The following is a 72,089-nucleotide window of genomic DNA, read 5'->3' as shown; positions in this document are numbered from 1 at the left end:
GCGCGCTGGGCTGCTTGCTAGGCTGGCCGCGTGAGTTGGGCTAGCTGGCTGGCTGGCTGGGCCGGCTGCTGTTGCGCGCTAGCGGGCCGAGTAGGCTGAGCCAGCTATGGGCCTTCTCCTTTTCTTTTCCTTTTTCTGTTTTATTTTTCTTCTCCTTTGTTTAAATTCAAATTGATTTGGAATTTGAATTCAAAATTTGTGTACCTTATTCATTGGAGTTTTAGATATGAGGCTCACAACATTCTTTGATATATATTAGGAACTTTATTTAGCTATTTTGTATAACAAAAATAGGTGTAGTTTTGTTATACAAAAATAGAATTAGTTTTCTCTTTAAGCACTTATTCTTTGGTTTGATTATTAATTACTTTATGGTTTATTACTTTAAAGAAGTTGTTAAGCATTACATAAAGCAAATGGAAATCCAAATCACCATTTGAGTTAATAATGTATGCTATATTTTATTTGTCAGTATTTGAATAAACATAATTAACAAATGACATGCCATGCTCATGAAATTGTCTAGTTGGGTTACTTCTAATGCAACACCTAGGGTTGGCTCCTACAAATGTCACTCAACATTGCATGGGATAACAACAAAAAAATTTGTAGTTGTGATTTTTAGAGTGTAAATTTTTGGGTTGTTACACCAGTCACACACCCCTTTTTATAGCCCCAAGTGCTAAAATAGCCGTTACCCCCTTCATCCTGATTTCTACGCACTGACCGGACTCGCTGACCGAACTCACCCTAGAGTCCGATCGTAGAATCTGATCGCTCCTCGTGCGCCACGTGTACTAGCCGTTCGAAGATGACCGTTGCTCGCCAACGGCTAGCTCCCGCACGTGCATACTCCTGACCGAACGTGCCAAGGTCTAGCGACCGAACGCGCCGTGGCCGAGTCTGGTCACCAACTCACCTCTGCACAACTGACCGGACTCCCTTTTCTCCTATAACCGAACTCGACTTTCCCAGAGTCCGGTCACTTCCAGAGAGCTCTTTTGATGACTAGACGTGTCAGGTCATCATTGACCGGACGCTCTATGAGTTCGGTCGCTCCTGGACATGTTAAAAATACTGACCGGACTCTCGACAGGACTCGCAGGTACTAACCGGACACGTCCGGTCACAGAGTTCGATCAGAGACCTTTCAGCGCTAAAACGGCAATAACTCTTAGCTCCGAACTCCGATTTCGATGATCTTGGATATTTTGGAAAGCTTATTCAGAGGGATACACAACCCACTTGCATATTTGATCCAAAGCATAATGGATCAATGCAGAATTCCAAATCAAGAGCCATCCTGTAGTTCAGAGTACACCGAAAAACTTCTCTCTCTTCTCCAAGTTGATCTAATTCAACTTCAACAACTTGTCCTTTGCAAATGTGCCAACACCACCAAGTGTACTCCACCAAGTGCAAGTGTGTTAGCATTTTCACAAACATTTTTAATGGATTAGTCACTCAATTCATCACGCCACTTGATCCTAGCAACATCGCAAAGTTAGATCACTCAAGTGGCACTAGATGACCGATATGCAAACAAGTTTCCTCCTCTTAATAGTACGTCCATCTATCCTAAACCCGGTCATAAACTTCTCTACACAACCTTTTGAAGGGTCAAGATGGCGGACTAGAGGGGGGGTGAATAGTCTTTTCTAAAATTAATCACGTTGGCTAACCAAAATAAGTGCGGAATTATAACTATCGGTCTAGCCAAGACTACACCCCTCTATCTATGTTCTCTAGCACCTTCCAAAGATACTAATCAAGCAATAAAGGTGCCGGGCTAGCTAGAGCTCACCTAACCAATTCTAGGAGCAAGGTTACATAAACCTATGCCACTAGTACTTTAAGCAACAAGGGAGCTCCTACACATGCTAGTAAGCAAAAGTACAAAGCTAACTAAGCTCACTAACAATGCTCAATAACAAGGCAACCAATGTCTAATTAGAGAGCGCAAAAACAAAGCTACACAAACTAAGCAATGTGACTAAGAAGGTTACTCAAACCAAATTAGCCACGCAAGGGAGCTACTTCTATGCTACATAAGCAAGAAGGTAATTAGCAAGCTACACAAGCTATCTAATTACAAGAGCAACTACACAAGCTTAATATGTATAAAAGTAATTGCAAGCTTGTGTAACGGGGATGCAAACCAACGGGAAGAATAAGGTTGACACGATGATTTTTCTCCCGAGGTTCACGTGTTTGCCAACACGCTAGTCCCCGTTGTGTCGACCGCTCACTTGGTGGTTCAGCGGCTAATTGGCATCACCCGCCAAGCCCGCACGTCGGGCGCCGCAAGAACCTACCCCAGAAGTGAGGGTAGCTCAATGACACGCTTTACTAGAGTTGCTCTTCACGGCTCCCGCGGGGCGAGCACAATGCCCCTCACAAGCACTTCTCCAGAGCGCCGCACAAGCTTCTTGCGTGCTTCAACGGAGACCACCACCAAGCCGTCTAGGAGGTGGCAACCTCCAAGAGTAACAAGCACCATCGGCTTGCAACTCGATCACCTAGTGCCACTCGATGCAACCTCACGATGCAATCGCACTAGAATCGCTCACTCACACAATCGAATGATCACTATCAAGTATGTGTGAGATGGAGGGCTCCCAAGCACTCTCAAGCTTAGACACAAAGTCCCCTTAGGTGCTCCTTACCAGCCATGGCTGAAAGCCACTTCTATTTATAGCCCCAAGGGCTAAACTAGCTGTTACCCCTTCACTGGGCAAAAATCAGGCCGACCGGATGCTCCGGTCGTGTTGACCGGACGCTGGACCTCAGCGTTCGGTCGCTCATAGATGGCCACGTGTCCCGATTCCAATGGTCACTTGACCTGACTGGACGCAGCAGCTACAAGTGACCGGACGCTGGACCTCAGTGTCCAGTCGTTTCCAGTAAGCTCCCGAGGCATATTTCTTCGACCGGACACGTCCGGTCCACCTTAACCGGACACAGACCAGCGTCCAGTGCAATACCCTCGATACTGTGCTGACCGACCAGCTCGACCGAACGCATGCTGCCAGTGTCCGGTGCTTTCAGACCCAGCGTCCGGTCAGTTGATCGATGCCAGCGTCTTCGCGACCAACTCTTTCTCACTTCTAACTTCTTCACCCTTGCTCCAATGTGCCAACCACAAGGATTTGCATCCGGTGCAATAGAAAATAGGCATTCCATTTTCCCAAAAGCACCGAATCCCGCCCCAAACCCATCTCACCCCTGCAAACACCACCTCCTTTGTAAATGTGCCAACACCACCAAGTGTACACCACCATGTGTATGTGTGTTAGCTTTTCACAATCATTTCCCAAAGGATGTTAGCCACTCAACTTGCTACGCCACTCGATCCTAGCGATGATGCAAAGTTAGATTACTCGAGTGGCACTAGATGACCGATATGCAAACAAGTTTGCCCCTCTTGATAGTACGGCCATCTATCATAAACCCGGTCATAAACTTTTCTACACACCTATGACCGGTGAAATGAAATGCCCTATGTTATACCTTTGCCTTGCGCATCCCATCCATCTCCTTCAATGTCGATGCAACACATGCACCAACACGATCAACAATGATATGATCCACTTCATATCATCACATGATCATATTGGTTCATCGATCTTGACTTTACTTGCTCTTCACCGTTGCTATCATCCATCGGCGCCAAGTCTTGCTCAAGCTTCACCGCCACGCAGTCCATCACTCCAAAGCCTTCGACTTGCCCTTCACGCTTGCAACCGGTCCATCAAGCCAAGTCTTGTCTTGATCTTCTCCACCTTGATCACATGACTCAATGTCATGTCTCATGTGCATTTAAGCTCCTTCATCATCACATGTGTGAGCTTTGCAACATCTCCAAGCTATTTTCACATTCATGGCATATGTTGCTCACACACATGTACCTGTGGACTAATCACCTGTGAATCTCATATAAACATAATTAGTCCACCTAGGTTGTCACTCAATTACCAAAACCAAACAAGGACCTTTTACCTTTGACCGGTGAAATGAAATACCCTACAAATATACCTTTGCCTTGCGCATTCCATTCCATCACCTCTGATGTTGATGCAACACATGCACCAACCGAACACCAAATGATATGATCCACTTCATATCATCATGTGATCATATTCGTTCATCGATCTTGACTTCACTTGCTCTTCATCGTTGCCTCGATCCATCAGTGCCAAGTCATCACTCAACTTGCCCTTCACTCTTGCAACTAGTCCGTCGAGCCAAGTCTTATCTTGATCTTTTCCACCTTGATCACATGACTCCATGCTATGTCTCATATGCAATGAGCTCCTTCATCACATGTGTGAGCCTTGCAATAAATCCAAGCCATCTTCACCGTCATGGCATGAGTTGCTCACACAAGTACCTGTGGACTAATCATATGTGTATCTCAATCAAACACATATTAGTCCAACTAAGGTTGTCACTCAATTACTAAAATCAAACAAAGACCTTTCACTGTATATTTTTTTCAAAAACTTTTTTAGGAGACATTTTTTCTTTGGCTGTGTGGACGATGTTTTTTTTGGCTGTGTGGACGACGTGGAAATTTTGAAAACTTTTTTTTTCCCGAGTTTGTTTTGGAAACCATTTTTTTGCCGTACCATATTTTTTTCCAGAGGAAACGTTGCGGGCAATTTTTGACGGGCGGGGCGGAGCAGACGATAGTCGTAGTGATTTTTTAGGTGTAAGAATAAAAAACATACCTTTATTCCATGGAAAAAGAGAATCAAACTATTTATTTTCTTATCACAGAAGTCAATGAAAACATGTTAATTAAGTTATATACTCAGAAATTAATTTTAGTGTCATTTGGCATCGATAATAAGCAAAGAACTACATTGCAATGCATTCCTCCTGAACAAGATCAACCCACAGTGCCAAAGGGCCTCTAGTCCAGTTGGTTACCCTAGCGATACTCCTCAGGTCCTCGGTTGACTCCCCGTAGAAGCGAATTTTAGGCTGAGGTTAAAAAAATCTCCTTGTCCGTCCCATATCCAAAGCACTAGGGGCATCGGCCCAATTCTCACTTGGGCGATGGAAAGCCATCGTGTAAGGGTGGGATTTTCTCGGTCTGGTAAGAATGCCTTCTTCTTATTTGGAATGATGTGGGGGCAATCTTAACCCCTTCAAGTCGAGTTTTTTTAAGATCAGCCCACAATATCCCTTGTGAGATATAATGTCCAGCAAATATAGTAATTGGCTACGTAGTTTCAAGGAAGGAGCTCGTCTTCAATCTCACATAATAGGGGAGGCTGATAGACTTATTCTTTGTACGTGGCTGGACTCTTTGTAATTTGGGGAAATTGGCTGGCGGACACCCATAGTGGTGGTTGTTTGCTGGCGGACACCCAAAGTGGAGCTGTATGCTAGAAGACACTCTGGTTTGTTGTAATTATGCCAGAGGACACCGTGGGCCGGTTTCCACCGGTTGAGGAGAGAAAAAAATTAAGTTTGGACATTTGGTGCCCCTGAGCCACGTTTGGGTCTGGTTGGACTAGCTAATAACTGACCCGAGCCTGGTCTGGTTAACCGGCCCGTCCCACGTGTTAGGGTTTCAGCGGCCGTCACTTTCCCCAATCCCACTCCTGCCGCCACCCACTCCACTACGATGCCCGCCGCGACGCCGTCCACTCCACTCCGGTGCCCGCTGCGACGTCATCCGCTCTGGTGCCTGCCGCTGACACCTCCAGCCTCGGCCATCATCCACCATGGGGGGCTTAGGATCTGCAGCACCCCCACGACCCAAAGATGAAGTCCCCCAATAGGAAGAACGCGCAGTGCACTGGTTGTCCGCCTAGGGTGCCGAAATGGATTCCAAAAGGGTGAGATTTCTTGAACCCGTACTCTTTCGATTTGTATGATTGCGGATGCGTTAGAAAGGTTGTGGTTTGAAATCGTTTAGTTTGGATGTAGTCTTTTTTTTGAATTAGGATGGATCTTACGTCTGCCTGTAGATTGGCAATTAGAGTACCTGCCTATGTAGAGCAAAGACTAGATGGGCTCGATGATTATCATGTAACTGCTAACTTCATGCATGTGGTGGACAAGGATATCTTCAGTTGGATGGGGTTTTATGATTGCCTTGCTGAGGACATAGTTCATGGTAAAGATCAAGCACTGGAGGTTACTTTCTTTGACAAAACCAAGGATGAGACAGTACGCATAGATTCTGATTCTGCTCTGCTACATGCATTTGATGTGTATTGGGACAGTAGAAGGGTGCCACTGACTATAGAGGTTGCTGACACTGGTCCTCATTTATTATAGTCTCAAGTTTGTAATGCCAATGCATCTGGTGATACTCAGTCTATTGTTAGCACAGAACAGAGTCAGGTCATTTGTTTGCCATTAGCTATGATTCTGCCTAATGAAAATCCAGTAGCTGTTCATACTGCTGAAGCTGTTCATAATCTAGATGCTGTTGATAATCCAGAAGGTGATGAAAATCCTAAGGTTCATGATAATCCTGAGGTTGATGCTAATCCTAAGGTTCATGCTAATCCTGAGGTTCATGCCAATCCTGAGGTTCATGCCAATCCTGAGGTTCATGCTAATGTTGTGGTTGATGATAATCCTAAAGGTGATGATAATGTTGAGGTTGATGATAATCCTGAAGGTGATGATAATGTTGAGGTTGATGATGACTGGGGAGAGTCTGGTGAAGTTGAGTATGTAGGAGTAGATGATGAGAAAGAGAAGTACAAGGATGTGCTCATTGATGATGCTGAGGATAGTGATTATTATACTGACACTGACCTAGAAGAAGATGACCCACTAGGTGTGGATGATGAGAGGGGCTGTGAGGGTGTGGTGCATGTGACTAACATAGATAACCCTAAGATAGCTATTGGTGTTACTTTTGAAGATGGTTTATGTTTTAAGAGGTGTATTAGGCAATATGTTGTGCTTAATGAAGTTGAACTTGCAGTTCCTTATAGTGAGTCACGGCAGTATAGAGCACATTATAAGGCCAAGAGGTGTAGGTGGAGGATTCATGCATCTTAGTGTGAAGATGGGAGGACATGGCAAGTATTGATTGAGTTATTGATTCAGTTATTGATTCAGTGTTACTAACTCTTCACTTTGTTTCCTTGTTTTATTGATGGGTGCAGATTAAGAAGTTACCACACAAGCATAATTGTGCCAGCATAGGCAAAGTGCAAAGCAATTGCATGGCTACCAATCACTAGGTCAAGGACAGAGTCATAAATTGGCTTAGGGAAGATCCAACTCTTGGTCCTAAAGTTTTGAAGGGCAAGTTAGAGGACAAGTACTGCATCTAGGTGAGCTAATACGTTGTTTGGGACGGACGGCAAATGGCCCTAGATGAGATATTGGGTGGCTGGGAGGACAGCTTTGTACATGTCTTTTCTTGGAAAAGAGAAATTGAGAAGAGGAGTCCTGGCAGTATTGTAGAGGTTGAGTGGGATGTTGAGAATAACAAAAGAAGATTCAGTAGGATGTTTGTAGCACTGAAGCCATGCATTGATGGCTTCCTTGAAGGTTTCAGACCTTATCTAGGTATTGACTCCACAGTTTTGACAGCAAAGTGGAAGGGGCAGTTAGCAGCTGCAGTAGGGATTGATGGCCACAACTGGATGTTCCTAGTGGCCTATGGAGTATTTGGTAGTGAAACCAAGGACAACTGGGAATGGTTCATGAAGATGCTACACAAGGCTATTGGTTCCTCACTTGGTCTTATTATTTCAACTGATGCAGGCAAAGGAATAGATAAGGCAGTTACCAAAGTCTTCACAAATGGTGTAGAGCACAGAGAATGCATGTGGCATCTTGTGAAGAATTTCCAGAAGAGATTTAGGGGTGAAGTGTTTGAAAAGAACTTGTGGCCTGCATCAAGGTGCTATAGGCAAACAACCCATGATAGACACTGGAATGAGATGCTTAAGGCATGCCCAAAGGCAACAATCTAGCTGATGGACAATCACAAACAGCTATGGGCAAGGTCAAAGTTCAGCACAACAAGCAAATGTGACTATGTCACCAACAACATAGTTGAGACCTTCAATGGTTGGATCAGGGAAGAGAAGTCCTTACCTGTTCTAGATCTCATGGACAAGATAAGGCAATTGATCATGGAGAGGTTTTGCACAAGGAGGCAGCTGGCCTCAAAGTTGTCTGGGTTTAAGGTTTTGCCTCATGTCATGAAGGAACTGCACAACAAAAGCAGAAATCTGAAGTACACCATTCATAGGAGTGGCCCAATGGTTGGAGAAGTAGGAGGAGTGAATAAGGACCTAGTCCCATGGAGGTTCATTGTTGATCTAGAAAAGAAAGAATGCACTTGTAGAGGTTGGCAGTTAACTGGTTTGCCTTGTGTGCATGCCATAGCTTACATTGGCACACGAAGAGTAGAATTGAAGGACTTTGTGGACCCTTACTACTCTGTAGAAATGTTCAAAGCAGCTTATGCAACTGTTGTGGCTCCTATGCCAGGCAAAGAAGAATGGGAAAAGGTGGACATTGGCTTCACTCTCCTTCCTCCTAAATGCAATAGAGCAGCAGGAAGGCCAAGGAAAAGAAGGCTGGTTGGTGCTGAGGAAGATGGGTCAAGCAACAGGGGAAGAGAAGGTGTAAAAGGTGTGGTGGATTTGGCCACCTCTAGAAAACCTGCAATGAAACTGTCCTAGACCCTGATCACCACCACCTGCACCACCAAAAAAGAGGAAGACTTATAAGCCAAAAGTGGTTGAGATTATAGAGACCACAGATGACCCATCTAAGAAGAAGAGGAAGAGGAAGGCCTCCAAGGGGAAACAACCCAAGAAGAAGAAGGCAACTCCTGCTGAGCCTACACCTCCTGAACAAGCTACACAGTACGTGATCCATCTCTTGCCTTCATTTTAGTTAGTTTACTACATCTTAACCACATGTTTCATCTTGCAGGGTTCCAAACTCCCCAGTCACTAGGACCCATGCCAAACACCAAGTGGTAGATAGCCCAAGGCCCCTGACTAGGAGTCAGGCTTCCTCACAGCTACCTATGAGGTAGTCCAAGCGCTTGCACTAGGAGAAGAGGGCCCTGAAGGACTTGTAGGCACTGCAAGCAACACAGAAAGAGAAGAAAGATTATGTGCTTTTCTGTGCTTTTCTATGCTTTTGTGGCTTCTGTGGCATATGAACACTGCCAGAACAAACTACAACAGCTGGAGGGTATTGTAGTTGGTATTGTATTGAACTGTGTATTGTAGTGAACTGGGTATTGTAGTGAACTTGGTATTGTATTGCATTGAACTTGGTATTGTATTCTAGTCAACTTAGCATGGTTGCTGTGCCACCTACCTTTTAATGGTAATGTTGCTTGCTGTATTCAAGTTGGTAATGATGAAAATGTATTAAACTTGGCAACAAAGCTCAGAACTCCTACAAAGCACATGGCAACATTCACAAACATTGCAAAGCAAAGTAAAGTTCATGCATTGTTCATCCACATGGCAACAAAGCAAAGTAAAGTTCATGCATTGTTCAGTCAGTAAACTGCATTCCATTCATTTCACAAACATTACAAAGCAAAGTTCATGCATTGTTCATCCACATGGCAACAAAGCTCAGAGCTCCTACAAATACACTGGCCACATTCATCCACCTATTCACTCTCTGCTCTCTAGCTATTCTACTCATAGCAGCCCTCTGACCAGAAACAACATTGGTCAGGTTCAATAGAGACTTCTCCAAAGCCTTCAAGCCTGACATCACTACTGCAGCATCCACGCCATCTCCTGCGCTCGGTGGCTTCCACATGAAGAAATCGCACTGGCTGTTGCCCTGTTCACGCCGAAGAACACAAGATTGGGATGAACCCTAGATCAGGATTTCAAAAGGCCAAAATGGACCACAAAGAAATGAAATGAAAATAACTCACCCAGTCCCGATTCCTGCAAGTATAGAACTGCTTGTCTGGGTTGTTTTGGGTTCTCGACATCCGCTCCACAACAGTCGCCGTCCTGTAGAAAGGGCACAGTGGCCGCGCCTCTCTCACTCCATGCGAACCTATCGAGGATGAAGCGCCCGAGCCTGTCGCCATCTTGCACCGGCCTCTGCTTGCCCTTTCCTGTCGACGACGCCCGCCCGCCAATGCCGCGTCCGCCGCCGCCGCCGTCGCTTCCTTTGTCGTGGAGACAGGGGAGACTGAGACAGATGGAGACGAGTCGGTCCAACACTGAGACAGATGTTAGATAACCAGACCAGGCTCGTGTCGGTTATTAGCTGGTCCAACCAGACTCAAACATGGCTCAGGGGCACCGGATGTCCAAACTTAATTTTTCTCTCTCCTCAACCGGTGGAAACCGGCCCGCGATATCCTCTGGCATAATTACAATAAACCAGAGTGTCTTCTAGCATACAGCTCCACTTTGGGTGTCCGCCAGTAAACGATCACCACTGTGGGTGTCCGCCAGCCAATTTCCCCTTGTAATTTCTGTCCTCTAACTCCTGCTCTTCTTCTCTTTTAGTTGCCCTAGGGCCAGGGGTTGTACAGTTGTTTTCTTTTTCCTCCCTCCTCTTTCTCTCTCTTGTAAGTATCCCTGAACTATGTTACCTTTTTAATTCAAAGTTTTAAATGTCTAGGGGAACTCCCCACGGTCCTTTTGCGTCAAAAAAAAATGTCCAGCAAATAGTTGCATCTACTACTACTACTAAAACAAGGCCTTATTTGAGTTAACTCCTGCGTTTACGTCGTGAAAAAAAGGTCAAGGACATTAAGTTCTTAAACTTGAAACAAATTAGTTTTTATTCATTTTTTGCGAGGAAATCAAATACGATAAGCACTAGTTTTTTTTCCTTTCTTGTTTCACGTTTAGGACCCCTTTGGATTGCAGGAAAAATTCCTGTGTTCCTGTGTTTTTTCTGTGAAAATAAACCGATTCATGTAAAATCCCTGCATTCTAAAGAAGCCCTCAGTGGTGAAGCTACATTCAAGCATCAGGGGCAGCTGACCTCGACAGTTTTCCGGGAACCCCATATTCCCAGCCAATTTTGGCCAGATAGAAACCCAGTAGAAATTATGTGCAACCCCGGCGCCGACTGGCTGGCAGCCCAGCAGCAGCAGTCCAACTCCTCGGTGGCTCAGGGGTGGAAGCTGTCGAAGGAAGTTTGTGAGGGTAGTCACCTGTTCGGCCAACATGATTGGCTAGTAGAAGGAAAAAATTGAGGGGCCAACAAACTTTACAGGTCTAGCTAGCCTGCTCGAGCTATTTTTTCTTTGCCTCCACTACCTAAAACAGAGTAGGATGCATGGATTATAATGGAACACATTGCATTTCATAGGTTAGAGATACGGCCAACGGGGTAGAGTGCACTTAAAAAAAAAAACACTGCGTGTGTTGAACGGCCCAAGCCAGCGCTGAATTGCCCGCCCGATACAAGCAGGCCCACGAAAGTAAAATGAGGCCCGCCGCTCCTAATTCCTTGTCATTGGGTTCCATTAATCCCGTACGGTTAAACTAAGGAAAGTGGGCCAGCTCAAATCCTAACTTGCCGATGCTATGGACGTGCCGAGCCATTGTGCACATATGATGTCTTGCCCTTCCTCAAAAATAATAAAAAATAATAAAACTAACTGATGTCTTGCCCTCAAGAGAGGAGGAGAAGTGGTCCGGCCATATACATACAAATATATAAATGCTAGGTAGCGTGTCCGTACTTTACTACGGAATAACTAACAATTTATACTAAAAATACACAGATCGAACGATAAAATAACAATAATGTTAAATTAAATATCAACGTTAAAGTGACATTTAATCCAAAAAGTAAAGTTTATGAATTTAACACAGTCACGAAGTGCGCGGCGTCGTAGGCTCACAAACTCCAGAGCTTCCAGAGATTGGGTCAAATCCAACCTAGAGCATCGGAACCCTACATCTTTTCCTAGACGGGCTTCACTTCGGATGCGCGGGTAGCAATATCAACGATCTCCAGTCGATGGACCAAGTCGTATGGATTCCCATACAATGGCTCAGACATGTAGATTTTGTTCTCCTTGCACTCAAGCTTTCATTGAAATGTTTAGACAGGAACAATGTCTGATCACCGATGTCCCTCACCCTAGACCACTCCGGCGTACGGTCGTGGAGGTTGCACTTGTAGATCGCGCTGCTGTAGGTGAAGCTCTGTGTCTCATGGAACGTGCTCACCATGGCACCCATAATGTGCAGCTCACCGTTGGATTCTAGGTAGTTGCGGTGGCAGAGCCCCGTAGGTGACGACATCGATGGCAGCAGCGTCGCGGTTGGAGTAGCGCCGACGGCGTTGCTGCTGTAGACGGAGATTTCTCCAGTGCAGTCAATCGCCAAGAACTTGTCTTGGCAGTGGATGATGGACCCCACGGAGAACTCCAGTTTGGTGTCGAGCAGTGTCCATGCGCTGTCGACTCCAACCTGACAGAACGCGACCTCCGTGGAGCACCCAAGCATGGCCATGGCCATGCACTCGCGGCCGGCGGCGTCAGGTGGTGCCGAGAGCACGATCTCACGGAAGAACACGTCCCTCATGTCTTCTAGCTTGATGGCTCTGCCTGCGGCATTCGCGTCCACGTAGCCGTTGGTGGGATGGAGGACCCACCGGCCATGGACCCTAGACACTCGTTCCGATGAGGACGCCGCCGCGACGTGTTCGCCTGCTGGCGGGAGCTCAACGCGGGGGGCATGGGCACCGGCGAATGGATTCAGCAGCGTCACGGACACCGCCTCGTCCATCAGCGCAAGCCACCCACACGAGGAGCCGCACGCCACCTTGCCACGCACATCTAGCAGCGTCTTGGACAAGACCTTCTTCTCCGGGATGCAGTAGAAGCCGACACAGTCTGAGTCGGGGTCGAACGGGAGCAGCAGGAGCGGCCCGAAGGTCGCGAACGGGACGGCGACACGTCATGGGGAGCAAGCGGATCGGAAGGACGCCGCGTCGTGGCCTGACGCGAGACGCTGCCCGATGGACTCGAGGAGATCCTCTGGCAGGCCGGATCTCCAATCAGGGAGAGGTAGGGACCTTCTCTTGGGATTGGGAGGCTGAGCCATGAAAGACAGATGACATCAACTATGGTTCACGCAAGAAACAACAAGCGAGGGCGATGGAACACGTGAGGGTGAAACCAAATGAAAGGAGGAAAAGCTGTCCCTTTTGCAAATACAGAGGGGAAGTAATTAAATATAGACAGATTTGGCAAGGTTCTTAGAAATGTAAAGATGTTCCTTTTGTCTTAATTATCTTTCCTTCTGTGTTAATTCTCTTTCCTTTTGCTCGTTGCCATGTATGCTGGTGCAGTGGTGCATGCAAATATGCAATGTGTATATGGATAGCACAATAATTTTCTACTTCCTATTTTACCGTGATTCCTTTATCACATGACAGACAATATTTAATCAAGGGGGATGGCACGATCAATCAGTAATTAAGATGTCGTGGGATCGCAGGCGTGGGCAGACGGACGAACCAAAATAAATATCGTACCAAAAAATATCCACACTTTGCCAGCATATGTCATATATACTGTGGATTATTTTGTATTTTTCAATAAATAAAAAAAGCAATTTAATGTCATTTCGTTTTTTATTTTTCAACAATAAATAAAAAACAATTTAATGTGATTTCTATCATAATATGAATTTTCATATTTGCATGTAGGAGTATATGTATACATACACTTTCACTCGTGTATACTGGACTTGATATACTAGTAAAGATATTTTGTGGGCCGTTAAGATGTGCCATGGACCCTGTTTGGGCTGAAGCAAAAACTTACCGTACTATATCAGCACGACAAGACATGCAGTCGTGTCTATCATCAGCCTGTTCGTTTGTTGGTTTTAGTCATGGCTTATCAACCATGGTATAATATTTTTCTCTCATAACAAACCAGCACCAGCCGGGCTTATCAGCCTAGAAATCAACCAGCGAACAGACTGCATATCTAGAGAACACAACTCGAAGTGGCACGAAGCATGAGGTGTCGTGCCGTGGCACGGTTAAGTCCCACCTCGGTTACTCAAAAGCAGTTCATTACTCTCTCAGTCTCTAGATAAATCAATTCCTAGAATCCATGCCAATCATAACTTTATAAAAAAGAGTAACAACTTCTATGACATAAAATAAGCATCTTACGAAAATATATTCTATGATAAATCTAATAATATTAATTTAATATCATAAATCTTAGTGTTTTTTTCTAGAAATTCGGTCAAAGTTTGAAATATTTAACTTTAGACAACTCTAGCAATTGATTTTTTCAGAGATATAGGGAGTATGTAGGAAGGCGAAGCACAACATTGGCATCACGCTAGCTGGACTAACACGATTAGGATCGCTGCCGCTTATTGCAGTTGGCCAATGCAATAGTGCGTGAGCGATCGTTTTACCTATTGAGGTGACTAGGTCGCCTTTGATCTCTTGTATAACAAACAAAATTCTTAAAAGCATGCATTGCGCGTTCCTGGAAAAAGAAACTGACGCTGCTATCTTTTGGTATTCCTAAGGCATGAGCCTTCTACTTGGTACACTTTGGAATGAGTGTTCTAGCTGCAATTTATGGTACATAATCGTAGGATTTTATTGCTCATTTAGCAGGACTAAGATTAAACTTCACATCCGGTTATTAGGATCACATTCATGTATTGTATATTAATTATTGATTGTTTTCTCATAAGTTACTAGAGGGAGCCAATTATTAGCATGCATACACAACAAGAACCACCCCGAAGGTGAGCTACATCAGGCAGTTCTGTCGAGCACACCTCAAGGGACAACTACATTTTTCCATCCGGATCATAAATGAGAGGATAAAGCTTACAACATGCTTAACCATTTCTTACATCTCTTTTAATGCAACATCAGAGTATTACACTAATTGATTATAACAACGGATTATACAATGTTATCAGAGTTTTCAGCGAAAACCCAAAATTTAGGTAATGACAGTTCAAACGATGACATGAGGAGCATCTATATACATGGAATGATAACATGTCGTAATTCTGTCCTTTGTAAAATGTTTTTGGGTGAAAGTTATAAATAACTCTATGTCCGCATCGTAAGGAGATCCTCGCTGAGTCCATCAAGAGGTTTCCACACATAAGTCTTAGCTCTAGCATTCACCTGTCACCTGCAATAGGGGGAATAAAACCCTGAGTACTCGATTGTACTCAGCAAGACTTACCCGACAGAAGAAAAATAAAAGACTCCAAGTATATGCAAGGCTATTTGGCTTGCGGGTTGTTGTATTGCAGGAAGCATTACTAAACGTACGTCCTTATATTCAATTTTATTAGAAGCCATCATTAGTTCATTAACTAACCATTCTATGTAAGCACCTATGCTACTTTCAAGAAGGTTCCCGCACACAAGTGTCAGCTCTAACATCCACCTGTCACCTGCAACAGGGTAGAACAAACCCTGAGTACTCAATTGTACTCCGCAAGACTTACCCGTTAGGAGGAAAGAAAAGACTCCAAGGATATACAAGGCTATCTGGCTTGTGGATTTATTGCATCTGCAGGAGGCATTACTAAGCGTGCATCCTTATATTCAATTTTATTAGCAGTCACCATTAGTCCATTATCTAATGATTCTAGGTAAGCACCTATGCTACTTTCAAGCAGGTGGTAAGCAATCAGAATCATTTTACCATCTTTCATATTCTAGTTCTTACTATAGTGCTAGATCGTAGACAAATCGTACCGTATTACACGGTGATTCGCGAATCAATGTAGCCCAGCTAGTATCCTGAAACACACGCTTCGCTTGTACTCTAGGCACAAGCAGGACCAACCCACCACTCTCCTATCAAGGGGTCCAGGTCCCCGTCCAAACTTGGACTCCAAGCCCCCACACCTGAGTCCTGGACTCAGTGTGGTGCTTAGACCTCCACCATCCCCACCTCCAATCAGTCGGTCCGGAAAGAGCTGAAACCCATGATAAAAGAGCAACGAGCCTTCCCGCTCTCATATACAAGTATGTGCTCAGGATAATAAGTATGTGACCTGACTAGAATCCAATGCAACAGACGGTCCTCAATCGACACAGGCGAGACAAACGCAAAGAGAGCCTCGCTCGGTTACCTAACCAAGTCCAAATCCAAATCCAAAGTATGGTCCTACCTGGTCTCCAATTATTATCCACATATATTCTATGTGATAGTAACATAATAATAGTATCAATAATATATTTCCTATCTCTTGCGAGTGATAGGCAATCACTCGATTTCTACTGGAGTCCTGTAGCATAGCAATCTACACGATCTTGACATACTAGTAGTACTCATAAGATAAGGATATATATATATATATATATATATATATATATATATATATATATATATGCAAGTGGTTTTCATTCAACTCCTTAAAACTTAATGCACAAGCATAAGATAAAGTGCAGAATAATAGGGGTTATGCACCAGGACTTGTCTAGGTAAGATATAATCAAAGTTAACGTTCTATCATGATGACATGGTCATCAAGGCACCATCTTCTTCCTCTACTCCAGACGACTCCGCGATCCAACATCGCTCCTTTCATGAAATACGTGGATGCAACGCAGGGACGTAAATAATCAACGGCAACCGCAACTCTAAAATACGATTATGTCTCGCAAGCTAACGAGTTAGCTCTGACGACTAACATACTAGACCACGTATCCAAGTTGTCAAACTAGGCGCTAATTTTCCACAATGTTTTAGTTATAAAATCCCTACGTGTTTCGGCATTTTATTGATTTAAACATATATTTTTGAACTAGGGCTCATTTAGCTACATTAGCAAACTAATTATTATGGAGCTACAAAAATTACAGTGAGTACCTAATAATGTTAGGAATCTACTATAAAAATTTTAGAGCCAACACTACTACCAATCTATTACAACAATTCCTACAAGTTTATGTTTTGACAATATTAAGCATCTCGAATTAATTAGATTGCTCCTGAAAATTCTATGAAACTATGTGAATAAAATACACTAGAAGATAGATCATGATTTTATGAACTAAACATAATTGGTTTCATAATTTTTGGGTTCCTACACAAATCTCTATTGAATTTACAATTTTAGCTTAGAAGCTAAATTAGCAAATACTTGGAAAAAAGAAAAGGGCTGACCTTAACCCAATCCGGCCCGACGGCCCAGCGCGGGGTACGGGCGCGTGCGCACCGCGATGGCCCAACGCGGCCCAATGCCGGGACGCCCACGCGTGGTGGGATTCTTGCAAAAGAGACCATGTTCTTCTACGTAATAGCGCAACCTCCCTACATACTTTTCTCCTAGCCATCATTTTTGCAAATGGGCCCCTCGAATGTTGCCGACTTCACCACGGGGAGGTCCCTGGACTCCCCGCGCTCGCCGCAACGGCGGCCGATGGCAGAGGGCCGCTACGTTGGCTTACCAAGGCTCGCTAAGACAGGAGTAAGGGGCCGACCTCAATCCACAGCTAAACGCGCACGACTAGGTTGCGGTTAGGGGCTCAGGGACACAGTACTATGGGCTACAGCGGTGAGCGGCCATTTGCGGCGGCAGCGTGGCCGTTCCCCCAAACCTACGTGCTCACGGGAGAGTGAAAGTGGTGGAGAAGCATCAGGAGCTCACCAGGGTTCGTGCTATGATGGCGGTTGAGACGGAGGAGCGATGAGGCGACCCGACCACGCGCGCTCGCACTTCATGGTGGCGTGCCGAGCGTGGCACCAGCGCGTCACCACACCAATGGTGGGCCTCCTGGGCAAAGCAACATGAGCGCCAAGTGGAGGGGGTCAATGCGAGTTTAAGGTCTCAAGCAATCAAACTTCTATCGCTCCAATCCTACCTCTCTCCCCAGTTCCAGGTCACGGCGGCGACCAGGGCCCCCGACGAGCAAAATGCCCAATTGACCATTGATAGCCCATGGCTGAGGGTGGAAGAGATGGAGCACCAAGTGGGCTTCCGGTGCCCTCTACTAGCGCAAAGAATTGGTTTGTGGAGGACTAGAGCTAAGTGAATTGGAGGGTAGAAAAGGCGAGCTGTGGCCGTGCCCTGCCATGGAGAAGCACACGCATGTGGGCGAAAGGCTTAAGATGGCCAACCCTGGTCACTGGCTGCGACACAAGAAAGTCCACGCGACGGACGAACAGGAGACTTGGCGCGATGCTCTTAACTCAGAGTGACCAAACCCGAGCCGAGCTCACCATGGCGTCTAGCAGGGCAAGGCAAGGCAGGGAAGCGTCCCATCGCTTCTGCGGTCGGGCCACCGTTGCGACACGGCAGTAGGGCTCCAAGGCATAGAGTGGCACGGTAGGTAGAACGAGGGGTGGGGTGAGCGCCACATCGACCAAGCGATGCAGCCGCAACCTTGGCAAGGCTCAGTGGCCGATCATGCAAGCGCAGCGCGCATGTAGCAACGGGACCAGGCCATGGCCAGCTAGGGCCGGCCATCGCCCAGGGCAAGGCCGTGCGGCGCCAACCAACGCAAGCTGGCCAGTGGCCGTAGCCCGGTCAAGACACGAGCCCGACGCCAGCAGCACCCACGTGCACGGTGACCACGGCTCAGGCCGAGTGGCAGCAAACTATGTCGTGCACGCATTTTAAAGCTAAACAAAAATAGCTAATTATCTCATCTAAGGTTCAACCATTTATGCTAGTTTAAAGCCAACACCACCCGGTTCCTAACGAAACAATCGTTATGATCACAGAGTAGCTGGGGGAAAGATAAACGAGTGTCAAGGTAAGCTCGTCGCTGAAATGCTGGTTCATGAATAGAGAGCCAACGACATGGTTCATAGCGTGTTCCAACGTAGTTCAGGCAATTTTTGCGAGAGCAACGTACTACCCAACACCACAACCACTTATACCAAGCCCGAACACTCACTTTGATGCAACCAACGATACCGAAACATGAAACTATTGTTTAGGCATTTTTGTTAAAATTTAAATGACAAAGTAGCATTGTCTATTATCATTTCAGACTTACAAGAATTCAATGTTCGATTAGTACTAACCTCCCCTAACACTTTTGATTGAATTTTTAAAAGGTCTAAACCTTGCCGGATTCAACTAACAATTGTACCATGACCTAGCCCATACTACATACTAACTCTTAGAACCAAAATATCTAAGCACTTCCTAATTAGTTTGTCCAATATAGTTCGCCAAAGAATGATACTTTTAAACACAAGTTCAAGTGTTTGCCGGCAACGAAATGACCCTTCTTAAATCCCAAGTTTGATTTTTGAACTTCCCAAATTACTAACTAATAGTATTTATTCTCCAAATATTAATGTTGCATTTCTATCTACTACACTTACACTCTAAACTTTATTGAAGTACTACATACAAATTATATTTAATTTTTGTTTATAAAAATTGCTTTCGTGGCAATGCTTAGAACTACTTATTCTACTCTTCGTGTTAGGATTTTTCATTAACACATATATGCATTTAAGTAAACTAACTCACTAATGTTATTTGACTCTCTCTCTCTCTCTCACAGAGAAGTGAGTCACATAATATTTGTGTATCATTTCGAGTGTGTTTTTAAATAAAAAATCGGAGAAACTCGTTTCGGTGATTTTCTTAGGCCTAAATCTTGGCGCTAAACAAGCTCGTAACACCAGAGGTGTTACAGTTACTCGAATAATCACACTACTACTCCTACCTATTATCTATTTGAACTCGATCCCATCCCATTTCCCATTCCCTGATCTTAGTCACAGCCTATTTACATTTGTTGCTCATGGGGACCTACAACGGGCTCCTCCTCCTCGCCACCGTTGCTGGTGGCGTCGCTTCGCAGATGACGGTAGCGTTTGGTTCGGGATCATAGTGGGTTGGGATGAACCCAACCTAGTTTTTAGGAATGGGACGGTCCCTGTTTGTTGTTTGGTTAAAGGGATGGGATGGTCTCTGTTTTCTATTTGGTTGAGGGGATAAATAGGAATGTGATGGAGGATAGATTTGACACCGTTTACTACTCTTTAATGGGACCCACCTGCCAATCTCTTAATTTATATATATAAAATCCTCCCATCTCCCGTACGGGGACCAGCAACATCCCGCCGCTAACCATGCTACGCACGCTGAGGCCACCGTCTCCTCGCCTCGTGCGCACCGCCGTAGCCGTGCGATAGTCAGCGGGGGAGCTCGCCGCCACGCCCCAAGCCTAGCCCGTGGGAGCTCGCCGCTGCATCCCCAAATCGCGCCGCCATCACCTAGCGCGCGGGAGCTCGACGTGAGAGGAGAGGAGTCGCTGCCACCGCAAGCTCGACGGGAAAGGCGACGCCGTCGATAGCAGGAGCTCGCACCAGAGCTCCGCACCATCCCCGTGCCCGGCCAACCCTACCATGACGTCCTTGGCCGCCACCATAACTGCCCATCGTGGCTGCCTCCGCCTGGAGGATCTGTGTGCTAGGTTCGCACGGGCGCTGCAGAGGATACACAGGAGCTCACGCCATCTCTGGCCGCCTCGCATGCGCCGTCAAAGTGCCAGAGCTCTGTGAAGAAGAAGACAAGCGCGAATAGGGAATAAACATAGTCGAAGTGGGATGACTCTGCCCTTCGATTTCTGAGGATAGGGTTACCCCGAATCCTATGGGAATAAGCCCTTGGGAGGATGACTCTGTCCTCCATGCCTTCAACCAAACACTGCTGGTCCTAGGTATAGATGGCCAATGGGCCAGTCTAGCTCGCCACGTCGGGCCTCCCGTGCCGTGCCTCTTAGGGCCATAGGCCTAGCCTTTGGCCCAAGCACGACACTATGGGCCATTTTTCATGCCGTGTTGGCCCACTAAGCATGAGTAGAATTATGGGCCATGCCAGCCCATGGCCCGTTACCCTTGCATTCACAGAATCAAACAGAATCAATGTTGAAATGTCCAATACATTCATAGTTTCATACTTTCATTTTATTCACAGAATCATACAGATACAGAATCAAAGTCCAAATGTCCAATACATTCATAGTCCAACAGAGATATCAAACTCCAAACTCCAAAGCCAACATATAACAGAAATAACCAAAATGAGCTATTTAGTGCAATGCTGCCTCATTAAGAACCTTTCTAGGTAAAACTCACCCTTGTGAGAAACCCTAAAAAGGAAAAAAGAGTGCAGTTAGCTCTTAATCAAGTCTCACAAACCATTGTTCAAATGATAGACAAGTCTTTCATAGTCACTCACTCTTTCACAGTCATAGATCACACTCACGCTCTCAAGAGTCAAGTCTCAACCTCACTAAGTACCAGGAGCACCACCAGCAGCTTCATCTTCATCAAGGTACAAGTTCTAGAATGAGTCTTCCAGCTCTTGGTTGTCAACAGCATGCTGTTCCCTTTTTTCTCCTAACTCTCAGTCCTTTATGCAGGTCAGCATCTTTACAGTCTTTGGTGACAAGCGCCGCCGCCGTTCCTCAATTATCCTACCTGTCAAACTAAAATAAGACTCCAAAGAGACAGTAGATACAAGAACTGATATGATATCTCTAGCCATTATAGACAGGATTGGAAATGTTAGCTTGTGGTCATGCCACCACAGAAGTAGGTCAAAATCATCCTCATAAGAAGTGACATTATCACTGTCTAAGTAAGCTGAGAGCTCACAAACAGCAGAAGTAGATGAATATGAAGTGGCAGGGAGAGGGGAAGGACCAACAACACCTGATCCACGGCCAAAGATTCTTCCCCATGCCTGCTTTTTCTTACCTGTATGATGTGATGGTTGTGCCCGGTCTATGCCACAGGAAGAGGACGAGGCATCGGCAACCGACCTGGGCGGAGGAGAAAAATAGAGAGTCAGAGAGAAAGAGATCCAGATCTAGGGTCAGTCACTCGGTCTCAGAGACATAGGAAGATAGATCTAGGGTTAGGGTTAGGGTTAGGATTTGTGGACTACCTACGCAACCAGAGCCCGGTGCCGGAGATGACGAGGGCCACCAAGAGGAGAGACACCGATTAGAAACGATGACGAATGGCGGAGGACGGACGGACGGGAACACGGTCACGAACTCACTTAGTTCACCGAGACCGAGAGGTCGAGAGGAGAGAGAGAGAAGGGAGGAGAGTCGAGACAGGGTCAGACAGGTGGATCGAGGTCACCGAAGTCAAGGACGACGGACGAGATCACGAGTGAGAGAGCTCAGATTCGCCAGATCGTGGATGCGGCCGATGCGGGAGAGAGAGAGAGAGAGAGCAGAGATTATGCCGCGGCGAGTGAGTGGGGATTAGGGTTAGGGTTGGGAGCGGACTGCGGAGCGGGCGAGGGGTGACTGGGTGGGCGGGGAGTGGGCGAGCGGCTCAGCCGATGTTCCCCGCTTATATATGCGGGGGGCGGGGAGGGGGTAGGCCGAGCCGCCAGCGGGACTCCGGTTGAGGAGCGGGCCGTGCCGTGCCGGCCCACGTGCCTGAGGTAAGGCCCAGGCACGTCCTACTCCTCCGGGCCATGCCAGCCCGGGCCCGTTCGCCGCCGGGCCGGGCCAGGCTTGGACCGGGCCAAAAAACGGGCCTTTGGCCGGGCCGACGGGCTCGGGCTGCATGGCCATATATAGTCCTGGGATCGCCCTAGCCCAGCCCACCATATCCTCTCAACAAAACACATGGGACGTGCCCCAGCAAATGGATACCCATATCAGGACCTATGGTCGAGAATCTTGGCTGGTGGGCGGTGGAGCAGCAGCAGCACACCGTGCTCCACTTCCACAAGGTGGAGAGCGCCAGGTTCCAGTACATCGACTTTTCCCGTAGCAAGTGCGAGCTCATTATCGACACCTCCCACCAACCGCTTCGGTGCCGGCGGCGACAGCAAGTACATGGCGGTGGTTGAGGTCCTTGAAATGGTGGTGCCTCAAAAGGTTCTGTCCTTCGAGGCCGTCACGCCGCCACCAACAAAACTGATTCATGGCGCAACCATTGTTAGTGTCTTATAAATGGAATATGGAATAAGTTTGTGTCTTATATATGATAATATGAATTACAATAGTTGACACCATTGTTAGTTTTTGCATAAGCGACTTGGGGAGAGATAGGGAAGGCGCACGCACGCCATTGCGGAGTTGCTTTTTCGACTTGGGGGGGGGGGGGGGGGGGGGCAATTTGCCGAATGGAGAAGTTAGGTATTAGCTGATGTTGTGATTATTAAGTAGTGCAAGTTTTTTTTTCACCTTTCACACTTTTTTTTTTACAAAAAAAAAAACTTCACACTTTTTGCGTCACCGTGGAAGCTCATCTATATATTAATACAAGTGGTAAAAAATAGTTCCAGAGTATAGAAATTTTGAGATTAAACAGAAAAAGAGAAAATAAGAGTCTAACCTATACTAAATAAATAAATACAATTAAAAGAATAGTACTGTACATGTCAAACGGTCTATATTAAAAATATAATAAACACAATGAAAAGAATACATAAGGATCTGTTTAAATCCACCGGTGTTGGTATACTATTTTGTCACGGGACGACATGAAACTAACAGCTAGTACTTGCTTATCCACTTCCTAATCCTAACATTACCGTAGCTAAACGTTGGCAGTATGGCACGCAGCAGATCAAGCAACGACGCCGACGTACTCGAGTTCCACGGAGCCCAGCCACAGCTTCCCCCTCCTCTCCGCCACGTCGCTCAGTGTGACACCCTCGGCCGCCGTAATCTCCTCGACCTCCACCCCGTGGGCATCCAGGCGGACCCCGACCAGGTGCTTCGCGGGAGCCGTCGCCGGAGTCGTGTCCAGCCGCTGCTTCTCTGGTTCAGCGCCACCCAGTAGCCACCCTTGCCGTCCCGCCTCACGTTGTCCAGGTACCCCGGCAGGTCTGTCAGCAGCTCGTACTGTCCCGTCTTGGCACCACGGAGGAAGTACCTGAACGCCTGGCACGGCACGGTGTGCGCGACCACGACCTGCGCGCCGTCGCGGCTGACCGCCACGCCGTTCGGGTACGGCAGGCCGGCCATGAGCACGGTGACGCTCTTCGTCTGCGCGTCGTACTTGAGCAGACGCCACGTTGCTTCCGCGTTCATCATGATCTCCGTGTTAAACCTCCTCGGGTACGTGCTGCTCGAGTCAGTGAAGTACATGTCGCCGGTGGCCTGGTTGACGTCGAGGCCGTTGACGAAGTTGAACGGGACGCCGTCCGCGCCGGTCGCCAGCACCTCGGCCTCGCCGCCGCCCGGCCCGACCCTCATGAGCCCCAAGTAGGCGTCGGCGATGTAGAGGTAGCCGGTCTTGAAGTGGAACTGGAGGACCAGGGGCGGCCGGCCGGCCGCACATGCTCTCGGTCTCCACGTACCGACGGCACCACGCCCGCCGTGCACATGGGTATCTTCCTGTAGTTCGCGATGTGCGCGAACGTGGTCCAGCCGACGGCGCTGCCGCCCCACTTAAGGACGCGGCCGTCCTAGACGCCGGCGTAGGGCCCCTCTCCCTTGCCGTCGAAGACGATGCTCTCGGCGCCGTTGACGCCGCTGGGTAAAGGGAGGTGGAAGCTCCAGCGCGTGTCGGTCGTCTTGACCTGCGCGGCGGCACACGGCGGGGCGAAAAGGGTTAGGACGACGACGGCGAGGAGCGACGCCGCCCGATTGAGCCGCCGCCCCATGCTGTGCAGTGCGTCACCCAACTAGATAGCTTCCTCGCCATGATCTCCGATGCGTGCAGCGTGTGCTGTATGTGTCGTGTGTTCTTATGGGCCTCTCACCGCGCCGTGGGCTCGCGTTTTATGGCGCGCCGCACGCTGTTTTTGTCCTATCATCACAGGTCGGACGTCGGACCAAAACCGGGCGCCCCTTTCTCTCTTCGGATAGCAGCGGGACGAAATGTCTGGTGCAGTGCAAAGCGAGCAACCGGCCCATCACGTCGGCCCACATCTTGGCCCAACCACAGACGTGGACAGGGGTTGGTTTTCAACTGGATTTTAGTTTTTAGCACCTCGACGTGGTTTCCGTCGAATCGGAAAAAAAGACGTGGTTTCCGTCGCAAAAGGCAGCACGTGTCATGCCCATCGGCGACCCGCGTGTGTCATGTGCGCTTTAGCTACTCAAAACCCCAAGTATTATCCTTTATTTATTTATAAAGGTTGCCATTGCCATTAATTTATAGCTGCGTACGACATGTATGCTTGGCTCTTTTTTTTATATACTTTTTCTAAACATGCCTCCATGAAAAAATTATATAAGGTACTCTCCTGTCCCAAAATAAGTTTTTATCTCTCATTTTAAGAAGTCACCAATCTTGCACGTTGTGACGTTTGGTTAGGGATGAGTGCATGACATATATAGCTTGCACGTTGAGAATGGAAGCTAGTGAGCAAAAAAGGTGATGTGGCATTTAGCAAGGATGGCATGGATAGCTTCCATATTGATACTGGAAAAACTGAGTATACGTAAAGCTAATAGGACTCGAAGGTAGCTTCCAACGTATTGGATCTTTTCAACCTTTGGTGCACACACGTAGACGGAAAAAAAAACTATTAGTACTAACCAATGAATTAGGGTGACTATGGTCCGTTGAGGGCCATTTTATAATACAATAATCTTCATAAGATTCATAGAGAAATATAGGAAGCACTGCAATATGCAATACGGACAATTATATCACGTGGCTGTGTTTATTCTTTAGGCTATGTTGGTTTGGTCCCTTCCCGGCCGGGAATGGGGCCCGACCCATGGGATCACCCAGCCTGGTAGTAATCCCAGCCCATCTTGCTTTATGCGTTTGGTTAAGCCCATAGCGGTTTGTAACCCAGTCTACTCCTGTCTTTACCCCTCACCCTGTCCGGGAAGAAACCCACATCTACGTTGGTGTGGGAATTTTCCACGTTCATTCTCGCACGACGGCGGCTCTGACTCACACGGAGATGGAGAACGGCAGGTGGCCACGATAGGTTGAACTGAACAAAAATGGAGGGAGTGGATTTGTGATAATGGAAGGGAACTAAACCCCACTGGGACTGAGTAGTTTGTAGGGGTTCACTCATTCCCTATAGGGATTAAATCATCTTGGGGATTAGACTCCCTACAACTGAACATAGCCTTAGAGGGATGAAGAGACTTGCTGTGCATAGCGAGTGTCGCTGTCCTCACAAATACATCTATTTATTTACAAACATTTATTCCAAATTTAAAATATTATTTTACATGAAAGAATATTCTCTTCTGCTAATTAAAATCAATAATAAATCCCTATGATAGCTCGGTTTGCAATCCTGATGAATGAACTGCCGATCAGTGTAACAAAGAGGCTGTACAAATCACCTAGACTACTGTTTTATATACTATATACTATTACTAATAATATATAGTAGGAAAAAAAACAGAAATGGTCAACTAGTCCCCAAAGGTCTATCTGATGGAGCAGAGGAGCGGAGGAGGCACCGGCAAGCCAGGCGCCGGAGCCCGAGGACGGCGGCGACGTGCCAATGCTCCACGATCCGAGGAAGCGTCCGTTGCCGTGGCCACCGAAGAGCCCATCCATGATGCCGCTGGGCTCGGCGGTTCACAGGATCCTCGAGTAGTCGAGGTAATCGCCCACATCGTCGTTGCCTGCGACTGCGACTCGAGCAGTGCGGCGGGCGGGCCGGCCCTGACGGCGGCGGACGCCGCCTCGGCATCCCTGGCATGGCGTGCGGCGGCGGCGGCGGCGGCGGCGGGGAAGTTGAGCTTGGCGCGGCCGCCGCGGAAGCGTAGCGTGGCGACGTCGTAGGCGCGCGTGGCGTCCTCGGGGGTGGCGAAGGTGCCGAGCCACACCCGCGCCGCCTTCTGCGGGTCCTGGATCTCCGCCGCCCACTTCCCCCATGGCTGCTGCCGTGGGCGCGAGCAGCGCCGCCGCTACCGGCGCCGTGCCTGTGCCCTGCGCCGCGAGCTGCCCGTGGTGAGCGGCGGCGCTGCTAGGGTCGTCCGGGCAGTGCCACGGTGGCTAGAGGCGGAAGCAACCATTTTGATTAAGGGGCTCGGACATATACGATGACATCTCTATGTATGATAAACATATACATAATACCTGTTTGGATGTAGATATTGGAGCCTAGAATTGGGAATTAAAATCAAGTTTCCTAAATTCTGATGTTTGGATATCCTAGGTATTGATATTTGGAATTACAATTCCAATACCTTGGTATTGAATCATAACTAGAACTGGGCTCTCCCAATACAGAGCCTCACCCCCTGTATTGGGTGGAATTGGGCTCTCTCCCTCTCCCGACGCCTCCTGACCCGCTCCATCCCCAGCGACGTCGGCAACCCCAGCTCCTTCCCCAGCGACGGCCGCCCAGCTCCTTCCCCAGCTCCGTCCCCAGCTCGCCGACGCCCCAGCTCCTTCCCTAGCTCCGCGGCGCCCTAGTTCCATCCCCAGCGCCGGCCACCTAGCTCTTTCCTAGCTCCATCCGCAGATCCGCCACCCACCCCAGCTTCTTCCCCAGCACCGACCTCCCCAGCTCCTTCCCCAGCGTCGACCGCCCAGCTCCTTCGCTCCGAACGGCCCAGCTCCATCCCCAGATCCGCCAGCCACCCACCTTCTTCCCCAGCGCCGGCCACCCCAGCTTCTTCCCTAGTGCCGGCCACCCCAGCTCCTGAACGCCAAATCGAGCTCCCTTTTCCCCATCTTGGTGGTCCCTCCTTAGATCCGCAAGGGCCTACAGCGAGGGGGCTTCTTCCTTAGCTCCACCGGGTCCTATGGTGATGGGTGCTCCTTCTCAGCTCCACCATGCTGTGGTCATCACAGCTGTAACACCCCTGGTGTTTAGCTTCCACATTTGCACTGCATTTTATGAACATGAGCATCATGCATCCATTCATGAACTTATATCACATGAAACATGATTTCGAAACATTGCAACATGTTGTATATTTCATGTGTGTTGTTCTTTTATGAAATGTAAAGTGTGCAACACTTAAGTGCAACATGTGACACTCACTTAGTGAAACAAGATTAGTTAATACTATGCAACAAGATCATGAAACATGTGAAACATGACTATGAAACATTTGCAACATTTCTTGTGTTTTTCATTGTTTCAGTATATATCTTGCTTGACTCTTGTGTGACCAATGCATGGTATGGCTAAAAATGCTTGTAAGTAACTTAGTTACACATAGAATGTCTTTTGGAACATTGTTCATGTTGGTCACTTTAACTAATTAGGTTTACAAGTCATGGTTTGACCAAATTTGACCCCTAGAGCTCCTGTGTTTGACTGTTTAAAAAGTGTGGCTTAGGATGTTTGCATGTCTGAGCAACCTAAAGCAAAGTTGTAGAGGATTATATGTGGAACAAAAGTTATTTTATGGCCATCTCATGAAAATGTGCACAACATGTTCAAAAATGGTCCACAAGTCAGCTTTGAAGGTGGATTCAACACTTGAAATTATTTCTAAGTCCGAAGTGCAATTTCAGTTTCATGTACCCTAGTTGAGAGCTCTGTAGCCTGCAAACCAAGCCGAACCAGCTCGAGCTCCAATTGTGAAAGTTGTAGACCACATGTAGATCTCCATCCTTGTTAACTAAGACATGAGCTAGATCATCACGGTTTAGAAGTTAATCACCACCAAATATCGCCTGTCAGTCGACACCAATGAACGCTGAAACGAAAAATTCAGGCATCTACAGTGTTCACCGATTCAGAAATCGCCCGACGCGTGGGTGCCGCGCGTCGCCGCTCGCCTGAGCACGCTGGCCACGCGCCGTGGACGCCCTGGCACGGCCGGCCGCATCTTGAAGCCACCCCGCGCCTGCCCGATGCACTCGCCCACTCCAGTTCGCCTTTCTTTGCCTCCATCGCGCGCTGCGCCAAGCAAACCACCGCTCCTCCATTGCCGCCGTGAGCTTCGGCAAGCTCCCGCGCCCTCACCACCGGGAAAACGCGCACTACACCTTCACCAAAGCTCCGCCGTGATTCCCTCTTGCTCGTCATCAACTCCGCGCGGTCATTCGACCTCAGGTGAGGCCGCTGTCGGCGTTTCCGCGCCGTCGCACCCTCGTCGGAGATGGCGCTCACCGCGGCCAGCGCACCACCGCACCACTCCTCCATCCTTAGCCCGCGTCTCGTCTTCCCCGTCATGCGCTGATGCTCGGGTGATGATGTCACCACCCGCGCTGGCCCAGCCAAGCCGCAACACAGCCGCGCGCCGCCGTGCGCCATGGCCGAGCCGCCGAGCTCCGTGGCCGGGGTACCTAGAGGTCGGTAGGGTTTGCGGTTAGGGTGCCAATCGACGCAATAGGTCTAGGCGGTCACGTTGGTACCGTTCTCGTCGCCGGTGAGGTCACCGTCGGCGAGCTACGCCGTCTTCTGCGCGACGCAGCCGCCTCCTCTGCTTTGCTGCCGCTGACCAGTGGGGTCGGCTGACGACCGGGTCCCACACGTCAGTGACTGTGTAGTCATAGGGCTAGTTCAAAAATGCAGTTTTGAATACTGATTTGATATTTTTGTATCTCCTGTTTTGTAGATCCAATTTGAATGGTTCCAATTTTGTTAGACTCACTGTTAGGTCTAGTATTTAAGAAAAATATATCTTGAGCACTTTATGTAGAAATTTTGGATGAATTAAATAGGAACTTGAAATGTGTTTTTGAATGCATGCAAACTTGTTTAAATCATATCTTGAGTTTCTGTGATCCAAAAATTGTGAAATTTTGTGGGTAAGCTAGTATTGCTTAGTAGAAGCTCTGGTTAAAATTTGAGAGTCATTGCATGTGTAGTTTTTGAGTTATAGATTTTCCTTTTATCATTGGTGGATACTTGGGTGAATTTTAGTAAATTAATTATGAATCCTATGGCCATGAAACTTGGTAGGTAGTATCTTGGTACCTTAAAGATGCTAGGAAAAATATGAAATCTGTTGCTTGACACGTTTCACTAAGGTTTCCTAATTATGCCATTTTAAGCCATTCTGTCTTACCATTTTTGTGTAGGCTGTTGTACTTACTAAAATGGTGTGAAATTTTTATGGTAGTCTACTTGGACCATGTAGGGTCTACTGTAATTTTTGTAGATTTAATGGTGTAGCTTTCATATATGTTTACTATTTCCCCTAATTAATTAAATAAATTAAGAAATGCATTAAAAGAAATGTTTTGGTGATGGACACCCTACTTTCTGGTGTTCTTGTGATATGTGTGATATATCAGTAAAGTTAGTTTTGTCCAATTAAGTGTTTATATCATAAGTTAATAATTAATTGTTTGCATCATGTCCCTCTGGACAGATCTGGGGACTTTGAAAAGTTCCCCATGATATTTTGGTTTTCTGTGAATGAGTTGAATACAAGAGTTGTAGATAAATTAGGTAGCTAGCTCCTGTCAAAATTTGAGGGCATTTGGCCCAGTAGTTTAGAAACTCCAGCCGTTTAGAGTTAGGTTGCAGTTTTTGCTGATTCTCTGCCTTGTGAGGATAGACTTCTGTTGATTGATGAATTCGACCTGGTAAAGTTTTGAATCATGCTTTGAGGTCTGAAAATGTTTTGTAGACAATTTTATAAGCTTTCCAGATTGTCTTGTTGCATATCAATTGGATTTATAAATCTCCAGTTATAGCTAGTTTACTGTACCGCTACATAGTATTCATTTTGCTGAAATACAATTGCTTGAGTGTATGTGGTTGCAATGTTCTCGTTGATTGTTTAGGGGTTAGCCTAACTTGAGAATATGCTTAGGTGCAGGTGCTAGGTCGTTAACTGAAGATGAGCAATTATACATTAGGCTGTATAAACTTGGTAAGTAAAGTGATTTGAATAGGGCTTAAGTTGGAATATGCAAACTACAGCGAACATGTGCATTCCCCGAGCATCCCCGACATTCATACATGTGCATCCATGATATTTATCTTGCGCATTCATGCAATAGGTGTGCCGGAGGGAGTGACGTTGCTGGAGTTCGAGGGAGCCAACCAGGAGGAGGAACCCGAAGTGCAGGAAGCCGACGAAGCAGTCGCCGCGGAGGAATTGCCCGAGTGCCCTGACCACTAGCCTTCCTCGTTCCTGAAAGGCAAGCCCCGGAGCATATTAAGCCTCCTATGTTTTCACAAATACATTGAGTATCTTTTATTGTTGATGATGCATTAAGTATAGGAATTGGTTGGAACCAATTGCTGCATTATATATATCCTTCCTTGTCCAGATATCGCACTGAATCCCATTTAAGTCCAGGACGGGTTAAATGCTTAGCCATGCTTAGTGCGATAGAAGTCAGGTGATTTCCTGTCACCTGCGAGCTTTAGGATGAGGTGGATCACGGTTGGCTATATTTGCTATCGTGGAAAAGAACCATGTAAATAATGAATTAAGACCAGGCGGGGTCTTGTGTAGGTTTGAACATAGTGACTCCGTCTGAGTCGTTTAAGGACCGATACGCTGTACGTCCTCATGTCATGTTGAACGCAGCCTAACACTTAGCTAGCCGGATAAGTCGTTCCGACCGCGAAGCCTAGTAGCTCGATTCAGGCCGGGAACGCGAGCAGTGGCGGCACTCTGGAGGTAGTAAGGATGTGCGGAGAGCCATTGGCATAAGTCCAAGGTGGGTTAGAGTCCCGAACAACCTTGGCAGAGTGGTTCTCTGAGAATGCCGATCTGTTCGGACCCGCGACTCCTGAATTGTACCAAAGGTGACTTGTTGCGACCCTGACGGGGGAAGCAGGGTTTGTGTTTAGGAATACCCCTCCAGCTGGATAGGAATCGATTCGAATCGCCGTCTCTCCCGGATAGTGAGAACTTGACTGAGCAGCGGTAACGTAGATTCAATTAATTTAACGATATGGTTAAATGGATGATGATAAGGTTGCCACAATGAATACCTGATATGGTTATTAATGCTTGCACCCTAATAAAATGATTGCTTAGTACAGGTGCTAATATAGATGACAGGTTAATGGCTAAAAAGTTACTGCTAGTTCAGGTTAAGAGTTGATTAATATTACTTATGCTTTTCTGCAAAAAGAGAATGTCAGCCAGCTCCACTACATTAAGCTATGCATAATCCTTGGTGTCATTTGTTTGGTTTTCGACGGGTAAGTCTAGCTGAGTACATTCCTGTACTCAGGGTTTATTCCCTCTTATTGCAGATGACCTCCTATATCAGGGATTCTGCAAGTATTGTCTCCACCCGGCGGGTGATGAGGACTAGATCATGGGCATGATCTCCTTTCTCTTATCTAAATGCTTTTGCGGTCTGTGATCAGCAAACCAGTATGTGTATTTGAACTCGTTGTGTGAGTTAAACTATTTGCTTCCGCATGTTTACAAGACTTGTTTTGTAATAACAATGACTCTATGATGATGTAATCTATTTGAGAACATCTGTGGAATGTTGTAACGTACGATATGTTATGTTGGATTACTGTGATCTTGGTTGTATGCAAGTTGGTTTGAAATCCTTCGAGATTTCGGTTGACTACCGGGTTTATATGGGCTCAAGTTCGAGAATTTGATCGTTTCGGCGATTGTTTTTGTACTTGTGCTCTTATAAATTGGTCGGTTCCGTGACAGCTGGTATCAGAGCTAGATTCAACATTAAACATGTCTTACGGCTATTTAAAACAAAAAGCTTTTGTTGTTAAAATGGTTTTCAAAACTTATAGTTATATATAAGTGTTCAAAAATCAAAATTTTTACGGTATACTGGTGATCACATCCCTTATAGCCCACTTAAGGACTTCTAGGTGGCTTATATATAATTACTAACTGGGGGAATTGATTGTTTCTATTTCGTCGTCCATGCGGCGTGATATTGCATGGGTGCCATTCGTTGAATGGTAATGTATGGATCAATTGCCTCTACGCTAAGGTAAGTGTGAGTTGAGAGAGCATGACCGTCCAACCGTCGGTCTAGGGGAGAGCTAGTTGTGGTTACTGGAGTATTTACATGTTGCATACATATATATATGAAAGTACTTAATTGTGGGTACATTTGTCGGGTAGTTTGGATGCCGAAGTATATATATCGGGGGATGTATATATGGAAAGTATCTTAATACTGTTTGTGTAATTAGCATTATATCTTGTTGGGTTGGGCTGCAATGAAGTTTTTCTGTAGGTACGCTAACAACGCACCGTGTAGATCGACTAGTTATCGCTAATTGAGAGAACGTATGTATGCCACCGTCTATTCCGCTAAAGCTTAAATTTTCTTAGGTTTGTGAGGACGTACGGAACGAGCATGCATCATATTCACTCATGACATTCATATTGCATTACTCCCTCCCTTATAATTGCTTATCCCAAGTTTAAAGTGAAACCTCTCGGCAAGAAGTTTGAAGGAGAGGAATACCCAGAAGAAGTCCAAGGTGTCTCCAATGTGGACAGTAATCACTTCGACGAGTAGTTCGTTAGCAAGTCTCACTAGTTAAGCGTTTGCAGTCATACTTGTGAAGTACCTCAATTCGCTCCCTTCGGGATACGTATCGTAATGGAAGTTTAAAACTTGTCATGTTAGAATGCACTGCGTATGGCGCTAGTAATCTACTTGATGATGTGGTGATTGGGGAATGAATTATTGCCTCTGTTTATTGTATGAAGCTTTCATTCTCATCAGTAAATTCAGTTTGGCACGATTATATTGTTCTTCTCCAATGTGCTGACATCATCAATAATTACTGGTTGCGCATTGTGCAGATGCCTCGTACTCGTTCCACCGGTGCGAGTGATGATGATGATCTTCCGCCACCACCACCCACACCAACGGAACTAATAGCAATGCTTGCGGAAGGACAGCGCACTATGGCCGAGGCCCTCCGTATGATTGTGAATCGTGATGGCCGTGGTCCACGCCAAGGACCGGATCCAAATCAGTACAGTGATTTCAAGGATTTTCTTGACACGAAACCCCCAATCTTCAAGGAGGCTGAGGAGCCTCTACAAGCGGATGAGTGGTTGAATACTCTCGAGCAGAAGTTCCGTCTGCTCCGCTTGACTGAGGTGCTAAAAACTGAGTACGCATCGCACCAACTTCATGGGCCTGCTGGCATTTGGTGGAGTCATCATCGGTCCACTATGCCTGCTAATGCCCAAATCACATGGGATCAGTTCAAGTCTGCTTTCAGGGGAAATTACATTCCTCCTGGTCTTATGGCGATCAAACATACAGAGTTCATGAAGCTGACTCAGGGAAACAAGAGCCTGAACGAATACTTGCAAGCTTTCAACAACCTTGCAAGGTATGCTACCGAGTTTGTGGACACAGATGCTAAGAAGATTACAAGCTTCAAGCGGGGACTTAGCCCCAAACTGATGAAGACCATGGGAAATTGCAAGTGCGCTCATTTTAATGAGTTTGTGAGCGATGCTTTATCGCAAGAGAACAACAATGCTGTGTACGCTGCTTCAAAAAGTCGTAAGAGGGCCTACGAGGTGGGTGCCTCACAATCTAAGGCTCCCGTCACACAAAAGGCTCCATTCCGTCCTCCAGCATCAGCCGCCAAGTTTCGCCCCCCGCAGAAGAAGAATCCCGCCAAGACTGGGTTTCGCAAGGCATTTACAGTTGCTCTTCCCAAGGGCACTACCAGTCAGGGCAGTTCCAGAGCTCCACCAAGCAACATGCCGTGCTAGAATTGCAACAAGATAGGCCACTGGGCAAGGGAATGCCCTTACCCTAAGAAGAATAATTACCAGGGTGGTCGTCAAGGACAAGTGAACCACACTAATATCACTGAGATCCCTTCAGGTGAGGTAGTGACTGCCGGTAAGTTTTTGATTGACCAACACCCCGCAGTTGTACTATTTGATTCAGGTGCTTCGCATTCCTTCATTAGTCCATCATTTGCATCCAAGTTTATGCAGAAAACATATACTGTTGAGGGTGAGGGTTATTGTATTAGGGCTGCCAGTGGTATTATCCCAACCAAGCTGGTAGTTGGGGACGTACAATTTGAGCTAGAGGGGCGAAGTTATCAGGTTGATTTGGTAGTTTTACCAGGGCTAGGTATCGATGTGATATTGGGAATGAACTGGATGAGCCGTCATGGAGTGCTTATTGATACGTCGACTAGAGTAGTCATGCTCAGAGATCCTGGTAATCAGGAGGGTTTTCTAGTACAGTTACCCAAGGACATCAATCTTTCTTGCACGACCAATGCGGTGCAAGCAAAGTCTCTGGCAGATATCCCTGTCGTGTGTGACTTTCCGGATGTTTTTCCCGATGATTTGCCTGGATTGCCCCCGGATTGAGAAGTAGAATTCAAAATAGAGTTGCTTTCTGGTACAACTCCCATATCTAGAAGGCCATATAGAATGCCTCCCAATGAACTAGCTGAACTCAAGACCCAGTTGAATGAACTGCTACAGAAAGGCCTTATCCGCCCTAGTTCATCTCTGTGGGGGTGCCCAGCCATCTTTGTGAAGAAGAAGGATCAGTCTCTATGCATGTGTGTAGATTATAGACCCTTGAATGCAGTTACAATTAAGAATAAGTACCCTCTGCCACGCATAGATATCTTGTTTGATCAGTTATCTAAAGCAAAAGTCTTTTCTAAGATTGATTTGAGATCTGGGTATCATCAAATCAAAATTCGGCCTGAGGATGTCCCAAAAACTGCATTCTCTACAAGATATGGTCTGTATGAATACCTTGTTATGTCTTTTGGATTGACCAATGCCCCCGCACATTTTTCGTATCTGATGAATTCAGTGTTTATGCCTGAGTTGGACAAATTTGTGGTGGTATTCATAGATGATATCCTGGTCTATTCTGAGAATGAAGAAGATCATGTTGAACATTTGCGGGTGGTTCTTACTAGATTGCGAGAACACCAGCTGTATGCAAAGTTCAACAAATGTGAATTTTGGCTTCGTGAGGTACCTTTTCTTGGACACGTGTTGTCCGATGGTGGAATTATGGTTGATCCCACCAAGGTGCAAGAAGTATTGAACTGGAAGGCTCCCATCTCGGTGCACGAGGTTCGGAGTTTTCTGGGGTTAGCTGGCTATTATCGTCGCTTCATCCCGGATTTCTCTAAAATAGCCAAGCCTATGACTCGGTTGCTGCAAAAAGACATGAAGTTTGTCTGGACTCCTGAGTGTGACGCGGCTTTCCATACCCTGCGAACTCTTCTAACATCGGCTCCGGTTTTGGCGCAACCGGATATCGAGAAACCTTTCGATGTGTTCTGTGATGCATCAGGTATTGGGTTAGGAGGTGTTCTTATGCAAGAGGGTAGAGTCATCGCTTATACCTCTCGCCAACTTCGGAAGCATGAAGTGAACTATCCAACGCATGACTTGGAACTCGCTGCTGTTGTTCATGCGTTGAAGGCCTGGAGACATTATCTACTTGGCAATGTGTGCAACATCTACACTGATCACAAAAGCCTCAAGTACATCTTCACTCAACCAGAGTTAAATATGCGTCAGAGAAGATGGCTCGAGTTGATCAAGGATTATAACCTTCAAGTGCACTATCACCCTGGCAAGGCAAACGTCGTCGCGGATGCCTTAAGCAGAAAGTCTCATTGCCACTCGTTGATTGAGAGTGATGTCCATTTGTCAAAGCTCCTTCATCCTGCAGTCCTGCACAACATCACTGTCAGTTGTACTCTACAGAGTCGAATTATCGAGCTACAGAAGACAGATGCAGGTGTGTTTCACATCAAGCGCAAGATGAAAGAGCAAGAAACCAAACATTTTCGAGTCGATGAGGAAGGCGTGTTATGGTTCAAGGATAGGTTGGTAGTTCCGAAGGATAGAGAGCTCAGAAACCAAATCATATCCGAAGCTCATTCCTCTAAACTATCTATTCATCCTGGTAGTAGTAAAATGTATCATGATTTAAAACCGTGATATTGGTGGACCAAAATGAAGAAAGAGATAGCCGCTTATGTGGCTAGGTGTGACACTTGTTGTCGGGTTAAGGCTGTACACATGAAAGCTGGATTACTTCAGCCACTCTCTATTCCAGGATGGAAATGGGAAGAGATAAGTATGGATTTTATAGTTGGACTCCCTACCACTCAGAGGAATTTTAACTCAATTTGGGTAATTGTGGACCGACTGACCAAGTCGGCACACTTTATTCCTGTCCGCATAGACTTTCATCCAACCGACTACGCGGAGTTGTACTTCAACCAGATAGTCCGACTTCATGGGATCCCTCGTACTATTGTCTCGGATAGAGGACCACAGTTCACTGCTCGCTTTTGGGAGCACTTACACGGATTATTAGGGACTAAGCTCGTAAGAAGTTCTGCCTATCATCCGCAAACCAATGGGCAAACTGAACGGGTGAATCAAATCTTAGAAGATATGTTGAGAGCTTGTGTCATCTCGGCTAAGGGCTCATGGGAAAAATGGTTGCCCCTAGCTGAATTCTCGTACAATAATAGTTATCAAGAGAGCATAAAGATGGCACCGTTTGAAGCTTTATATGGCCGGAAGTGTAGAACCCCGTTGAACTGGGTAGAAGCCGGTGAAAGGAGATATTATGGAATTGATTTCGTTCAAGAAGCTGAAGAACAAGTCTGTACTATCCAAACCCACATGGCCGTAGCTCAAGCTAGGCAGAAGAGTTATGCTGATCGACGTAGGAAACCTATCGAGTTCGAAGTTAGAGACTTCGTTTATCTGAAAGTCTCACCTATGAAGAGTGTCCAACGCTTTGGTGTGAAGCGAAAGCTTGCGCCGAGATATGTTGGTCCGTTTGAAATCATTGGACAAAGTGGTAAAGTGGCGTACAAGATTCAATTACCTCCTGAGATGAGTGCTATCTTCAATGTCTTTCACGTATCCCAATTGAAGAAATGTCTTCGCGTCCCTGAAGAGAGAGTTCCATTAGGGGATATCGAGTTAAAATCTGATTTGACCTTTGAAGAAAAGCCGGTTCGAGTGATTGACACTCGTGAGCGAGTGACTCGGAGTCGGGTAGTCAAGTTCTATAAAGTCATGTGGAGCAATCAGGGTAGTGAACGCGATGCAACGTGGGAAAGGGAAGACTATTTGAGGGATGGTTATAAGGAATTCTATCAACAATGGTACGCTTTTCAAATCTCGGGACGAGATTTTTATAAGGGGGAAAGGCTGTAACACCCCTGGTGTTTAGCTTCCACATTTGCACTGCATTTCATGAACATGAGCATCATGCATCCATTCATGAACTTATATCACATGAAACATGATTTCGAAACATTGCAACATGTTGTATATTTCATGTGTGTTGTTCTTTTATGAAATGTAAAGTGTGCAACACTTAAGTGCAACATGTGACACTCACTTAGTGAAACAAGATTAGTTAATACTATGCAACAAGATCATGAAACATGTGAAACATGACTATGAAACATTTGCAACATTTCTTGTGTTTTTCATTGTTTCAGTATATATCTTGCTTGACTCTTGTGTGACCAATGCATGGTATGGCTAAAAATGCTTGTAAGTAACTTAGTTACACATAGAATGTCTTTTGGAACATTGTTCATGTTGGTCACTTTAACTAATTAGGTTTACAAGTCATGGTTTGACCAAATTTGACCCCTAGAGCTCCTGTGTTTGACTGTTTAAAAAGTGTGGCTTAGGATGTTTGCATGTCTGAGCAACCTAAAGCAAAGTTGTAGAGGATTATATGTGGAACAAAAGTTATTTTATGGCCATCTCATGAAAATGTGCACAACATGTTCAAAAATGGTCCACAAGTCAGCTTTGAAGGTGGATTCAACACTTGAAATTATTTCTAAGTCCGAAGTGCAATTTCAGTTTCATGTACCCTAGTTGAGAGCTCTGTAGCCTGCAAACCAAGCCGAACCAGCTCGAGCTCCAATTGTGAAAGTTGTAGACCACATGTAGATCTCCATCCTTGTTAACTAAGACATGAGCTAGATCATCACGGTTTAGAAGTTAATCACCACCAAATATCGCCTGTCAGTCGACACCAATGAACGCTGAAACGAAAAATTCAGGCATCTACAGTGTTCACCGATTCAGAAATCGCCCGACGCGTGGGTGCCGCGCGTCGCCGCTCGCCTGAGCACGCTGGCCACGCGCCGTGGACGCCCTGGCACGGCCGGCCGCATCTTGAAGCCACCCCGCGCCTGCCCGATGCACTCGCCCACTCCAGTTCGCCTTTCTTTGCCTCCATCGCGCGCTGCGCCAAGCAAACCACCGCTCCTCCATTGCCGCCGTGAGCTTCGGCAAGCTCCCGCGCCCTCACCACCGGGAAAACGCGCACTACACCTTCACCGAAGCTCCGCCGTGATTCCCTCTTGCTCGTCATCAACTCCGCGCGGTCATTCGACCTCAGGTGAGGCCGCTGTCGGCGTTTCCGCGCCGTCGCACCCTCGCCGGAGATGGCGCTCACTGCGGCCAGCGCACCACCGCACCACTCCTCCATCCTTAGCCCGCGTCTCGTCTTCCCCGTCATGCGCTGATGCTCGGGTGATGATGTCACCACCCGTGCTGGCCCAGCCAAGCCAGAACACAGCTGCGCGCCGCCGTGCGCCATGGCCGAGCCACCGAGCTCCGTGGCCGTGGTACCTAGAGGTCGGTAGGGTTTGCGGTTAGGGTGCCAATCGACGCAATAGGTCTAGGCGGTCACGTTGGTACCGTTCTCGTCGCCGGTGAGGTCACCGTCGGCGAGCTACGCCGTCTTCCGCGCGACGCAGCCGCCTCCTCTGCTTTGCTGCCGCTGACCAGTGGGGTCGGCTGACGACCGGGTCCCACACGTCAGTGACTGTGTAGTCATAGGGCTAGTTCAAAAATGCAGTTTTGAATACTGATTTGATATTTTTGTATCTCCTATTTTGTAGATCTAATTTGAATGGTTCCAATTTTGTTAGACTCACTGTTAGGTCTAGTATTTAAGAAAAATATATCTTGAGCACTTTATGTAGAAATTTTGGATGAATTAAATAGGAACTTGAAATGTGTTTTTGAATGCATGCAAACTTGTTTAAATCATATCTTGAGTTTCTATGATCCAAAAATTGTGAAATTTTGTGGGTAAGCTAGTATTGCTTAGTAGAAGCTCTGGTTAAAATTTGAGAGTCATTGCATGTGTAGTTTTTGAGTTATAGATTTTCCTTTTATCATTGGTGGATACTTGGGTGAATTTTAGTAAATTAATTATGAATCCTATGGCCATGAAACTTGGTAGGTAGTATCTTGGTACCTTAAAGATGCTAGGAAAAATATGAAATCTGTTGCTTGACACTTTTCACTAAGGTTTCCTAATTATGCCATTTTAAGCCATTCTGTCTTACCATTTTTGTGTAGGCTGTTGTACTTACTAAAATGGTGTGAAATTTTTATGGTAGTCTACTTGGACCATGTAGGGTCTACTGTAATTTTTGTAGATTTAATGGTGTAGCTTTCATATATGTTTACTATTTCCCCTAATTAATTAAATAAATTAAGAAATGCATTAAAAGAAATGTTTTGGTGATGGACACCCTACTTTCTGGTGTTCTTGTGATATGTGTGATATATCAGTAAAGTTAGTTTTGTCCAATTAAGTGTTTATATCATAAGTTAATAATTAATTGTTTGCATCATGTCCCTCTGGACAGATCTGGGGACTTTGAAAAGTTCCCCATGATATTTTGGTTTTCTGTGAATGAGTTGAATACAAGAGTTGTAGATAAATTAGGTAGCTAGCTCCTGTCAAAATTTGAGGGCATTTGGCCCAGTAGTTTAGAAACTCCAGCTGTTTAGAGTTAGGTTGCAGTTTTTGCTGATTCTTTGCCTTGTGAGGATAGACTTCTGTTGATTGATGAATTCGACCTGGTAAAGGTTTGAATCATGCTTTGAGGTCTGAAAATGTTTTGTAGACAATTTTATAAGCTTTCCAGATTGTCTTGTTGCATATCAATTGGATTTATAAATCTCCAGTTATAGCTAGTTTACTGTACCGCTACATAGTATTCATTTTGCTGAAATACAATTGCTTGAGTGTATGTGGTTGCAATGTTCTCGTTGATTGTTTAGGGGTTAGCCTAACTTGAGAATATGCTTAGGTGCAGGTGCTAGGTCGTTAACTGAAGATGAGCAATTATACATTAGGCTGTATAAACTTGGTAAGTAAAGTGATTTGAATAGGGCTTAAGTTGGAATATGTAAACTACAGCGAACATGTGCATTCCCCGAGCATCCCCGACATTCATACATGTGCATCCATGATATTTATCTTGCGCATTCATGCAATAGGTGTGCTGGAGGGAGTGACGTTGCTGGAGTTCGAGGGAGCCAACCAGGAGGAGGAACCCGAAGTGCAGGAAGCCGACGAAGCAGTCACCGCGGAGGAATTGCCCGAGTGCCCTGACCACCAGCCTTCCTCGTTCCTGAAAGGCAAGCCCCGGAGCATATTAAGCCTCCTATGTTTTCACAAATACATTGAGTATCTTTTATTGTTGATGATGCATTAAGTATAGGAATTGGTTGGAACCAATTGCTGCATTATATATATCCTTCCTTGTCCAGATATCGCACTGAATCCCATTTAAGTCCAGGACGGGTTAAATGCTTAGCCATGCTTAGTGCGGTAGAAGTCAGGTGATTTCCTGTCACCTGCGAGCTTTAGGATGAGGTGGATCACGGTTGGCTATATTTGCTATCGTGGAAAAGAACCATGTAAATAATGAATTAAGACCGGGCGGGGTCTTGTGTAGGTTTGAACATAGTGACTCCGTCTGAGTCGTTTAAGGACCGATACGCTGTACGTCCTCATGTCATGTTGAACGCAGCCTAACACTTAGCTGGCCGGATAAGTCGTTCCGACCGCGAAGCCTAGTAGCTCGATTCAGGCCGGGAACGCGAGCAGTGGCGGCACTCTGGAGGTAGTAAGGATGTGCGGAGAGCCATTGGCATAAGTCCAAGGCGGGTTAGAGTCCCAAACAACCTTGGCAGAGTGGTTCTCTGAGAATGCCGATCTGTTCGGACCCGCAACTCCTGAATTGTACCAAAGGTGACTTGTTGCGACCCTGACGGGGGAAGCAGGGTTTGTGTTTAGGAATACCCCTTCAGCTGGATAGGAATCGATTCGAATCGCCGTCTCTCCCGGATAGTGAGAACTTGACTGAGCAGCGGCAACGTAGATTCAATTAATTTAACGATATGGTTAAATGGATGATGATAAGGTTGCCACAATGAATACCTGATATGGTTATTAATGCTTGCACCCTAATAAAATGATTGCTTAGTACAGGTGCTAATATAGATGACAGGTTAATGGCTAAAAAGTTACTGCTAGTTCAGGTTAAGAGTTGATTAATATTACTTATGCTTTTCTGCAAAAAGAGAATGTCAGCCAGCTCCACTACATTAAGCTATGCATAATCCTTGGTGTCATTTGTTTGGTTTTCGACGGGTAAGTCTAGCTGAGTACATTCCCGTACTCAGGGTTTATTCCCTCTTGTTGCAGATGACCTCCTATATCAGGGATTCTGCAAGTATTGTCTCCACCCGGCGGGTGATGAGGACTAGATCATGGGCATGATCTCCTTTCTCTTATCTGAATGCTTTTGCGGTCTGTGATCAGCAAACCAGTATGTGTATTTGAACTCGGTGTGTGAGTTAAACTATTTACTTCCGCATGTTTACAAGACTTGTTTTGTAATAACAATGACTCTATGATGATGTAATCTATTTGCGAACATCTGTGGAATGTTGTAACGTACGATATGTTATGTTAGATTACTGTGATCTTGGTTGTATGCAAGTTGGTTTAAAATCCTTCGAGATTTCGGTTGACTACCGGGTTTATATGGGCTCAAGTTCGAGAATTTGATCGTTTCGGCGATTGTTTTTGTACTTGTGCTCTTATAAATTGGTCGGTTCCGTGACAGCAGCTGGCGTCGGCGATGTGAGGAGGAGCGGCACAAGGGCTGGTTTGCAGGTGTGGTGGAGAAGCCATGTGCATTTGCCAATTCTATGATATGACATCCAAACATGAATCAGTATTTGCCACGTTACAAGATTCCAACCACCAATATCATATGCATCCAAACAACAACATTGGTTTTGCAACCCATTTTTAATACTACTCTGATTTGGTATTACAACCCAATTCAATTCCAGCAACTCAATATCTACATTCAAACGGAGCCTAAGTGTACGTCTCAGTAATTTTTTAAAAGTTTCTACACGTGTACTTAGTTTCATAACAAAAAATCATAATATTATGATAAAAAGTGAGTGAATTTATGCCTTGATGTGCTACAAATTGGAAAAATTTCAGGGGTATTAAAACAAATTCTCCTGCATTGGGGGCACGACCCTGCTAGCCCCCCTGGTTCTGCCTCTGTTCGCCGGAGGATCCCAGCTGCACCTGTAGCTCAACTACCACCGCGCCGCGTCCACATCGCATGGCACGTGATCCCCTGTTCGTCTGGGATGTTGCTCGCTCTCGTTCTCGAATTCATCGAGCTCGTGTATACGGAGAAGCCACGTGTGAAGACCACCATCATGTTTATCGTGCTAGTTTGTCCTCACCTCTTATAGATGCCCTCCTGTATGCACGGACCCCGGGGCACTCAAGACCGTGTGAGATTAAGGCCGGATGAAAAACTCGAAGCTCGTTAGCTCGCTCGGCTAGCCGGCTCGACTTGGCTCGGCTCGGCTCGTTATGATAACGAGCCGAGCCGAGTCAAGATTTTAGCTCGTTAGCTATAACGAGCCAACTCGACGCGAGCTAAACGAGCCAAGCTTCAAAAAAAAGTATCAAAACTTATATTAGTTTTTGTATTACTTCATGGCTTGCACTTTATAATTGACTGGTAACTGGTCTAGACCCTATAAATTAACTGATAACTAGTCTAGATGCATTTCTTTTATATTATTATTATTCTCAAACTTTAGATAAATGCAAATATTATATTTTGTGTATTTTTTATACCTGGCTCATGAGCCGAGCCAAGCTAGCTTTCTGGCTCGATAGGATAATGAGCCGAGCCAAGCTAGCTCGTTATCTTAACGAGCCAGAATGAGTCGAGCCGAGCCGAGCCAGCTGGTTATCCAACCTTACGTGAGATGCATGTAGCAGCGTCTAGCTAGTGAAGGGGTACTCTTTTTGACGGCCTTTGGAGGGACTGGATTTTTAATGAGCGCTCCCCTATAATGTTTCTTTTCTTCCTCCAACAACAAATAATGTACCGCATGAAGTCTTATCTATTTATATTACGGGTGGGTATTAACCTATACCTTCCCGAAATATATTGACTCCTAGCAGTGTTTCCGTGTGTGTGCTAATACAAATCAAGTTGCGAGAACCCACGTGAAACAACAATACACATCAACTTGTGAGAACCTACATAACTCAAATAAAAAATATATCCTCGTCAGTGGCACACGTAAAACAACAAATCAAAACAATACAAATAAAAAAAGCAGAGCACCGCGTCGTTGTCTGCAAGCTGGCCTGGCCGTCGACGTGCCGGATGTAGTACTCCTGGTACGCGCCGCTGCCGGGCTCCGTGCTCACGGTGTCGTGGTGCACCACGGACTCCATGTCTGTGATGAACGGCAGCTTGGGCCGGTCCCGGCACTGGACCACGACGGCGGTGTACCCGCGCTCAGCGCACGGCGTCACGGACACCTCCGTCCCCCGGCGTGCCCACCGACTCCGACTCCCCGGTTGTGGAGCGCCAGGCTGCTCGCGCCGCCGCCAGTGCGCACGTCGCTTTGCCCGCGCAGCAGGATACCCAGGCACGCGCTGATGTCGGCGATGCGGGCGGCGTCCTCCATGGCGCCGCCGGTGTCGGCGTCCGTGACGTGCACGACGGCGGCCACGCTCGTGTTGTGCGTCCACAGGTCTGCGCTCTGGGCCACGCAGCTCATGGCGGTGAGCACCGCGCACACCTCCGAGAGCAGGCCCGGGCGGTCGGTGCCCGTGAGCTCGATGGAGGTGTAGTGCTCCGATGGCACAATGCCCACCGTGTTGCGCCGCGCCTCCGGGTAGTACCAGTCGTCCCCTCCAGAGTCTGCGAGAAACAACAAGGCAACTCGATCAGAATCAGATGATCCAGAATCATTCAAATAGGAACCACAAAATTCAGTGTGATTAATTACCTTCTGGATGTAGGCCATCACGGTCGGTGACATTGAACACTGAATCAAAATTAGAAAAGAACAACAAAGTTTCGTCGGAAAGTAACAAGGTGAAGAAGAAAGTAACAAGTTTCGTCCATGAACCAGTTGCCGTCGGAGAAGAAGTATGCCAGCCTTCCGGACGACGAGGTTGATGTCGGCGATGAAAGCTTAATTGCGATGAAAGTCTAAGGGCCTGTTTGTTCGGATGGAATTGGATTTTATTTCAAGAATCCAAGAATCACATTCCATTTTAGATCTTAATTGCGATGAAAGCTTGATGGTAGCAGTGAGGATCCCCCACAAGGAGCTTTTCATGCAGGACTCACGAGAGACGAGTGAAGGAGATCGGGCCACGGAGGGTGGTGATGAATCTCACTTTCCGTTTCTTACTCTCTCTCTCTCTCTTCATTTCGTACCCTCTGAAATTTGACAAAGGTCTATAATTAAGATTTAGACTAGGTAGCGTATCCGTGCATTGCTACAGGACAACTAAACTTTTGTACTAAAAATACATGGATCGCACGATTATATAACAATACTATAAAATTAAATACCGACATCCATACGTAACACCAATCGTCACTATTATATTATTTTTTATAAAGCACGAATAACTATAATATAATTTTAGTCTTAACAAGAAATCAAAATAATTATTCAACTATATTCCTTACGACTATCTTGTCCGTACACTTAAGGTAGTGTTTTAATCCTTTAGATTGAAATTATCCTAAAATTTCCGTCATAAGCCAATAGTTAGATAACCAAATCATTTTGCATTCTTTGGCCATCTCATGCAAAGTCAGATATAATTTAAGGCCAAAGATTAGACAATGACATAGCTGCATAGGTTTGCTTCAACCCATCGCTCAGTCTTATCCGCAAACTTCATTGAAAACATTATTCAAAAGGAAACCTAATGATTATTCAAGACGTTGTATAGTAATGCACTTGAAACAAATAATTGCACTAAACAGTTCCCCAACTGCAGTAACAAGCAAATTTCAGAACATGAACAAATGATTAATCCATAAAAACATCTGAAAACAAATAAAGAGGCAAAAGCATTTACAGTCTACAAATTTCAAGCTTCTATTTGATAGTGAGACAGATGTTTCGGTCATAATGACCTTCTACAATAAGCATTGGTGAAGCTCAAAATATTTATGTTCACTAAATTAGCCATGTTGAGTGAGTTTCATACCTAGTGCAACATTAAAAAGTGTCAAACTACATTTTATTTTAATGGGGCTGCATAGGTATGGATCCACCAGCAGTATATAGTTTTCAGGAGTTGTTGAGCACTGAGTGTCATCGTCAACAACCCCTCACCCTTGTCACTGTCGTTGCATTTGCCGCTCGTGGCATGGAGGTCTTGAGCCCCAACGTAGCAATGAGCTTGGCAGCCGAGGGGCAGCCCAATTGTTGATAGCGTGTTCATGGAGCCACTAATTTTCTTTATTTGCAATTATACATTCTCCCAGGAACAAAGTTCTCATAGACCTGTTCAAACAATTTACAATGACATGTTACTATTGTGATATGATGCAGTAGCAGCTAGATTTATAAATACACTATGCATCCGTAAATAATGCGCTGAAAAGGACATGCTAAAGAAATTTAGAAAAAAATTCATAAGAAAAAAAGACTTGCAACAGAGCATCCACGAGGTTTCTTGGCTCTAGTACAAAAAGAAAAGTAGCTTCAGCACATAAAAATAATAGTAAATATTTGAAATTGGAGTATATCAAACACAAAACTTCTATGCACATCAATTATTAAACTTTCTTAGTCAACTGATTCAACAACTTAGTTACTAAATTCAACCTAAAAAATAAAAAATTAAACCATCTGAAATATTTATAGGAAAAAAATCACTAAGATTGAGTCCAATACATATGACCACTCAAAAATTAAATACAATATCAGAGAGGACAGAGACAAGCTATGGTGAACATTGTTGGTGAATGGGCAAGTGGCTACCTTCTGTCCTACAGTCTCACCGGTAGTCCTTTCTATCCTAGCCAAACACTTCCTCTATTGTGAGTTCTATCGAAGCATATTAGTGCTCAAACATCTGAAATAATTATCATAGGAAAAATAAATTGGCTCCACGCCTCTACCATCCTTGAAGGATTGCTGCTCTCTCATGAAAAAACTGATAATGTGAACAGGAAATTTTACTTTTCAAAGCAACGCGACCCGGTGGTATGTAATTTCTAAGCATGTAGGTAAAGTAGACATTAATCTATGTCAACCTATCTAGTATACACTGCCCACCCAACCTGGGGAACATCTAAAAAAAGTTTCCCACATGGGAAGGAATTGCAATATCTGCCATCACTGTAGTTTGTAGCTAAGCTACCATCATAGAAGCAATACAACAACACAATATCTCCACACATCTTCACATGTCACTATGTCAGTGGCAAGCCCGTACGAAAAATGGAAGATACAAAATATGGCTCACCTGCTTCCCTAGGTGGAAACTGGAGAGGGGTCGGACATCAAGCCTGTCAGTGACTCTTGCAAGCTGCAACACTGCATGAGGAAAATTGTAAGTTGATTTGGAATCAGGAATCAAGTTCTCACAAGAAATGCAGTACCACTTGGAGGGTCATGATTGAAACCACCTGACTCCATAGCTAGCAAAAACCTTATGTTTAATGTTATTTTTCCTGTATATCAGTAAGTGTTGTTCAGAGAAAGTCCATGTTTCAAAATTAATCATAAACTTCAATAAACTAAGCATATACAGTGCTCTAGCATAGTGTTCATTTGCATAACTAGAGTGTTTTTATCTATTATAATTTTTGCCTTAAGTGGGTGCATAACTTGATACAATGAGAGCGGAAGAGTTTTAATTTCACGATTACGCCCCTAGAAGACAAATCGGATCAAATGATTCAGAGAAGGGGGAGGAGGATTACGCGAGGCGGAGCATGAGAGGCTGAAAGGTTCTAATGGCTAGAGGGGGGTGAATAGCCTAATAAAAATTTTTACAACAACACTTAACAAACTGGTTAGACAATTATGAGGCGAAGCAAGTGTTGCGCTAGCCTACTAAAAAAGTAAGCCACCTACCATAATTTTAGTTTCTATTTTCTGTAACCACACAATAGCTATGGCACTACACTAAGTTAGTGTGCTCTCAAAGACTAACTAAAGAGCCACACTAACCAAACTAACAAGCTCTCACAATTAGGTACACTAGTTTGCGGTAATGTAAAGAGAGAGAGTAAGATAGTTATACCGCCGTGTCGAGGAGTGAACCAATCAATCACAAGAATCAATATAAATGAAGACCAATCACCTCAGAATCAAATGATGAATACAATGATTTTTTACCGAGGTTCACTTGCTTGCCGACAAGCTACTCCTCGTTGTGGCGATTCACTCACTTGGAGGTTCACGCGCTAATTGGCATCACACGGCAAACCCTCAATAGAGTGCCGCACAATCAACACAAGATGAGGATCACACAAGCCATGAGCAATCCACTAGAGTACCTTTTGGCTCTCCGCCGAGGAAAGGTCAAGAACCCCTCACAATCACCACGATCGGAGCCGGAGACAATCACCAACCTCCGCTCGACGATCCTTGCTACTCCAAGCCGTCTAGGTGGCGACAACCACCAAGAGTAACAAGCGAATCCCACAGCGAAACACGAACACCAAGTGCCTCTAGATGCAATCACTCAAGCAATGCACTTGGATTCTCTCCCAATCTCATAAAGATGACGAATCAATGATGCAGATGAGTGGGAGGGCTTTGGCTAAGCTCACAAGGTTGCTATGTCAATGCAAATGGCCAAGAGAGTGAGCTTGAGCCAGACAGAGAGCTTAAATAGAAGCCCCCACGAAATAAAGCCATTCTACACCTTCACTGGGCACAACACGGGGTGACCGGACGCTCCGATCATATCGACCGGACGCTGGACCTCAGCGTTCAGTCACGCAATACGTGCCACGTGTTCCCTCTCTTTAAATGTTGATCGTCCAATCTCAATGGTCAAGTGATGACCAGACACAACAGCTCAAAGTGACCGGACGCTGAACCCCAACGTCCGATCGTTTCTAGTAAGCATCTAGAGACGACTTTTCACGACCGGACACGTCCGGTCATGCTAGACCGGACACACCCAGCGTCCGGTCACACGACGACTCCCCTGTGTGCTGCCACATCAGTGGGACCAGACGTAGCCCTCCAGCGTTCGGTCACTAAGTGACCCAGCGTCCGATTAGAGACCGACGAGCGTCCGATCAGTAAGTGACCCATCATCCGATCAGAGACCGATGCCAGCGTCTTCATTGCTGCTACTGACCGGACATGCCGGTCCTTTCAAGACCAGCATCCGGTCACTTACAGTGACCTCTGTCTTTTCTGTCTAGGGCGCTGGTGGCACCATCGGACTGTCCGCACTCTATGGGCGAACACTCCACCGGTGAAGTTCCTAACCCTTGCTCAAATATGCCAACCACCAAGTGTATCACCTTGTGCACATGTGTTACCATATTTTCACAAATGTTTTCAAGGGTGTTAGCACTCCACTAGATTCTAAATACATATGCAATGAGTTAGAGCATCTAGTGGCACTTTGATAACCGCATTTCGATATGAGTTTCGCCCCTCTTAATAGTACGGCTATCAAACCTAAATGTGATCACACTCTCTAAGTGTCTTGATCACCAAAACAAAATAGCTCCAACCATTTATACCTTTGCCTTGAGCCTTTTGTTTTTCTCTTTCTTCTTTTCAAGTCCAAGCACTTGATCATCACCATGGCATCACCATCATCATGTCATGATCTTCATTTGCTTCACCACTTGGAATGTGCTACCTATCTCATGATCACTTGATAAACTAGGTTAACACTTAGGGTTTCATCAATTCACCAAAACCAAACTAGAGCTTTCAATCTCCTCCTTTTTGGTAAATGATGACAACCCTTTCATAAAGATATGAATTGAAATTCAATTAAATCCATGTTGCTTGCCCAAGCATATTTATCATGTGTAAAAGGATATGGACAAGTTTCATGAACCCTAAATGGTAGCAATTGCTCCCCCTATATATGTGCTAAGAGTTTGGATTAGCTTGCATATATGCTTAGATAGGAAATATAGGAGACAAAGTCTACCAAATGATGCTAAGGTATAAAAGATGGACCTTTGAAGCGTGATACCAATCGGAGTGCATCATTATACCATCCTTAGCACCATGGTTAGCTTGATACCACTTGGAAACACTCGGAAATAAAATCACTAGATAACCTATGCATGCTCGATTTTTATTTCATCATTCAAACCTATAACTAGCATACACCACACAAGCATGAATATTGAAATTTAAAACTTATGCCATGCAAGCAAACATATGAAATGCACATTTAAATGCACCATACAAGTTCATGAGCTTGCTCTCCCTACTTGTGTGCTCAAAATTTTAATTGATCCATTTCCTTTGTCATATTTCTCCCCTTATGTCAAGTTCTCCTCCTATCACTTGTATCTTTATTTCTCTCCCCTTTGTGTTGTCTTTTCACTATCTTTGTGTACTATTTCTCCCCCTTTGTCACCAATGACCGCAAATGCTTAAAGTATAGATATGTTAGGATTATCAATGTCAATTAATGGGGTGAGGATCATATTCCTAAATTTGGTCCAATATAGATCATTTGCCAAGGATATTTAACTCGGTTTGATCCAAGGACAAGCTTCTTCACACCTCCAAATAAGGGTTATCTTGTACCATATTGAGTTAAACACTTAGAGCTCATTTTCTAGATTAAACACTAGGTTCACAAGCCCACAAACATGTCATATGCTACCACTAGATCAAGTCAAGCATAGAAGCAATAGTGGTCCATACAAACATCAAATTCATTCGATTTTCATGAATGAGCCTATTAAAATTGAGAGATGACTAGGTGCACTAATCATGTCCTTAGCAAGGATGTATGTCATGCCAATCAAATTTTACCTTGGATTGCTCGAAGGAGAGGCGTGTCATATAAGTGGGGGGGGGGGGGTGCATCAACACATATTTGAAAAATCTAATATTTTCAACTCATTCCTTAGCTTGTAAAACCTTTTCTCATCTAATGGCTTGGTGAATATATCGGCAAGTTGATTTTCGGTGCCTACACTCTCAATGCAAATCTCCCTTTTTGTTGGTGATCTCTTATGAAATGGTGGCGGACATCAATGCGCTTTATTCTTGCATGTTGAACCGGATTGTTTGTCAACTTGATTGCACTCTCATTATCACATAGCAATGGAACTTTCTTGAACTTGATTCCAAAGTCACTCAAAGTGGCCTTCATCTAAAGTACTTGTGCACAACAACTACCGGCGGATATGTATTTGGCTTCGGTGGTTGATAATGCCACACTATTTTGCTTCTTTGATGACCATGAAACAAGTGATCTTCCCAACAATTGACATGTGCCCGAGGTGCTTTTCCTTTCAACCTTGCATCCCGTATAATCCGAGTCGGAGTAATCAACTAGCTCAAACTTTGCACCTTTGGGATACCACAAACCAACATTTGGTGTATGCTTCAAGTACCTCAATATCCTCTTTGTAGCCTTCAAATGACTTTCTCTTGGTGAGGCTTGAAATCTTGCACACATGCATACACTAAACATGACATTCGGCCTTGATGCGATCACATAGAGTAGGCTTCCAATCATAGACCGATACAATTTTTGATCCACCATATTGCTACTTGCATCACTATCCAAGTTGCTATTTGTTTCCATTGGTGTACTAATGGCTTTACTATCACTCATGCCAAACTTCTTGATCATGTCCTTGATATACTTGCCTTGACTCACAAATGTACCATTCTTCAATTGCTTGATTTGAAGACCAAGGAAGTAACTTAATTCTCCAATCATGGACATCTCAAACTCATTAGCCATCATCTTTCCAAACTCATCACAAAAGTCTTGATTGGTTGATCCAAATATGATGTCATCTACATAGATTTGCAACACAAACAAATATTTTCCAATCTTCTTGATGAAAAGAGTGGTGTCAACCTTACCCATCATGAACCCTTTAGAGAGTAGGAAGTCCTTCAATCTCTCATACCATGCTCTAGGTGCTTGCTTCAAGCCACACAATGCCTTCTTCAACTTATACACATGGTCGGGCTTCTTGTCATCTTCAAAACCAAGGGGTTGCTCAACATATACTTCTTCATTGATGTAACCATTGAGAAATGTACTCTTGACATCCATTTGATAGAGCTTGATATTTTGGGCACAAGGATAGGCTAGCAACATTCTAATTGCTTCCAATCTAGCAACAGAGGCATATGTTTCTCTAAATTCAAGACTTTCAACTTGTGTATAGCCTTGTGCTACCAATCTTACTTTGTTCCTTACTACTATCCCATCTTGATCTTGCTTGTTTCTAAAGACCCATTTGGTTCCAATCATCCAATCATATTGTGTCCCTTTGGTCTCTCTACTAATTCCCATACTTGATTTCTTATGAAGTTATTCAATTCTTCATGCATAGCATTTACCCAATCAATATCCTTTAATGCTTCATCTATCTTCTTTGGTTTGATGGATGACACGAATGAGAAATGCTCACAAAATGAAGCCAATCTTGATCTAGTTTGCACACCTCTTGAAATATCACCAATGATAGTGTCCAATGGATGATCCCTTCAACATTGGTTGGTTGGAGGATTGGAACTTGATTGCTTGCACTTGCTTGATCATTAGGTTGAGATGATGTACTTGCCACTTGATCTTGTTCATTATCATGAGAGCCACTTGTACTAGCTTGATTTGTATCATCTTGCACATTTGAGTTAGAGAGCACTTGTACTTGATCATCTTCATCATCATTCACTTGCCTAGGCCTCAATTCACCAACATCCATGTTCTTTATGGCATTTGAAAGTTAAATGCCTCTAACATCTTTCAAGTTCTCATTCTCTTCTTGTGAACCCTTGGTTTAATCAAATTCAACATCATGAACTTCCTCAAGAGTACCACTATCCAAATTCCAAACTTTATATGCTTTGCTTGTAGTGGAGTAACCAAGTAGGAATCCTTCATCACATTTCTTATCAAACTTGCCCAATCTAGTGCCTTTCTTTAAGATATAGCATTTGCAACCAAAGACCCAAAAATATGCAATGTTGGGCTTTCTACCATTCAAGAGCTCATATGATGTCTTCTCTTTCAATGGGTGACAATAGAGGCGGTTGCTACAATAGTAAGCCATGTTGATAGCTTCGGCCTAAAAAAATTGACTCACATTGTCCTCACTAAGCATAGATCTTGTCATATCAATGAGTGCTCTATTCTTTCTCTCAACAAGGCCATTTGATTGTGGAGTGTACTTGGCCGAGAATTGATGTCTAATTCCAAATTCATCACACAACTCATCAATTCTAGTGTTCTTGAACTTACTACCATTGTCACTTCTAACTCTCTTGATGGTTGTTTCAAACTCATTGTGAATGCCCTTGACAAATGATTTGAATGTTGCAAACACTTCACTTTTATCCACTAGAAAGAATACCCAAGTGTATCTAGTATAATTATCCACTAACACAAAGCCATATTTGTTACCACCAATGCTAGTGTATTGTGTTGGTCCAAACAAGTCCATGTGCAATAACTCAAATGCTTTACTAGTGCTCATCATGCTTTTCTTAGGATGGGTGTTTCCAACTTGTTTTCTGGCTTGACAAGAGCTACAAAGCTTATCCTTTTCAAACATATCTTTCAAGCCTCTAACCAAGTCATGCTCAACCAATCTATTTAATTGTTTCATTCCAACATGACCAAGCCTTCTATGCCATAACTAACCCATGCTAGACTTAGTGAACAAGCATGTAGATAATTTAGCTTCACTAGCATTGAAATCAACTAAGTATAGATTCTCATATCTAAAACCTTTGAAGATCAAATTAGAGCCATCTACACTTATGATCTCTACATCATCTACCCCAAATATGTATTTGAATCTAAGATCACACAATTGAGCCACTGATAACAAATTGAAGTTCAAGCTCTCTACTAGAAACACATTGGAAATGCTCATGTCATTGAATATTGCAATCTTACCAAGCCCTTTGACCTTGCCTTTACCATTATCACCAAATGTGGTACTATCATAACCATCATTGCCATTGGTGTTGATTGCGTTGAACATTTTTGCATCATCGGTCATGTGTTGAGTGCACCCACTATCAAAAACCCAATACCTTCCTTTGGCTTTGTAATTGACCTACAAAAGAAGATCAATTCTTTTTAGGTACCCAAACTTGTTTGGGTCCTTGAAGGTTAGTGACCAAGCTCTTTGACACCCAAATGGCTTTCTTCTTTGAGCCCATCCATGGTTTACCAATGAACTTAGCCTTTATACCATTTGCACCCTTGGTAAGCATATAGAAAGAATCAAACTTAATTGAGGATACATTAGCATTTTTGCTCTTATTCTTGCATTTATGCTCTTTATGACCAACTTGCTTACAACTAGTGTAAAATCGACCATTATTCTTCACAAAACCAGTATTGTGAGGAGCAAAGGCCGCCTTGCCTTTCTTGGGGGTATGGCCCAATTCCTCTGTATAGAGAAAAGCTCTTTAGCTATCCAAGCACATAAGCAAACGGTCCTCACCACCATAGGCCTTAGCCAAGGTGTGAGTGAGCTTATTGACCTCCTTCTTGAGGTTCTCATTCTAAACCATTAGTGAGGCATCATAAGTAAAACCATCACTACTAGATGAGGTGGAAGTAGAAGTACTACAAGAAAGATTAGTGGGAGCAACAATGATAGGCATATATAATGATTCATCAATTATATCACAAGTCAAGCCTACATTGCAAGTTTCAACATGCTTTTTTTTATTTTGCTCATCAAGCAAAGAGGAATGAGCCTTTTCAAGCTTTTTGTGAGCCTTGCCAATCTTCTTATGGGCTTCCTCTAACCTCTCATGAGATGCATTGAGCTCATTAAAGGCTTGCTTAAGGGCTTTTAGTTCCTTATGCAAGCTTTTGCATTCCCTTTCTCTTGATATCAAAGTGTTCTCTAGCATCTTCTAGCATGTTAAATAGTTCATCCTTAGTAGGTTCATCATCATCACTATCACTTTTATTTTCATTTTCATTATCATGTTTCTCATCACTTCCATCATCACAAATTTGTACCTTAGTGGCCTTAGCCATGAAGCATGATGGAGTGTCAAAGAGAGAAGGCTTCTCATTGATAGTAATGCTTGCAAGTGCCTTCTTCTTGGTGGTCTTGTCATCATCACTATCATCATCATCACTTGAGGAAGCATCACTATCCCAAGTGACCACATATGAACCACCCTTCTTCTTCTTGAAGGTCATCTTGTCCATCTTCTCTTTCTTTTCCTTCTTGTCCTTCTTCTTGTTCTTCTTGTTGTCATCATCATTGTCGCTATTGTATGGGCATTGAGCAACAAGATGATCTTTGCTTTCACATTTGAAGCACCTTCTTGACTCTTCCTTGTTCTTGGATAAAAATTTCTTTCTTCTAGCATGGTACCCTTTCTTCATCATGAACTTGCCAAATTTCTTGACAAAGAGAGCCATCTTCTCATCATCATCATCCCATGAGCCATCATCTTCACTTGATGTATCTTGCTTTGCCTTGCCCTTGGATGATGTGGCCTTGAATGCCACACTCTTCTTCTTCTCATCTTTCTTCTCCTTCTTTTCTTCCTTCTCATCATCATCTCTATATGTATCATTGGTCATTATATCCCCCAACACTTTGTTTGGTGTCATAGTGTCCAAACCACTCCTCACTAGAATGGTGACTAATGTGCCAAATCTTGAAGGTAAGCATCTCAAGAACTTGTGGGAGAAGTCCTTGTCCTTCACCTCTTCTCCAAGTGCTTTGAGATCATTGACAAGCACTTGAAGCCTATGGAACATCTTCGTCACACTCTCATCCTCCTTCATCTTGAAGCTTGCAAACTTCTCTTTGAGAATGTATGCCTTTGCACCCTTCACGGCTTGAGTGCCCTCAAATGATTCTTCCAACTTCTTCCAAGCCTCATGAGCCATCTCAATATTTTTGATTTGCTCAAATGTTCTCTCATCAATTGCATCATGAATGGCACTTAGAGCAATGTCATTGTTTTGGAGAAGCACTTCTTTGGCCGCGGTGGGATTCTCTGGATCACCAATCTCAATTTTAGTTTCTACCACCTTCCACACTTTTCTATTGATTGATTGAATATGTGTGGTCATCTTTGATTTCCAATACGGATAATTTGTGCCATCAAATTGGGGTGGCTTCTTGGTGTTGTTGATTTGAGCCATTTTTATACCGAAGGTTGTTAAGCCTCAAATCACGATGACCTCAGCCCTGATACCACTTGAAAGGTCCTAATGGCTAGAGGGGGGGGGGGTGAATAGACTAATAAAAATTTCTACAATAATCACCACGATCGGAGCTGGAGACAATCACCAACCTCCGCTCGACGATCCTTGCTGCTCTAAGCCATCTAGGTGGTGGCAACCACCAAGAGTAACAAGCGAATCCCGCAGCGAAACACGAACATCAAGTGCCTCTAGATGCAATCACTCAAGCAATGCACTTGGATTCTCTCCCAATCTCACAAAGATAACGAATCAATGATGGAGATGAGTGGGAGGGCTTTGGCTAAGCTCACAAGGTTGCTATGTCATTGCAAATGGCCAAGAGAGTGAGCTTGATCCGGCCATGGAGCTTAAATAGAAGCCCCACAAAATTGAGCCGTTGTACCCCTTCACTGGGCACAACACGGGGTGACCGGACGCTTCGGCCATATCAACCGGACACTGGACCTTAGCGTCCGGTCACGCGATGCGTGCCACGTGTCCCCTCTCTTCAAATGTTGATCACCCGATCTCAACGGTCAAGTGATGACCGGACGCAGTAGCTCAAAGTGACCGGACGTTGAACCCCAGCATCCGGTCATTTACAGTAAGCATCCAGAGACGACTTTTCACGATCGGACGCATCCGGTCATGCTCGACCGGACACACCCAGCGTCCGGTCACACGGTGACTCCCCTGTGTGCTGCCACATCAGCGGGACCGGACGCAGCCCTCCAGTGTCTGGTCACTAAGTGACCCAACGTCCGGTCAGAGACTGACGCCAGCGTCTTCGTTGTTGCTACTGACCGGACGCGCCAGTCCTTTCGAGACCAGCGTCCGATCAATTACAGTGACCTTTGTCTTTTCTGTATAGGTCACCGGTGGCACCGTCGGACTGTCCGCACTCTACGGGCGGACACTCCACCAGTGAAGTTCCTAACCCTTGCTCAAATATGCCAACCACCAAGTGTATCACCTTTTGCACATGTGTTAGCATATTTTCACAAATATTTTTAAGGGTGTTAGCACTTCACTAGATTCTAAATACATATGCAATGAGTTAGAGCATCTAGTGGCACTTTGATAACCGCATTTCGATACGAGTTTCACCCCTCTTAATAGTACGGCTATCAAACCTAAATGTGATCACACTCTCTAAGTGTCTTGATCACCAAAACAAAATAGCTCTAATCATTTATACCTTTGCCTTGAGCCTTTTGTTTTTCTCTTTCTTCTTTTCAAGTCCAAACACTTGATCATCACCATGGCATCACCATCATCATGTCATGATCTTCATTTGCTTCACCACTTGGAATGTGCTACATATATCATGATCACTTGATAAACTAGGTTAGTACTTAGGGTTTCATCAATTCACCAAAACCAAATTAGAGCTTTCAGCGGGGCACGGTCCTTTTAGTTTAATGAATAATACCTAATCCATAACTCCACGCCTAATAATGTAATTGCAAGTTTTGATTGAGCCTGAGCACTTGTTGGCGTAGACGCTCTTAGGCTTGTGCCTGAACAACACCTTCTTCTTCCTATGCAAGGTGTTCTCGTTTCTCAACGGTGAGCACGACCTTACCTGGCTCGCTAGCACGGGATGCCTCCTCACTGGATCCCATCTTCTTGCCCCTGTGTAGAAACCGTGGTCCGCTGGCACAAATTCCTCCTCGTAGTTCACATCAGCCAGCAGCATCAGGTCCCATGTTAGGGTTGCAGCAGCCTACAACGACCGGCTTACATCATCTGTGGCGTGCGAAGAAATACTGTACTGTGAGGTAATGGTCTGCTATGATTAAAAACTCCCTTCTCTTGAAACAGTATAGTAGTGGCAAATGGTGTGAAGTTTAAGATGCACGCGGCATTTAATCCATCTATCTAATTTCGCAGGAAGTGAAGAATCAGGCTGTTTCAGAAATCGACGCCCTGTATGACGAGATAAGGCCTGCGGTTGAAGAGCATGAGAGGGATAGCCAAGATAGCGTCTCCACAAGCCTCGCAGAGAAGTGGATCGAGGCCAGCTGCTGCAAGTAGAAAGCCGAATTCGACCTGTATGCTGCAATAATCAAGAACATTGCCTCCACACCACTAAGATTGAAGGATGACGTGGCCCCGAGAGAGCACAACGGATTGATGTACTTGGAGAACGGTTCATGATTTTAGCTACAAGCGTGAAATATATACACCTTCAATCTGTAGTTTAGGAGTTAGATTTTTTTAACTGTGATTGGTCTTGTATTTAGGTAGATAGGTATTGTAAGGTTACAGACTTATAAACAACCTGGAATCATGTCATACACACTCGATCTCGTTCTCGTGTTTATGCTGTCTACCTCATTCAGGAATCAGGATATCAGCACCTGAACCCTAACTTAAGCTATCTGGCTATTTGCATTCAGGATCTGTTCTGAGTCCAAGTGTATCCTAACTTCGTTTTTTTTCTTGGAAAAAATATTGGGTCTACATTTGTACTGGGTCACATGTGTACACCCATGTCCGCCCCTGCAATAACTATTTATTGGGCAATGAGACAGGATGAAGCCTCGAAGAAGTTTCAGTTTGGGACGATAGCATTGCCAATTTTCATCTCAAAACCGGGCTTGGTGATTTTGCTGAAATAACTATTCAATGTGCCATGTTTTATATAAATAAAAATAAGAAGGAGCTGACGATCAGTGTAGTAATTTGCCTGTTGAGATAGAGATACCCCATACACGTTAATTTTTTTACTATTTATGTGTTGACACTTGGCTGCCTTATTTGCAGTACTATCACATCAATGCCCAGGCAATGATTTCTTTAATTTCCTCCATTGGTCATTTTTCGTATTAACAAATTTTATGAAGACTATTTCTGCTGGTTCAGGTGCGAATCATGGGGAAGTTTATGCATGGCAATCCACTGCTTTCTCAGAGAGAAGTAAATAGACATCACTATAGTCTTGCAGCAGTTGCTGTCGGTTTGGGAATAGGAGTTGCCGCGTTATGCAAGGCATTGTAAAGTGGTTTGTCCATACCATGGGTTTCTCCAAGGAATTTATTTTTGGGGTCAGGGAGAGTATACTATGTTGGAGGTCTGTGAAATCTTGGCAACAATTGCTTTCTTAATGTCATCCTCCAGGTAAATGTTGACTCTGTAATTCTACTGAGATCCAGCTGGGTTAATGCTAAATAAGATACCTTTCCTTGGCAGGCACTTGCAAGCTGTGATGGTTTTATTTCCTTTCTAGATAATTTGCTTGCAACTGATGGTTTGCTACCTGAAGAAAAGGCTGTAAGAATGCCTCTTCTTCTTGCTCTAAGTTCTCTCTTGGAAGGTAAGATTGTTACTATGGACTATTGAACTTCTTATCATTTTCGAGATCCCCACTGTGAGATCTTGTCACAACTCTAGATTCAGTGTCCATTGCAAGTATTGTCCCTTTACTGCAGTAAATTTCACGGGGTCCTTGTATTAAGATTTTTTGAATTGTATGTCAACCCCTATACAGTACATGGCTTATAAGTTCAAATATCAAGTGGGGTCCTCAGCTGCATATGCAATATAATGCATCCACCGGTGGTGGAATCCATACACCCTGTAATTTTCAACAGTGTTTTCTCCTATGCTCTGATCTTCTTGGGAATTGATGGGTCCTTGTTATTTGCATTGCTTGGATCCTTTGCCCAACATAATATATTCTTGGTTCTATATAAAACCACTGAATGGACTTACTTTATTTTCGCTTTATTCTTCTGAAATTAGTCATGTCCTGCAAAATGTAAATGTATGACACTCTGTTCTTCGTGACGTCCACCATTTGATTAAAATGCTTTTTTGTTACATGCTCATAAATTGTTATTATTGTACTTGAGCTTTGCATGTTGCAGACTTAAGCATAGTTCAAGATGAAAGAACTGTGTTGAATCCACATGGAGTAATGCATGCTTTGAGTTTCTATGTTAGTCACTTCAATTTGACCAGACAGCAGGTATAATGTTTACTTCTCTATCTTATTTTGATATTTTAGTATTGTTTTAGATGAGCAGTCATCATGAGAACTAATTTTCCTTATAGGACGCTTCAGAAGCTTTTCTCCATCTTCTGATCTCATTGAGGGATGAATTTTCCCATTGTTATGTACCACATAGGAGTTCTCTGGCAGACATCACCCTTTCTCACTCCAAAGTATACAAGCAAAGGGAAGGTAACCTGCCTGAATGCAAGCGCTGGAAACAAAATCTATTTGGCCCCTTTGATGGGACAATTGGCAGCATATTGTCTTGCAGAAACTGTTCATCTGTGGTAGATTCCTATGCTTCTTATTTTGTCACTGTTAAACTGTGGTCTTATAAAAAAGTAACCTACTGTTGTCTTCATAGCTGAATGCATTTTATTCCCTCTATACCACTAGATACATAGATCTCCAGTGTATGCCTCTACCTTTTCTAGCTGTGTGGTAAAATTAAAGAATCATGATTTTTGAAGTAATTTAGCCAACCACGACTGATGCTGTTTTCATATTACCAATCAAAGTAATTTTGTGCATTTTGACAGTTAGCTTAAAATACTCCTATTTTGTTAACTTTTATTGTTCTGCCCTTGTTACATATCCCACAGCTTTCATTGGACTTCGAGAATTTCCACTGCTTGCCTCTTTCGCCAGTGCTTAATGCAAATGGAGATATTGTATGACTGCGTGAACCTTCCTAAATTTCGTTGCTGTGATTCAAGATTTTGTTTATTCATTTGCTGTGCATTTTATGCTCATTAATGGTATTTTTGTTTCTTCCATTTATCCTATGACATGACTGATGAGGACATCACTCCTTCGGATGTACCCGCTGATCCTCCAACCGTCATGCAAGGTCCAATGACCCGGGCTCGAATGCGTCAACTCAATTTAGAAGTGAGCTCGTTCTTAAGCGATCATTTTTATACTTTTGAGAATAGACTACTACCTAATGATGTTATCTTGCTTAGGAACATTGGAGAGGGTCATGAAGGACTTAGAGGACGTGGTGGAGGCGAATATGACCAGCAAGGACGTCCAACAGGACCCGGAGGCCCGGTCCAACATGATTTCGAGTCTGCCTCGGTCTCCAGGACCAGTCTGCCTTAAACTGGTCACCCAGGACGCATCCGGACTCCGTTTTCGATGATCCACATATGGATGGAAAGCTAATTTGATAAGGAAGCTAATCCAAGTGGTTTCACATCAAAAGATGTTCGGAATCAATGGAAATCATGGTCACAAGTTAGCGTCCAGAATCTGCCAGGGTGCTGCGACACTGTCTTTTGGTCCGTTTGACCATGTATCGTGTTTGGGCCCATTAGGGGCGCGTCCAGGGGTCTTACATGACCCTAGAGTCTTCATAAACAGCCCCCTCCATTAGGGTTTGAGTTTTTCTTAGATTATTCTGTCAAGAACAGTTTCGCCGTTCATCGGTTTGTGAGACCCCAACTTCGTGAGATTAATCATTCATCTGCAATTTAGTTGTGTTCTTTCTTGTTCTTGCTTGTGTTCTTCATTGCGCAGGCAGGGATTAGCCTTCTTGGCGAGGTCAACCTGGTCCGTGACTTGGTTGATAACTAGAGGAGTTGTGGTGCTAAGATTGCAGGGTTCGATCTTTCGATCTGAAGCCGGATCGGTGTGTCATTCTCCGCCACAACGATAGTTACCTCTACCTGACGGAAGATCAGGATCTCCGTTCCCATTAATGACACTAGACCAGTGGGTGTAGCTTGGTGGATTGCCTAAAGTACTTCACTGTGGTGGAGCATCTTGACAATTATCGTTGTGATCGGTGTTGGCACATCATTGCTGCCAAATATCTGTCTCTTAAATCAGAAGTTGATGAGGTAATTATGTTCTACTTTGTATTAATTATCACTGCACTGGAAATTCTATGGCATCCATGTTTTGTTATAAAATTTGACTTTGCAATGTTTAGTATGACAACTTCATTGATAACTGTTACAGGAAAAGGTTAGCAAGCTTCACGCCTGTGTCGACTATGGCACTTGCAGTTGCAGGGATATGTTCCCCCTGGAGGAAATGCCATGTTCATCATCTTCACGAGCAACAAAGCAGTTGATTATCAGTCAGTGCCCGAAGGTATCCAAAATTGAAGTACTCGTTGGGACTTACATGAACTGTCGTAAAATTAAGTAACAACCATATGTCCTCTTCCAGATTTTATGCATCCATTTGCTACGTGCTTCAGTCGGTCTTGATGGTGAGCCCATAAAACATCAGGTAAGCCTGCTACTATATGCGAAATGTGGTTTACTCTATCACACAATGTAATTAGCGTACCGAGTGATCAGTACTTCAACTGCAGGGACATATTTCTTTCCCTTTACTTCTCAATCTATCCCCATTTGTGGGAGGTGGATTGAGCGCTGGACCTTTAGCAACGAATGTGCAAAGAGATGGGCAACAAGCTCTCCATCTATATCGACAACTGAATATGCAGATGAGCTTAAATGTCTTACCTACTGGAGGGTACTTATCAAGTCAGCCGTGTAAGGAAGAAGCAACAAACAATAGTGGCCGTTCAATTCCTGTGGTTGGTTACTCCACTTTTAAAATTTTACTACCTGATTTGGGTGGCAACTGGTAACAATCTGATCACTTGTCATTTTTAGGCAAATGTTGATGTGTCTTGTAGTTCATCATCATCACCGCATCCATCAATGAGCAAGTTATATGGTCTCTCGGCCGTCGTTGAGCACTATGGAAAATGTGGAGGAGGGCATTATGCAGTTTACAGGAGAGTTGCATCGAATCCTGACCCTGATGATCCAGGGAAACCTCTTGAAGGCCTTGGCAGGTGGTGGTTTTACATCTCGGATGGCAACGTATCAGAAGTTTCAGAGGAGGATGTTTTGTGTGTGGAGGCCACGCTGCTTTTCTATGAAAGATTGTAGCCGCTTGTTGAGTAGCTAACATAGGCATCATAACAAAATTTAGGGCAGTTTTGTTGTGAAGACTGAAGAGTCGATGTTCTTAGCGGTACGATAAGCCTCCAAGTAGAGGAGGAAACTAGCCATGGCACAAAAAATGTATCTTGGCCTCTGTTCGCTTGATCGTTTCTGTGGCTTATAAGCCGGCTGGTGCTGTTTTGTTGTGAGAGAAAAACACTGTATGATGGCTGATAAACATGGCTGATACGATCAAGCGAACATGGTGTTTTTGAATTGCATGTGAACCCCTATACAGTACGGGCGTGATTGGTTCTGGAATGTGCCCAGCCTGGCTAGCTGCTGCGAACCAGGCCGCCGCTAGCCAAGCTAAGCTCATGCATGATGACGCTATTTGGTCGTCGTTCTTTTGTGGCCTGGCTCCTACGAGAAAGTATTCGGTTGCCTATTTTCTTCATCATGAGATGCCTTTCCGTTTGTTGTGGGCAGGAAGCGTCGCACCGTGTGGGCCTGGCTCGCGAGAAACAGAGGGCGTGTTTTTTCCCTGGCTCAGGGTTGCCCCGTTCGTCCCAACCCAGTCAGGCTAGGATGAGGTAGCCCCTGGTGGTGCAACTCCAGGTGTTTGTTTTGCTGGTCCAAGAAGAGGCCGACTGAGTGGGATCTTATTTGTTTGCCTGGCCCAAGTGCTAGGTTTTCTAACTAACATCAACTTCTCAAACGGGAAGGTGTTTGTTTGCCTGGACGGCTGCTGGCGCACCAGCAACTGCCAGCAATCACCACCAGCGCCAGCAACAGCCAGTGCAGCAAGGAAATAGCAAGGAAAATTGACAAGTCTTAACACAACCTTAACTAAACAATTAACTGCCAGTTCCAACAACACAATCACAACACATTTGAGGCCTAAACTTAACACTTACAACAAGTACATACTCTCAGCTTGATCCACAAGTAGAACACATACATGAGCAGTCCAACAACTTAAACAATCTTCAGCGACAAAGATGGAGGAGGGGTTGATTTAGGAGAGGACAAGTCATCAGCAGCACACAAGAGAAGGTTCGAGTTGTTTCTTGAGTTGAATGCAACCTGGGCATCATCATAGAACTTGTACTTCTTGTAGGAATTACCACGGTACCTATTCATCTGGTCATGGCACTCAGCCCACCTGGAGTAAACTCTAGGCTTATGGCCATTGAAAACCACATGCCATGGACTCATCTGAGTTCTGCAGAAAGTAACAAGCTGCCTTAGTTTATGTTATAGATTGAACCAAATGAGCAAATGAGTGTAAACATCATTGGCAGCAGAGTAGCATAGGCCTTAGTCATGTGGTTGATGGTCACAGATCACCAGTTCACTTCTTGTGGCTTCTCCTGGTGAGTAACCAAACTAGAATTTGGTTTAGGCACGAGGAGAAGATGCAAGAAGCAAAGTTCATGGCCTGCATCCTAATACATCCAACATGCAAGACATCACTGGCATATATCAATTTTGGCATCAGATTTCTTTAAATTCATATAACATTGGTATAGAATCATTGGTGGCATTGATTAAGTCAGAAAATGATCAAGGTAGAAAAGAATCAAGCACTGGACAATACAAACTCAAGCACTGGACAATACCAAGAGGGTGTGTTTGTTTGCCTGGACATAGCAGTTAGTAGCCAACAGACACCCCAGGTTGTAGCATAGAAAGGAAAGGCAAGAACAACATAATCAAAAGAACACAGTGCCACCTCATCATAGTATATCAGCATCATAGGCCTTACCTAAATCCTCATCTTCACAACCTAATTAACAAGTCCAAAAACCTGGTCAGTCCTACTCAATGGTTGCAAAGCATGTGACACGCCCATCCTCAGCTACCAACATGATCATAGATGAGCATATCAAGATGCTAGTTGGCAATGGACGTGTCACATGGTGTTTCAAACCATGAAACAGAAGCAAAACAACAAAGGATGACAGAAATAGATTAGTAGTGGTGAATGGTTGCACATCATGAAATACACCCATCCCCAGCTAGCCACATGATGAAACATCACCACATCAGGTTGTTAGTTTGGTATGGATGTATCTCATGGCGTGGCAAACTAGCCACCCAAAAGCAAACTGGAAACAGAATAAATATGCAACTAATGCATAAATAGATTAGGACATGTGAATATCTAAATAGTTCCAACCAATCATGTCCATCACAAGGCTTACCAGATCAAGTACCAGCAGCCACAACCACCATCACCACAAGCAAATATTACATAAATATGGTTAGCCACCCCCAAATGAGCAACCAAAAAACCTCCAAAAGGATAGGTGCTAGTAAGTCAAGCTACCTTGCTGCACAAAAGGCCCTAAGTCACTGCACAAAAGATTAGGGAAGGAGAGTGGTTAAGAAGGGTGGAGAACATATAAGGGTTCTCAGCATAGTCCATGAAATAAATAAGAAGTCATACACACAGTTCAATAGTACCATACAATGGCAGCTTGAGTTATATTACACATTTTGTTACAAAAATGTGGTTCAAGTCCTAGAAGTTCCCCTATTGGCCCACATGCTAGCAGAGATAGCATCCCTCCTAGCTATCATCCCACTGCTCTCTTGGGACTGCAAGTGATTCACAGGTTGGCTGTCTATAACAACATGGGGGTTGGCTACCCAAGCCTCTTCGGTTGGCACCACTTCATCAATGCTAAAGGACAGGATCCAGTTATGCAGTATGCAACAAGCTAGGACAAGCTTGACTTGGGTCTTGTAGGTGTGGAAGGGCTTATTATCTAGGAAATGAAACCTATTCTTCAAAGCACCAAAATCATGCTCTATTGTCACTCTTAAGGAAGAGTGCCTCAAGTTGTACAGCTCCCTGTCATTACTAGGATATGTTCTACTACAAAACTCAGACAGATGGTAGCGCACACCTCTGTAAAGTGGCATGAACCCAGGGTGGCATGCATAGCCTGCATCAACTAGATAGAACTTGCCTATAGCATCAACAGGGACTGTAATCAGTTTGTGATTGCTCTAATAACACAACAACACATACTATTGACAATTCAGTTACCTTCTAGTACACTCAACCCATCTGGTCTCTCAATAGCATCAGCTAGGATCAAAGCATCATGTGTTAATCCCTCCCAACCAGCCAAGACATAGGTGAACTTCAGGTTAAAGTCCACAACAGCCATTACATTTTGAGTTGTGTTACTCTTCCTACCCCTGAATGCAGCCTGCATGTTTCTAGGCACCCTAGCCAACATACGAGTGCCATCAATAGCCCCAATGCAGTCCTAAAGAACATTTGATTAGAACAAATTAGGTTTATGTGACTTAGAATGTCTACATTGACTAAAGGCAAAAAAGGTTCATTACCTTGAAATATGGGTTCCATCTGTGGCTCCCAAAAATCTTAGGGTGGGTCTCAAGGCCAGGTGGCTTGATCATCTCACTCCGAAGCTCCCCGACAACATACAACACTTGGTGGAAATGGCAGTGGACAGTCTCTATGGACCTTCTAAAACTCTGGTGGACACTCTAAACCTTTGGTTGTGTCCAACTACATGGAGGAACATTGAAACTTGTTCCTCAACACTTGCATTTGTACTGTCAAGTACAAGACCCCTCTGTCCGAACAGATTACAGAGAGCAAAGAAAGGGGCCCCACTCATCCTTAACATGGCAATGCACTCCTTATCAGTGGAGTTATAAATCAAGTCCAAGTTGATCCTCCTATGCTCACCTGCTACAGCCCTAGGTCCATACACTATGGGTTCATTCTCACCCCTTAGTCTCTTAACTCTAGAAAACAGAAAAGCCACCATGACCACAACCATTGCTGTAGCCTAACTGGCCATGGTAGAGCGTTGGCTAGCTGGATCCATCTACATTCAGTTATTAGAGATAGGTTTTAGTCATTAGGCATGCCATTGCTGGCCTCAAAATGAACTGCATTCATATAAACATGGACATAAATTAGTAGGAACGACTGCTTCTATCAAAAGAAGCCGCCTAGAACCTACTGACAACATCATCGACTAGTATAAACACTTCAAAGCATCACATGTACACTGTATGAACATGAACGAATGAACAGTAAACCATAGCCGACCAAGAACCGCATAAATTATAGCAAATCGACCACAAAAGTACCAGCATAGTACTTGAAATCACTAGATCCACAAAATTCGCACCTCAGTGGCCAAAGATTTGGACACAACCACCTCAAATCTTAAGATTTGGATCATATAGCTCCATAGTAAACGAGATCCACGTGAGGTAAGGCCCAAGAAGGGATATCACCTTGCTACGAGCGACGAGGAGGGATAGGAAGAAGAGGCGAGGCAGAGAGGTCTAGACAAACAAACACCACCGCACCCCAACCAGAGAGGAGGAAGAAGAACTAGAGATGTGGAAGATGAGGGTTCCCACGCGACACCAGCCACCACCACCACTAGGCCAAGAAGAAGAAGGAGGTGGCAAACCGGAGCCAGAGACGTAGTAGACACACCACCTCCACCACAATGATGGTGGCAGGAGAACTCCCAAACCCTAAGGCCCGAGAGCGTTTACGACCGTGCTGACAAAACAAGGTAGAGCGAGGAAGGAGAGCGAAGAGAGCGAGGACGGAGAGCGAAGACAGCAGGTGAGAGTGCCGTGGGGAGGGAGGGAGGGGATAAATGGTGGCCAAAACCCTAGCGGCGCCGCGCGCGGAGATTTCACCACTCTCGCGCAAGCCCGCGGGGGCCAACCAGTTGGAGGCCAAAATGGCCAACACCAGGCCCGAGCGAGCCGAGCCTGGTGAAAGGTCCAAATATGGCTAGAGGGGGGTGAATAGCCTATTTAAAAATCTACAAATCAACTAGAGCAATTTGGTTAGTATGACAAATAGCGAAATGCAAACTTGCTCTAGCTCTACAAGGATTGCAAGTCACCTATCCAACAATTATAGTTTCTATGATTACTAGACACACAACTTGCTATGTTACTACTCACTAAGAGCTCTCACACTTGCTACACTAAAGAGCTCCACTAGATGAACTTAAAATAACAAAGCAAGCTCTCAATTCTAATTACACTAAAGAGCTTGCCACAACTAATTTGCAAGAATATAAATGAGTGAGTAGGGTGATTATACCACCATGTAGAGGAGCGAACAAATCACAAGATGAATATTAAATCAATAACTGGGAGAATACCAAAAGTCAAGAGACAACCAATTTTTCTCCCAAGGTTCACGTGCTTGTCAACACGCTATGTCCCCATTGTGTCGACTAACACTTGGTGGTTTGGTGGCTAAGAGGTGTTGCACAAACCTCGTCCACACAATTGGACACTGCAAGAACCTACCCACAAGTGAGGTAACTCAATGACATGAGCAATCCACTAGAGTTACCTTTCGGCGCTCCACCGGGAAAGGTACAAATCCCCTCACAATCATCGGAGATGGCCACGAACAATCACCAACTCGTGCCAATCCTCCTCCACTGCACCAAGCCATCTAGGTGGTGGCAACCACCAAGAGCAACAAGTGAATCCCGTAGCAAAACACGAATATCAAGTGCCTCTAGATGCAATCACTCAAGCAATGCACTTGGATTCTCTCCCAATCTCACAAAGATGATGAATCAATGATGGAGATGAGTGGGAGGGCTTGGGCTAAGCTCACAAGATTGATATGTCAATGCAAATGGGCAAGCACGTGAGCTTGAGCTGGCCATGGGGCTTAAATAGAATCCCCCATGAAATAGAGCCGCTGGCTCCTCAGTCCACTAAAAAACGGAGAGACCGGATGCGCCAGTCAGATCGACCGGACGCTGGACCCCAGCTTCTAGTCGCGTGATGCATGCCACGTGTTGCTTTGCGTTCAACTAGATCCACCCAATCTCAACGGTTAAGTTGTGACTGGATGCGCTACTCTAAAGTGACCGGACGTAGAACCCCAGTGTTCGGTCGTTTATAGTAAGCATCCAGAGACGACATTTCATGATCGGACGTGTCCGGTCACCCTTGATCGGACTCATTCAGTGTCCGGTCAGTCACCTTCTTCACTATGAGTTGCCACATCATCAGGACCGGATGCACCTCATCAGCGTCCGGTCGAAGACCGACGCCAGCATCTTCGCTGCTTCCATTGACCAGACGGAGGACCTCAGCGTCCGATCACTGCGTGACAAGCGTGACTAACTCTTTTTCAACTCTATCTTCTTCACCCTTGGTCAAATGTGCCAACCACCAAGTGTATCACCTTGGACACATGTGTTAGCATATTTTCACAAACATTTTCAAGGGTGTTAGCACTCAACTAGATCCTAAATGCATATGCAATGAGTTAGAGCATCTAGTGGCACTTTGATAACCGCATTTCAATACGAGTTTCACTCCTCTTAATAGTACGGCGATCTAACCTAAATGTGATCACACTCGCTAAGTGTCTTGATCACTGAAACAAAATGGCTCCTACTATTTATACCTTTGCCTTGAGCCTTTTGTTTTTCTCTTTCTTCTTTTCCAAGTTCAAGCATTTGATCATCACCATGCCATCACCATCGTTATGATCTTCACCATTGCTTCATTACTTGGAGTAGTGCTACCATAATCACTTTGATAAACTAGGTTAGCACTTAGGGTTTCATCAATTAACCAAAACCAAACTAGAGCTTTCAATCTCCCCCTTTTTGATAATTGATGACAACCCTTACACAAAGATATGAATTGAAATTTAATTGAATCCATGTTGCTTGCCCAAGCATATTTACCATGTGTAAAAGAATATGGACAAGTTTCATGAACTCCAAATGGTAGCAATTGCTCCCCCTACATATGTGCTAAGGGTTTGGATTGTAGCTTGCACATATGCTTAGATAGGAAATATAGGAGACAATTTCTGCCAAATGATGCTAAGGTATAAGAGATGGACCTTTGAAGTGTGATACCAATCGGAGTGCACCAATATACCATCCTTAACACCATTAGTAATTAGACATACACAAAGACTAGAATACCCCATGAGATCAACATTATAAGTAAGGGTCTAGTTTCCATAAAATGAACATAAGTCTAGTTTTTCATTTCACCATCATGGCATATAACTAGCATACACCACACGAACATGGATATTAAAATTTAAAACTTGTGCCATGCAAGCAAATATATGAAATGCACATTCAAATACAACATACAAGTTTATGAGCTTGCTCCCCCTACTTGTGTACATTTTTTATTGATCCCCTTACAATGTCATTTCATTTGTTTGCTCCTCCTATCTTACCATCTTTGTGAATTTCTCTCCCCGTTTGTCAATAATTAGCACAAAAGGTGAGCTCAAATTATAGATAGGTTGGGGTGAAACCATGTGAAATGAGGATCATTTTTCCAATTTGGTTCAATCTAGATCACTTGCAAAAGATATTTAACTCGGTTTGATCTAATGACAAGCTTCTTCACTCCTCCAAATAAGGGTTATCTTGAACCATGCTGAGTTAAAGACTCATAGCTTATTTTCTAGATCAAACACTAGGTTTACAAGCCCACAAACATGTCATATGCTACCACTAGATCATTTCAAACATACAAGCATCAAATTCATTTAATTTTTATGAATGAGCCTAATTAAATGCGAAAGATGTCTAGATGCACTAAACATGTCCTTAGCAAGGATGTATGCCATGCCAATCATTTTTTACCTTGAATTGCTCGAAGGAGAGGCATGTCATATAATGGGGGTGCATCAACACATATTGGAGAAGTCAAGTATGTTCAATTCATTCCTTAGCTTGCAAAACCTCTTTTCATCAAGTGGCTTGGTGAATATATCGGCAAGTTGATCTTTGGTGCCTTCACTCTCAATGTAAATGTCTCCTTTTTATTGGTGATCTCTTATGAAATGATGGCGGACATCAATATGCTTTGTTCTTGAATGTTGAACCAGGTTGTTGGTGAGCTTTACGACACTTTTATTGTCACATAGCAATGGCACTTGCTTGAATTTGATTCCAAAATCACTCAAAGTAGCCTTCATCCAAAGTAATTGAGCATAATAACTACCGGCCGAAATGTACTCCGCTTCGGCGGTTGAAAGTGCTACACTATTTTGCTTCTTTGATGACCAAGACATAAGTGATCTTCCCAATAGTTGACATGTGCCCGATGTGCTCTTTTTCTCAACTTTGCATCCCGCATAATCGGAGTCCGAATATCCAATCAACTCAAATCTTGCTCCTTTGGGATACCACAATCCAACATTTTGTGTATGCTTTAAGTACCTCAATATTCTCTTTGTTGCCTTCAAATGACTTTCTCTTGGTGAGGCTTGAAATCTAGCACACATACATACACTAAACATCACATCCGGCCTTGATGCGGTCATATAGAGTAGGCTTCCAATCATAGACCGATACATCTTTTGATCCACCATGTTGCCACTAGCATCACTATCCAAGCTTCTATTTGTCCCCATTGGTGTACTAATAGCTTTAGCATCATCCATTCCAAACTTCTTGAGCATGTCCTTGATATACTTGCCTTGACTCACAAATGTGGCATTCTTTATTTTCTTGATTTGAAGACCAAGGAAGTAGCTAAGGTCTCCAATCATGGACATTTCAAACTAACTAGCCATCATCTTGCCAAACTCCTCACAAAAATCTTGATTTGTTGATCCAAAAATGATATCATCAACATAGATTTGCATTACAAACAAGTCATTTCTAAGCTTCTTGGTGAAGAGAGTGGTGTCAACCTTTCCCATCTTGAATCCCTTAGAGAGTAGGAAATCCCTTAATCTCTTATACCATGCTCTAGGTGCTTGTTTTAATCCATATAAAGCCTTTCTCAACTTGTAAACATGGTTCGGTTT

General features: G+C 44.7%; 1 protein-coding gene, 1 long non-coding RNA gene and 3 pseudogenes across 2 annotated transcripts; 3 read left to right on the top strand and 2 right to left on the bottom strand.

The window, feature by feature from the left end:
• Positions 1-7,961: 7,961 nt before the first annotated feature.
• LOC136491852 (uncharacterized) lies at positions 7,962-8,675 on the top strand. The gene has a single exon (XM_066488069.1). The coding sequence runs from the start codon at positions 7,962-7,964 to the stop codon at positions 8,673-8,675; it is 714 nt and encodes a 237-aa protein (XP_066344166.1).
• Positions 8,676-23,337: 14,662 nt separating this feature from the next.
• LOC136494778 (protein STRICTOSIDINE SYNTHASE-LIKE 10-like) lies at positions 23,338-24,612 on the bottom strand (annotated as a pseudogene).
• Positions 24,613-26,157: 1,545 nt separating this feature from the next.
• On the bottom strand, positions 26,158-27,319 carry LOC136491851 (ethylene-responsive transcription factor ERF039-like; annotated as a pseudogene).
• A 30,745-nt stretch (positions 27,320-58,064) lies between these two features.
• LOC136491230 (uncharacterized) lies at positions 58,065-58,733 on the top strand. The gene is made up of 2 exons (XR_010767970.1): positions 58,065-58,113; positions 58,226-58,733. It is a non-coding gene; the product is annotated as an uncharacterized lncRNA (long non-coding RNA).
• A 476-nt stretch (positions 58,734-59,209) lies between these two features.
• LOC136494922 (ubiquitin carboxyl-terminal hydrolase 27-like) lies at positions 59,210-63,247 on the top strand (annotated as a pseudogene).
• The last annotated feature ends 8,842 nt before the right edge of the window (positions 63,248-72,089 follow it).

The sequence above is a fragment of the Miscanthus floridulus genome, chromosome 11 (genome assembly GCF_019320115.1).
Source record: "Miscanthus floridulus cultivar M001 chromosome 11, ASM1932011v1, whole genome shotgun sequence".
In the NCBI taxonomy this organism is placed as follows: Eukaryota; Viridiplantae; Streptophyta; class Magnoliopsida; order Poales; family Poaceae; genus Miscanthus; species Miscanthus floridulus.
This window is presented reverse-complemented; position numbering and strand designations above follow the sequence as displayed.

What these genes read in the sequence shown, in the direction of transcription:
- LOC136491852 (XM_066488069.1), top strand. Translation starts at nt 7,962, where the DNA reads ATGGACAATCACAAACAGCTATGGGCAAGGTCAAAGTTCAGCACAACA.